General features: G+C 31.7%; 1 protein-coding gene and 2 non-coding genes across 3 annotated transcripts; 2 read left to right on the top strand and 1 right to left on the bottom strand.

The window, feature by feature from the left end:
* Nucleotides 1-21,421: 21,421 nt before the first annotated feature.
* Nucleotides 21,422-21,528, top strand: LOC128035773 (small nucleolar RNA R71). The gene has a single exon (XR_008192322.1). It is a non-coding gene; the product is annotated as a small nucleolar RNA R71 (small nucleolar RNA).
* A 4,233-nt stretch (nt 21,529-25,761) lies between these two features.
* On the bottom strand, nt 25,762-25,867 carry LOC128035645 (small nucleolar RNA R71). The gene has a single exon (XR_008192197.1). It is a non-coding gene; the product is annotated as a small nucleolar RNA R71 (small nucleolar RNA).
* A 30,643-nt stretch (nt 25,868-56,510) lies between these two features.
* LOC105763453 (protein REBELOTE) lies at nt 56,511-64,204 on the top strand. Its single transcript, XM_012581702.2, has 14 exons — nt 56,511-56,876; nt 59,129-59,242; nt 59,389-59,449; nt 59,729-59,834; nt 59,928-59,982; nt 60,067-60,173; nt 60,488-60,556; nt 61,065-61,595; nt 61,967-62,269; nt 62,443-62,766; nt 62,865-63,071; nt 63,425-63,514; nt 63,597-63,694; nt 63,866-64,204. Exons 2-14 carry the CDS (start codon nt 59,134-59,136, stop codon nt 64,014-64,016), a joined length of 2,211 nt encoding a protein of 736 aa, XP_012437156.1. The 5' UTR covers nt 56,511-56,876; nt 59,129-59,133; the 3' UTR covers nt 64,017-64,204.
* The last annotated feature ends 7,885 nt before the right edge of the window (nt 64,205-72,089 follow it).

A 72,089-nucleotide genomic window follows, 5' to 3' on the forward strand; every position in this document is an offset into this window, starting at 1 on the left:
AAAATGTCTATATCAATCAATCAGAAGGTATTAGAATCAAACTAACAAAGCAAACCTAGTAGCATTAGGAGTCCAAAATAGGCTAGATACTAAAGAATTGTGTTGCACGGAGGAAGAAATGTGCAAAACATGCTTTAATCTACTAACACAAGAAACAATAAAGTGTTAGAATATGTAAACGAACAATAAAAAGTAAAAACAAATGAAAACCTAAGGCTAAGAGTAAATGAAAATCCCAGAAACCTGAAAACTCGAAAAATTGATAAGCAACTTGACAAACTTCATTCGAGGTATTCCTGATTTCCAAAAATCTTAAAATTTAAACTATAGTCTCCTAAAATAATGTATATTTGATCTTGAAATTTTTGGCACAAAATTCAAACCACAGATTATTTTTTTATTTTTTCTATTTTTTTCACTTTTTCGATCTTTTTTTTGTGAGAAATATTTTTTAATATTATAAAATAGTGTCAAGAATCACGGTGTAAAATTTCAAATCATTTGAAAAATGTTTACCCACTAAAAAAATATTTTTTTGAAAACTTTTTGGGTAAAAAACTGTATTGAGGCTGTTTGCTAGAAATCAGTTTATAGGAACACAAAGAACACCTAAAATGCACAATAATTTGATACCAAATGATTAATAATGAGACAGATGATTGCAGAAGAGGATCGTAAAATTTTTCCAAGTCGTGGATTTAACTTAGGGCTCTAGATGTCTGGAAAGAAACTTGAATTTTGGCACAACCTAAAACACAATCGAATCTAAGTCAAATAAAACAATTAAAATAAATAACTAAGATAAATAAAATAGAATAATAAATCAAAGATTAGAATAATGAAGAAGGAAATAAAGAATATAGATGGAAAAGATAGAATGTGGCATGTAGAAGACTTATAGAGCTTTGGTAACAAGAAGAATCCACAACCCCCTTCAAACTGCTCTAACTTCCCCTCGAAGAAAGAAAACTTGATAAGAAAAAATTTGAAAACGATCCCCATAATCTGAAAAGATTGTTAAAACTCTTCTAAAAGAAAAAATAAGAAAATTTCTTGAATAGAAAACTTAGAAAATTTTATAAACACAAAGTGAATAATAATGAATTGATTTTCTGTGTACAATGTAAAGGCCTTTATATAGGCTAGCTAAATAAATCTAAATAAAACTCTTATCTATACTAGAACTCCAATTAACCTAAACAAGAAGTAGTTTTAAACTAATCTTTCTTGTTGAAATGAAATTCCTAAATAACTTCAAATACTTAATAATTGTAAAAATTTTGAAATAATAAAATAATAAAATAATAAAAGCTGATAAAAATTAAGCCTAAAACCCGAACCTAATAGGAAACTTCTAAGCTTGTTGGATAGATTAGGGTCCTTGAAGTGAAACGCCTAAACTTGTTAACATTTTTCACATGGGCTTGTCATCATAAATTGAGAGTTTAAGCCCACAAACAAAATTAATCCATTCTAATTCACCCTTGTTCCAAAATCCATCGTCTTGAAGTTTCAACTATTCTTCTCAAATTTTTGTGATAGAGTCTTAAACGAATAAGTTGAGTTTTGACTTTAGTTGCTTGGATTTGGATCACGTGATTAGTCCTTGAGGGAAACTAAGTGCATCTCTATTACGGTCTTTGAATTGAATCGAGTTGCTAGTATCAGAATTAATATCGACTTTCAAGATTTATCAAAATTATCAAGATTTTCAAGAAAAATCGTAAAAGATTCGTAATCGATTTGAAAATTTTTTAAGAAAGATGTTATTCCAAAATTCTAGGGTTCTACGTAATTAGAACTAGAATGCTTCCCGATCTTTGATGGAACTTTGAAGATTATCGATGGTAGATTCGATGATTGATGAAGGGACGGGTTAAAACAAGAATTGATCTTGATTCAGGTTTTCAAGAAATCAATTTTTAGTAAAAGAATGTAAAATTTTTATGAAAAGGAAAAGGGAAAATAAAAGGAGATGATGATTTTAAAGGGGAAGAAAAAGAGTTCAATTTAGGGTTAAAAAGGAATCAAAATCAATGTATGATCAGGAAAGTTATTAAATACTTAGGGTTTTAAATTTTAGGGACTAATTGGGAATATAACCCTTCTTACCATCCAAAATGAATATATTTTGGGGCATTACATTTTGAGAGTCAATGATTAGTTTTATTCTAATACTAACTTAGAGTTAAAGATGACTTTAATGTTGATATACTCAAATGAGTGCCATGTTAGAATTGTATAATGGAAGCGGTACTTAAATTAATTACTTCATATAAGTGCTTAAGTTGGATGTATTTGCACTTTTCATTCTCACCGAGCTTTAGCTCATAAGTTTGTTATTGCATAAAGCTTACAAATAGTTTCTACTATATTTATTTAATTAAACATTTCTACTATGTTAATCTCAAGAACTTGAATTTTCTAAGTTCTTAAAAAGCCATGAGAAAAAGATGATATTTAATGAAAAAAGAACAAAAGCAAATACATCTTATTATAATATTTTATAAAAAAAAGTCAAAAGTGCTCTCTCTAGTGATTTAGAGAAATAGTTTTGTAACTGTGGCTGGGTTGAGGGTGAGTGCTGACTTTCATAGGGGAGTATGATTGAGGACGAGATTTCCCTTCTTGAGGAAAAACTTGTTCAACTATTAGTGAAGAGTTCGTCGGTGGTCCCAATTGGAAATCTATCATTAATATGTTCTATTTGGACAAAAAAGTCTTATAATCCTAACAGTTTAAGGGCACAATTAGAAAGCATTTGGAAGACGACGAGGAAATTTGAAATTAAAGTGGTAAGTCAAAATCTCTTCTTAATTTTGTTTGATAGTGAAGAGGATTTGGAAGGGATAATGGAGGGTAGACCATGGTTTTTCGGTGGCAACTGATTATTTTTGATAGGTTAACAAAACCTGTTAATAGAGATCAGATTTGCTTGGTTTGGTCTCTTTTTTAGTTTAAGATTGGTCCTTGCCCGCCGAAATGTGATAAAAAAAACCTTACGCATGTTATTGCGTCGACCTTTGGGGGTGATATGATTGGAAATACAATGAGATTTCTATCGCCTAAATACAGAAATTGATGCATAAAAACCTTTGAGGAGAGGCATTTTCATTTCAGGGGAAGTAGGGAAAAAAGTTTGAGTGGCTTTCAAAAATGAAAAGCTTCTAATGTTTTGTTTTGGCTGTGTCAAAATAGGGGGTGGAGTAAAGGATTGTAAGGAAAATTTAGCCAAAGATAAAAAGAATATAGTTGATGAATTTTCTTATTCTACAATGCTAAAGGCAGAATCGTCGCTCATAGGAAAAGAATGTTTACATTTTGGGTCCTCTTTGAAACAAACGCTGCAACAGTGTAGCTACAACAGTGTAACTATAAAGGAAGGAAAAATGACATGACTCAAGAAATAGGCAAACTGGAGAGTTTTCTAAATAGAAGATGGCGGAGGTCTCATCGGAGATGGAGCAAATGGCTTCAGTAGAGAATCCTTCAATTTTGAAAACTGCCATTAGTTACTAGAATTTAGGGATTTGGTGCCTCATTCTCTCTAAAATTTTAGAGGATACATTGAGATGGGAGTTGTCTAAGGAGTTAATTAAGGATGATATGCAAGAGGAATGAGATAAGATGCAATCAAAGTTGGGGCCCATTAATCTAGATGCAGAATTTTGCCATATTACAAAAACTACTAATTCGAAACATGTCACTAGATTATAAAAAAAAAAAACAAAGTTTCAAGATGGACCAAGTGGCATAGGAAAGCAAAATGTGGGAATAATTGACCTTGAAGAGGTGGGACAGCAAGCTTTGAAGGGGAAATAATAATAATAATTGAAACTTATGGAAGGAAATTTTGAAGTTCTTGAGGTTTTGGAAATGGAGTCAGATTCGTGGGAGCAGATTGATGTTTCTTTTCAACAAGATTCGGCGGCTACCAATTGGTAAGCCGATCAGGAACAATGAAAATCTTATGTTGGAATGTTTGTGGATTAGGGAGTCCACGGGCAGTACGAAGACTTCGACAAGTGGTGAAGTTTTACCATTCCCGTTTGGTGTTTTTGATGGAGACTAAAATTGATGAAAATAGAATGGAGAAGGTGAGATGGCGTTGTGGTTTTAATTGTGGGATTGAAGTGGGGACGACTGGTTCAAGGGGTGGGTTATGTCTGGCTTGGAAAAAAGACATTAATGTTGAGTTGATGAGTTATTCCAAAACTCACATTGATGTTCTCATAAAAGAAAATGTTAATGATAAGTTGTGGCGCTTTACAGGTTTCTATTATTCACCTTATGCGGGTTTTAGAGAAGAAACTTAGAATCTTTTAAGAATGTTAGGGAATGATAAGAATTTTCCTTGGATGGTGTGCGAAGATTTTAATGAAATTTTATATTCTTTCGTGAAGGTTGGTGGGGTACTAAGGAAGGAACGCAGAATGGTTGGATAGGGGTATTTGGGAAATTGGTTCACTTGGGAGCGTGGAAACTTGCCTGAGACAAATATTAGGGAGACGTTGGATAGGGGGTTGCTAATGAGGAGTGGTTAAGCATGTTCCCTCACGCGACAATCAAACATCTTCCGCATTCTATCTCGGATCATTGTCCGATCCTTCTTAATATTGTTAGAGAATCAAGGAAAAGCAAAGAAGCTATGTTTAAATTTGAGGCGTGGTGGACGTTGGAGGAGTCTTTTGAAGGAGAAATTACAAGACTTTGGGATTCGACCAAAGGTTCTATCTTTGAAAAATTAAAAGATTTGAGTACTTGTTTGATTAATTGGGAGAAGATGGTTAAGGAGAATTGTAATAAATTGAAGTATGTCCTATCTAAAAAATTGGATGATCTTCTGGTTGAGGGTCAAGATAATGATAATTTGGCGGCACTCACTAATGGCAAGATTCAATTGAACTTTGAACTTGATAAGGATAAAGCTTTTTGAAAACAGCGAGCGAGAGCTAATTGGCTTCGTTTGGTTGATGAAAACATTGCTTTTTTTCATAGATACTCTTCGTTTCGAAAAAAGAAAAATATCATTGGAAGTTTGGAGCGTGAAGATGGTACATCAGTAAGCATGGAGGATAAGATTGAGGAGCTTGCTACGTATTATTTTCAAATTTTGTTTTCTTCGAATGGAATTGGGGATTTGTTGCACATTTTATCAAGGATTAAAATAAGCATCAAGAGGAGAATATCTTCCATTTAGCAAAGGTCACGAAGAGGAAAGTTTACACAATTTTGAAAGAAATAGGGCCCACAAAAGCCCTAGGGTTTGATGGTTTCCCGACTATGTTTTCTCCAAAAGTACTAGCATAACGTTAAAAAGGATGTTTTTGCTTACTGTTTGGGTGTTCTTAATGAAGGTAATGATCTTAAACTTGCAAATGTTATTGAGATCGTTCTTATTCCTAAAATCCAAAATCCCAAAAACTTAACAAATTTTAGACCCATTAGCTTGTGTACTGTATTATATAAACTTGTGGCAAAAATTTTAGAAAATAGACTTTAGAGTGTGGTTGGGAACTGTGTTACTGGGGAGATTGATTTTTTATAATGTCTTACTTGCTTATGAACTACTGCACACTTTTCGCCAAAAGCGTACTGGTAACAAGGGCTATATGGCAATAAAGTTAAATATGAGAAAAACCTATGACAAGGTTGAATGGGCTTTTTCATAAGCTATTATGTTAAAGATGGGTTTTGCTGCTGATTGGGTAGGGCTTATTTTAAGATGTATTTCTTCGACTTCTTACTCGATAATGGTTAATGGTTGCATGGGAAGATGTTTTTGGCCTTCAAGATGCCTTTGTCAAGGAGACCTTCTTAGTCCTTTTTTATTTCTCTTTTGCAGTGAAGGACTTTCAGCCTTGATGAGGATGGCTGAGGAAGAGGTTTTTGAAAAGGGTACAAACTAGTAGATGAGGGCCTAGAATCTCACATCTTTTGTTTGCGGATGATAGTATCCTTTTTGGGGAGGCGACAAAAAGAGATGCTCTCTTATTGAAAGATATTCTTAAGGAATATGAAATTTGTTCTGGCCAGAGTGTGAACTTCAATAAATCATCAATTTTCTTTAGCTCAATGTAATTGAGAGGGAGAAGAATCGAGTTTCAAAATTAATGAGAGTGTGTTTTTCAAGTAATGCTGAAAAGTATTTGGGGTTGCCGAATATGGTGGCTAGAAATAGAAAAGCATCTTTCCAAAGTCTAAAGGATAGGATTAAGGTGAGAATCGAGAATTGAAGTACAAGGCTCTTGTCACAAGGGGGAAAGGAAATCTTTATTAAATCTTTGCTGCAAGCAATTCCCACTTATGCAATGTCATGTTTCTTATTGCCTAAGTCTTTTTGTGGTGAAATTGAAAGCATTATAGCAAAATACTGGTGGCAGAAAGGACAAGGGAGGCGTGGGATTCATTGGTGTGAATGGAGAAATATGTGTAAGTTGAAGGAGGATGGAGGGATGGGTTTTAGAGACTTGGGAAAGTTCAATATTTCTTTGCTGGCCAAACAGGGGTGGAGGATTATTACTAGTCCAAATTCACTTATTACTCGGGTGTTGAAAGTTAAATATTTCCCAAGATCTGATTTTATGGATGCACAATTAGGGAATCTATCATACACATGGAAATGTATTTGAGAGACTAAAGGGGTTTTAAAGGAGGGCTTATGCCGGCGTGTCGGTTTAGAGAATAAAATCTCTGTATTTGATGATGCATGGATTCTTGATAATGCAAATTTTAAAGTGTCCAGTAATAGTCAAATTTTGCAGAATTTAATGGTGTCGGAGTTAATTAATTCTAATAACGAAGTTGGAAGTAGGGGTTAATTAAGGATACCTTCATGCAGTCAGATGCTGATCATATTCTTCGGATTCCACTTGCTCAGGACACCCATGAAGATTTTCTGATCTGGGGTGGGGAGCCTTCGGGGGAGTTCTTGGTTCGTAGTGCCAACAAACTATTACAAAAAAATTTGGAGGATCCTAGTGCTTATTCATTACAGACCAGATCTAGTGAATTTTATAAGCTCTTATGGAAACTAGACCTCCCGGGAAAAATTAAAATTACATTCTGGAGGATTTCTTGGAACTATTTACCTACTTTTGCTAACTTAAAGTCTAAGAAGTTAATCGCAAATGCTTTCTACCCTCGGTGTGGAGGTGAGGACGAATCAATGGATCAATTGTACCAGCAATGTCCTATAACAGTTGATGTTTGGTCAGAGTTACACTGTCTGCAATTTTTAATTAATCAAGGGCTGGAGTGTAAACATTGGCTTCTTTGACTGTTGATACCAGAAGGGTGAGGGGGAGGCCAAGAGAACCAGATTGAAAGAGGAGGGGAAGGAAACTGAATGGGGGTAAGGAGTTTTTTCAGACATATGTTCTATCTGTTGGATGCTCATTCGTTTTTTGTGAAACCGTCAATTATGAACATTGAAGACTTGTTGGGACGGGGAAAAGCAATGTATTTGATTGGGTGTAAGGGTCGGTGCCTTTTTGCTTCTAGATTCTTCTTGTTTTGATTTTTGTGTAATTTTTTTGTTATTTGTGTTTTCAATTACTATTTATTTTTGGTTTTTTTTTGGGTCGTATTTTTGTTGTTTTTGGACCTGTATCTGCATTGTTTAGTTTTTATTTGGTTTTTTGGATTAATAAGAAAGCAAAAAGCCCAATCTGTTTATCAAAACAAAACAAAAAAAAAAGCCATGAGAATAGCCTTGAGAAATTAAGGGATGAGGAGAGTACAAGTTATTTAATGTCCTTTTTTTTTTCCCTTTTTTTCTTTCTTCTTTTTAAACTAGATAATGTGTTATTAGATTTGAAAATGCATAAGTCCTTTTAGTTTTTATTCCTCGCTATCATATGCTCTTGATTTGCATTCAGTTGCACTTAGGTTACAATAAGAAAGAACCTATAAGCTTTATTAATTTTGATCCACTTATTTTTCCTTTAATTATCTTTATCTAAATACAGGCTAAATAAATATATGAGATCGCAAATGTAGTGTATGTGCCATTATATTAAATATATTAATTTTCTTTCTCGTGTGATGCACAAGTTTCTCATGTATATTATTTAGTTTTTTTAATTGTATATATATATATATATATATATATATATATATATAAATTTCTACCAATATTATAACAAAAATTAAAATATATTTTTTTGTAATCATATTATTTATAACATCAGACTTCAAAACATAAAATAATAAATTTATTTTTTATTAATTATTTTCAACAAAATGAAATGTATAATTACATAAATAATTTATTTTATTTTAACAGAAATGTGATTTTTTTTAAATGAAGCAATTTCTTAATTTTTAAAATGTTGGAAATAATGAAGACTTAACTTATGATTTAGGACTATTGAGCACTTTAAATAATCTAACAAAACATGGACGAGTCTAGAAAGGAATTTACAAATTCATGAAAGATATAAATCTCTATCTTGTTGCCTTAAGTTAGATTTTGCATACTATTGATTATTTTAATTGAATATTAGTATGGTTTTTCGTCTTGTGTATTTATTCTTAAAATTATTATTATGTTTGGAGGCTTTTCTCTTTATTTTTATGCTTAAATGTTCATATCTTGTATTTTGAAGTATTCTTGATGTGTATCTATAATAAGGAAAAAGTTTATAACCGTATATAGCCGTTGGGGTTAATATCTAACCGTTGGAAGCATTGCAAATAGACTTGTACCGATACAACTTACAAGATGTATGGATAGAAGTGAACTTGTATGGGTAGAAATGGATTTGTATAGATAAAACTTAACATGTATGGATAGAAGTGGAGTTGTATTGATACATTGCACATGATGTATGGGTAAAAGTCCCTAAAGTTTCACAATTTTACTGACTGACTTATTTGTATCAAACAAATACAATAATCGAGCAGATGCCAATGTACTTTTAATCCTCCCTTCCATTAATAGTTTTAGAAAACAAACATGCCATTATTTTACTTCTAGATAAAATAAAATCCTAAAGAAATTATTTGAAATGCAAACCCAGCCATTTTATTTTTTATAATATACATAACTCATACATATATAATATACATAATCCATGCTAAAATATATCTAGAACAAAATAAAAATAAAAACAATGACCTCAAAACAATTCACATAAAAAGATTAGATCTATTGTCATCTAATAACAACATATCAGAATCGAAATACAAAAAAAAAAAATGAAACAAAACAAAACAAAAACAATTTCATCGAAAAAAATCAGCCAACAAACCTTAGAAATTATAACTAATATGGAAATAAGACCTTAATCAGGAATTAAAGCAAACGAATCAAAATCGGAAAACACAGAACAATGAATTAATTGATCACGAGAGAAATGAAAACGAGTTTAAATAATCGAGGATCTGAATGCCAAACCTTTCTAAAAAGAGAGACTTGAAGCTAAAACAATACAACCTAGAGGCTCGAAACAAGAGAGGCAACTAGAGAGTATAGGTTTTCGAGCGAGCCTCTCGTTCTATTTTATACTGAGGTTTGTCTACTTTAGCTTCCTAAAATACCCTTTATGAGATTTGTTTTGACAGATATATTCTTCGATTTCTTAGTTAAGCCTGGCTTCATGTACACGTGCATGAAGTATCGCGTGATTTAAACTGACCATCATTTTTGGTAAGGTGTTTTTACGCACTTAAGTTGAGAATGGCATTTGACTTTTGGTTTCTGGTGCGGGTCGTATTTAGATTAGATGATCCAAATATGTCGTAATAGGCATAGGCAAAGAGTTCTTATTTACGAAGCAGCTCTCCAAAGCTTGGGGAGAAACAAAAGAGAGGTCTCGGGAATAATTGGGAATAGTGCCATTTTTAAACCCTTGTTTTATTTTGGTATTTATATTTTTTTATCAATTTTACTATTTGAGTTTGATAATTAGGTTTATTTTGGTATTTAAATTTAGATTTTGTCAAGATTCAATAACATGGCATTCTGAGTAATATTATGAATACGATTTATGCTTTAATTACGAGGAGAAAATTTTAAAAGATAAAACAATATTTAGCACCTATTTGTAGTGAAAGTATGAGCATGGAGTGTTGTCTAGCAAATGTGAGATTTAAAATTAACGTTTTAAGGAATTAAAATTAATTTTAATAAAAATAGTAAAAAAAGTGAGCTATGGGAGTATTCTCTAGTCAATTTAAGATTAAAATTAACTTTTTTAATAAAAATAGCGAAGAAGTGAACTATGAGAGTGTTCTCTAGTCAATATGGATTAAAATTAACTTTTTAATGGAAACGGTGAAGAAATTGTCACTTATTTATAAGGCAAATGTGATATATAAGAGTGCTTTCTAGTCGATTGTAGGATTAAAATTAACTTTATAAATAGTGAAGAAATTGTCATTTATTTATAGGTTAGGTATGAGCATGAGAGTGTTTTCCAATAATATGAGATTAAAATTAACTTTTAAGGTATTAAAATTAATTTTAATGAAAATAATGAAGAAATGAACCATGGGAGTACTCTCTGTTAATATGGAATTAAAATTAAAATTTTAATTTCTTAAATGAAAAGTATATATCTTTTATCTTAGTAGTTTATTTGAAAAATAAAATAAGTGTTAGTTCTAAATTATTTCCAAACCAATACAACTCTTTCATAATAATATATTATTGTATATAAATAATTTTGAACTATAAGATTTTTTCATAAATTTCTTTAAAGAAACAAACTCTAAAGAGCTTATGAAAATAGTGAATAAATTTACACTTATTTATAGTGTAATAATGAGCTAGAAGAGTGTTCTCTATTCAATGTGAGATCAAAAATTGGTTGTAACACCCCCAACCCGATCTGATTCGTCGGATCCGAATCTTGGATGTTACACCTCTATTTACAAATTTACTCAAAAACATAACATAATTTTTTTTAATATTTACATCTTATTCAAGAACTCTGTTCTAAATTGACTCACAACTGGAAGTACCAAAGGTAATTATAACCATCGTAGAAGACTATAAAAGGGTAAGAACTTACAGGCAAATATCATAACTTAATTACACAGTTCTATTTGTTTCATCATTTGGTGATATACTAACTACAATTTTGCTACCAACACATTCTGCATGCATAATAGTCTGCCTCGCCACCTCTGGCGTAGCTTTGGTGTCATTTCTTTTGGTGTACCCATTCATCTTACCTGCAACATGAAACACTGAGGTAAGTTCATGATAACTTAGTGAGGTGAATTCCCTTTACCTACATCGTCCCAGCACTACGCATCTGATAATTTCATTATCATCTCACTATTTTTCATTTTTCAACTTGACTTTGGCGAGTACATTTCTTCTTCATGCCATAGACGCCATGCCTTATTTTGTGACCATGCATAACCCTTAGCATCTTCAATATATTACTAAATTTCTTAACCTAGCCTGTTCTTGATTCATTAATTGTTCTTATTCTTGAACCCATATTTACAGAACTCTATTGATCAAGTTGTTCTTTTAGTCTACTTGGTTCATATTATGAATTCACGACATTCCCTAGTGCATTTCATTTTCTCTATATGTATATTAAGACTATGCAAGATACAACACCACATTTCTTACAGAACTATTTCTTTCAATGTTCACCATACGCATTATTTCCTTAAAGTTCGCTAATCGGACTGTTCTTTCAGCATTCGCCATTTTTACCATTCTTCCAGAGTTCATCACATTTACCATTCTTTCCTTTCTAGGTCCTCCACAAAAGTGTTCCCTTCAGATGATGGCCTCTAGGACTTCCATTTAGAATGCACCACGAAAGCGTTTCTTTCCATAGATCGCTACAATGGCTTCCATTTCAGTTACGCCACTAAGGCTTCCATTTCAGATACGCCACAAAGGCTTCTATTTTCTGACGTGTTTACGATAGGGATTCGCCTAAACTTACATTACGTGAAGTTTGCCCCTCATCATTTGGGATCATACAGAAACCCCATTCGATAATAACTTTCCTTTAGTTCTTCCCATATGATGCCATAACCCACCAGTTATGGTCTTATACTATATGGTTTTTCTATATGACACCATAGCCCACCAACTACGGTCTTACACGATATGGTGCCATGGATTTTTCTTTCAGGGAATCATGTTTAAAGTCCCAATGGACTCCTTTAGATGGCTCTAGAGACAGACACAAACTCATCACTCATACTGATTCATTCATAGCAGAAACATTCACATATTCATTTCAATCTTTAAATTCCTATTACACACTTAGACTATAATTCATATATTTCTTATCAAAATCATCACATCTTACTTTCCTGACCTGAATATCATGGTTTTATCTCTTTCAACAAAGTTTCTAGAATGCATAACACACACGTAAGAATAAGCTTAGGGACTCACCTAATAACCCTGAACAGCAGCTTGACCTCTAAATCTCGACATCAAATCCAAAATTTAGCAGCAGCCACTGCTTATAAAACATAAGGGTACCATTAGAATTCATTCGTACAACTCTTATCATCGTCATGACCCCAGATAATTTTCATGTAACCCTTCACTTCCTCATCGTCCCATATACTTATAAAACAAACTTACTCTTATAGAAGTCAAAATGCATGTCCAGAATGCTTACCTAGGGTACAAAACAATCATTGTTATGAATTTAAATCTTTAATTCTAGCTTGGTAAGAAATATCTGTCGCGTGTGAATATGATTTGCAAATTTGCAAGTATACACGTTGAATCAAGTAATAAAATGATAAGTGAGTATCGTTCCCACGAGGATTGGGTAGGTATATCTTTGTTTAAATTATTGCGATTGAACATAAAAGATTATTGAGCTAATTGGTTTGTACTAGAATTAAGTTTGGGATTAACATAATGGAAATGAAAGTAAATAAAAATACTAGCATATCTAACCAATGCAACAACTCAAAACACATGAACTATGAACCTTGGTAAGGTAGGAATATTGATTAAGGAGGTTAGGATTACTCAGAGATTTGTCACAACTATATGACAATGCCGTGGAAATATTATGGTAACTATTACTGCTCGATTGGGTTAGTCAATGGCTTACCTCTGTCAAAAGCAAAGCTTAATATCACTCATCCTATATGCTCTATATGTCTATAGACCAAGGATTTACGACCACAATATCGGTACAACCCTTTAAATCGTATATGGAAAGACTCTATGTCTAGAGTTTTCTTGAGCATTTAATTCAACACTTACATACTCAACTTCAATCTAGGTACCATAACCCATCAGTATTAAGCCACCTTAAGTCTTTTGAGCATTTGTCAACACTTAAATAAGCATTTAAACAAACATAGTCGTTGAATAAAATAGTAACATTAACCACAATAATTCCAAGCATTGATTAAGGTTTAAACATTACTCCAAGCAATCCAAGCCATATTAAGTTAGCTCATGGTTGGGCTACACAAAGTCAAGTTTTTTCGAATTATCAACATCCCCAATAATTAGTTTAAAGTAGAAAAATTATAACAAAAATGCAGAGGAAGAAACTTAGGTATAAAACACAAAGTTCAGGCTCAGTTCTTTGCTGTTTGTCTTCACCAAAGCTTTTAGCAGCTCATTGTGTTTTTTGTGTAATAGTGAGGCCTTTGTCGAAGTTAAGAGAATTGCAGACCGCAATATTCCTTTTTTTTCTTTCGTTTTCTCCCCCTCTTCTTTTTTTTTTGTCTTTTATACTTGATATCACACCCCTAGGGTTAAAGCCACCAACCAATGATTATTTTTCCCTAATTTTGAGGTGGATTTTTGTCACACTTCATACATATGAGGGGGGACCACCTGCTGAATACTTTAAGTAATGACTGTGTTTGTTGTTTTCCTCCTTTGCATTGCCATGGAAAACTCTCTCGAAATGCCTCAGCAAACCTTCATTTATTGCTAACCTTCTTCCTTAAACCTGCTATTCAACCACATAAAACTTCCCACAAGATACAAAAGTTAAAAAATACCATAACATAACCATCAGCCCAAGTTTTAATATGCATACACGATTACTACAAGAAATGACTATGCAATAACCTAAAATGAAGCTAGAATTACTTAAGTGCAGGGAATTAACTAAGTCTCAGAGTATGATTTATAACTCTTTTCAAGAGTTATCACACCCCCAAATTTGAGTTATTGCTTGTCCTCAAGCAATGTAATGCAACCTAATAACTAATGTATGTTCTAGTATACTTTACTGCTTGTAATTGTATTGTCGTGTTAATCAAACATTACTAACTTTCGGTCCTCAGAGCACCCTTCACTTAAGGTGATGTGCAGTTTGTCCAATCGAAGCTCATTAAATTCAGAAATGCAGGAACTTTTCCCTAAAATAAAAATCTCCTTGTGTGCATTATGTGTATTTGATTGTATTTAATCAATTCTTAAAAGTCTAAAAAAAAAATTCCTAGCCTATCCCACTTATTATTACTTTTAATTTTTAAAAGTAGCTAATATTTCTCCCACTTATAGCATTGCTCTTCACTTTTGAGAATTCATCTCATTACAAATGCCTTTCTACTTGGAAGTAAAGGTGGAAGAAACACCAAACTCCCAAGCTACTTAGCACAATCATGATTTGAAATTATTTTTCACTCATGTGTCCAACTATTTTTCTACTTAGAAGTAAATATGGAGCAGACACCAAACTCCTAAGCTACTTAGCAGTCTTCTACAGTGGAGTGTCCCAGAATTTGTTTTTAAGCAGTCTTATCTGAATCTTTTTCTTTTCTACCCACAAGTAAAGATAAAGCAAACACCAAACTCCTAGGTTACTTTATGCTATAGACATTGGAGGCTAAATTACAACTTACTTAGCAATTTATGCTTCTGGGAGTTTAACTTTTCGTTTGCTACTTTTGTTCATTTCAGCTCAATAACTTTTTAAGAACTATGAGTTTTAGTCCAAAAATTATTTTAAGATCAATAAGGATTGAATGAATACAATTTAAGTGTTATCAATATATTGAGAATCCTAACCTTAGGGTTCAATTCTATTCATTTCCTTTCTATATTCGTACAAAATTGTAAACTATTTTCATCATTAAACATCACTAAATTAGCTATCATGCAACCAACTCAATAATGTTATAACAAACAATTCGGTATATTTACCCAAAATGCATAAAATGTAAATGTTATGGCAATTCAATATATTTACTGAATAAAATACATGCTGCAACCCCAAGCCTAAAGGATGCAGTGTCCTCAATGCATGAAAATAAAAATAACAAAATGTAATAAAAATTACTCAAGTAACAAAATATGAAAGAGACTCCCCTGATGATGGTTGTTGTATTTTACTACCTGCGAGTCGACTTCCTTCCAATGCGCTTGTATCTTTACTTTCGTTTGAGTGATTGAAGAGGTGGATCTTCCTTGTTTGTCTTAGTTGTCTCATTAAAGAGACGGTTGATTTCTCGATCTTGAGCAGACATGTCTTCTACTAGTTCAGGTTGAACAGCTTCATTGCCTTTCTCAGTTTCTTCGGCAGCAAGGGTGGTTTCCTTTTTTGCTTTTTCCTTACTCTCGATGGTCAAAGATTTTGTTTTCTCCTGATCCTCTTCGTATTCTTGTCCTTTTTCAACTTTATCTTCCTTAGTTGCAGAATCTTCCTTTTCAAATGGAATTTCAATCGGCTTTTATTCAGCACAACCAGCTTCAGGAAGTGGTAGTAATTATTTGGGAAAGGCAAGGAAATCAGGTATTGGTCTGGTGAAGTTCTTTTGTAAAGCTCTTTTCAGCGCAATATCACGAGTCCTCATATGAGACTAGTATAATGTCTACAATTCTTGGGTATTTACCATCGATTCAGCAAACTGATATTGCTGAACTTCAAATAGGGACATGCGTTGTTCTAGCTACTCTAATGAGCGCAGCACACATTTTTCAACAGAGCTCTACAAAGTAGAGGTTCTGCTTGGGAAAACTACTTGGCAAAGAATGTAGGTGCACTACCTTACTGATGTGGCCTTGGTGTTTCTACACCTTAGACTTTGGCTACAATAAATTGAGGCATCCCACCCTTGTTAGAAGTAACGTCTTCATCAGCATGTAAGGGGACTTAATTCGCTCTACAAAGAGCTGTGATGAGAGAAGGGAAATTCAAGCTTCCCTTATTCGTATCTGCGCACCGGTACACTTTATGAAAAATCAATCTTCCAACATTAATTGGGTGGCACCGACTTGAAAAGACTCAACACCTTTGGAAGCATTTTTTACTCTGGCCATGGATGTTATAAAATGAAAAGGATTGAATGAGAGGAAGTTGAATATCAATAAACAGAGGTAAGGTAAGGCAAAGGAGGTGAAAGAATAAACAAGGAGTAAGTACAGGTCAGTGGAAGAGGCGTTGATAGTTTTAGAGAGTTAATAGAGGTAATGGAGTGAACGACTCAAGAAACTTGCGGTGTAAGTATCTGGAGAACTTGAGGGGGGAAATAAAAAAAGTTTTGAAGGGAAAACCTAAGGTGACGTAGCCCTAAAAAAATTTATCAACTTCTTTTTGGGCATCCGAAGTAACCAGAAAGAGCTAACTATCCATATTATTTGTCATTGGACTTGTCTCTCATTTTCAACCCACATGTTGCACTTGGTGCATTGCTCAGTTACTTACCTCTCAAAGTTGCAGTTCATTTTTGAATTACCATGGCAAACTGATACTACCTCTATCATTGCTTGTACCCTTGTTTTTCCTCTGAATTTTTTTGCAAAATCTATATACTACAAAATTAATAACCAAATTTGAAAATGAAATTAGATAATTGAAATAGAAATGTAAAAACCAAATTAAAGTAAATAACTAGTAAAAGAATAAAAAGATAGAAAAAAGAAAAGAGATGTTCTAAGATCAATGACTTGCTTGTCTCGATCTACTTGAGCACCCCAATAGGGCTTTAATTGATGGCTATTAACCTTAAAAGTTGCTCCAATTTTGTTTACGTGGATGTCAACTACTCCATGAGGATAAGTCTTGATCACCTCGAAAGAACCTGACCATCTTGACTTCAGCTTGTCAGGAAACAGCTTCAATCGTGAGTTAAATAGCAACACCTTTTTCCTATATTAAAATTATCTAGGCATAATCCTATTTTCGTGCCATCTCTTGGTTTTCTCCGAATAGATCCTAGCATTCTTATAAGCATGAGCTATGAATTCCTCCAATTCATTCAATTCTAACAATATGTGATGTCTAGCAACTTTACGATCCATATTCAACTTTTTAATAGCCCAAAATGCCTTGTGCTCTAGCTCAACATGTAAGTGACACGGCTTTCCAAACAAGAGCTTAAAAGGCGACATTCCTAATGTTATTTTAAAGGTAGTACGATAAGCTCACAAGGCTTCGTCCAGTAGTAAAGACTAGTCCTTTCGATTTGGATTACCTTTTCCAAGATCTGTTTAATCTTCCTATTAGAAACCTCAGTCGATACATTTGTTTGTAAGTGATAAGCTGTGGCAATTTTATGTTTTACCTCATACCTGTTCAGAGCATTAGCAACCATTTTACAGTTGAAGTGTGACCCCTCATCGTTGATGATTGCTCGAGGTGCACCAAATCTAGTGAAAATGTTCTTGTGAAAAAATTTAATCACATACTTGGCATCATTAGTAGGGAGGGCTACAGCTTCTATCCACTTGGAAACATAATCGACTGCTACTAGAATATATTAGTTGTTGAATGATGGTGGAAAGGGGCCCATGAAGTCAATTCCCCATACATTAAATAACTTAACCTCTAGAATGCTTTGCAATGGCATTTCTTGTCTTCTTGAAATGTTGCCTATTCTTTAACATTGATCACATATTTTATAAAATTTTTAGGCATCTTTAAATAAACTTGGCCAATAGAATCTTGACTGGAGCATCTTGGTAGCATTTTTCATCCCTCTAAAATGGCCTCCATAGGGTGACAAATGACAGTGTTGCAAGATGCTATGTATTTCATCATCCGAGACAAAACTTTTGATTATTTGATTAACACAATGCTTGAACAAGAAAGGTTTGTCCCAGTAGTAATAGCGCACATTATGAAAGAATTTCATCTTGCCTTGGCTATTGAGATCAAGTGGCAGCAAACCACTTACTAGGAAATTTACTACATCAGCATACTATGGTAATGCTATAGCAACCAACAATTTCTCATCAAGAAATTCATCCTTAATAGGCTTATCATTTCCATCCTCTTTCCCAACTTCTAACCTAGATAGATGGTATGCTACTTGATTCTCTGTACCCTTCTTGTCTCTAATTGCCAAGTGAAATTCTTGTAGCAAAAGAATCCACCTAATCAATATCAGTTTTGCATCTTTCTTGGTTGTCCTTTATCCAAGCACCACTCCAACAACAAAGTCACTTACTTCACACATAAGTTCAAATGGTACTAACCAATCCGAGGCTACAATAATTGGAGCAGCCACCAATCGTTTCTTTAGTTCTTTAAAATCAAACCAGCACACTTCATTAAAGATAAATGGTTTATTTTGCTCCAACAAGGCACATAAAGGCTTTGAGATCTTAGAAAAGTCCTTGATGAATCGTCTATAGAATCTTGTATGTCTAAAAAAACTCCTAATCCCACTTGTTAGTGATGGCAGCTTCTCAATCACTTTGATCTTTACCTTATCAACTTTGATTCCTTTTTGGGAGATCTCTTGCCCTAAGGTAATGCCTTCTCTTACCATAAAGTGACACTTCTTCCAATTTAAGACAAGGTTAGTCTCCTCACACCGTTTAAGCACTAATTCTAAGTTGTGCAAATATCCTTAGAAGTCATTCCTAAATACTAAGAAGTCATCCATAAACACTTCAAGGAAATTTTCCACCATACCCGAGAATATTGACATCATGCACCTTTGGAATGTTGTTGGGGCATTACACAAGCCAAAAGGTATACACTTGAAGGCAAATGTACAATATGGACAGGTGAATGTAGTTTTTTCTTGATCTTCTGAGGCAATTGCAATCGATTATAACCAGAGTATCCATCTAAGAAGCAATAAAAGTCCTTTCCAGCCAATTGATCTAACATTTGGTTGATAAAGGGCAATGGGAAATAATCTTTCCTTGTAGCCTTGTTGAGCTTGCAATAGTCCATGCAGACACGCCACCCCGTTACAGTTCTTGTAGGTATAAGCTCATTGTTGTCGTTACTAACCACAGTGACACCCTCTTTCTTTGGGACACATTGAACTAAACTCACCCAAGAGCTATCAAAGATTGGGTAGATGATACCTGCATCCAGCCATTTAATTATTTCCTTCTTCACCACTTCTTTCATGATGGGGTTTAACCTTCTCTGCTGCTCAATATAATTGTTGTGGCAATCTTCCAACAAGATTTTGTGCATGCAAATTGTGGGTCTAATTCCCTTTATATCTGCGATTGACCATCCTAGAGCCCTTTTGAATTTCTTGAACACAGCTAACAATTCGACTTCTTGCTTATGCGTTAAATCAGTAGACACAACTACAGAGAGTGTGTTATCTTTACCTAGATAAGCATACTTCAACTTTATAGGGAGGGGTTTTAACTCTAAGGTAGGTGGCTCTTCTGTGGATAATTTTGGAGGGTTGAAAGTTCGAGCAGATAAGTCTAGGGTGTCGAACCTCTTTCCAAGTTTGTCTACAACCATTTTGATTCCATCAACTCAGTGCAGTATCCTAATGGCTCTTCATCATCACTTTCAAGTAAATCACTCACCATTCTCCTTATTATGGTATTCTTTCTCAAATTTTTCTTCCACCACAAAGTCTAGCAAATTGAGAACTTGACATTCTTCAACATCATCAGCATATTTCAGCACTTTAAAGACATTAAATGTGATCTACTGATCGTTCACTCTCAGGGTTAATTCTCCCTTCTGAACATCGATAACATTTCTACCTATTACAAGGAAAGGTCTACCCAAAATAATAGGCACCCCTTTATCAGCCTCACAGTGTAATACAATGAAATCAATAGGGAAAATGAACTTGTCTACCTTCATCAATGCATCCTCTATTTTACCTTCTGGATGAGCATATGACCAATCTGGAAATTGTGAGGTCACAATGGTAGGTCATCCTTCACCAATTCCCAGCTTTTTGCACACAAACAAAGGCATAAGGTTTATGCTCGCTCCTAAATCACATAAAGCCTTCCCAACAAATTGGCTACTAATTGAGCAAGGTATTGTGAAGCTCCCTAGATCCTTTAACTTTGGAGGCAGTTTATTTGTGAGCATGGCAGTGCACCCTTCAGTCAGTGCTACTATTTCAAATTTTCCCAGTCATCTCTTCTTCGAAAGCATATCTTTCATAAACTTAATTTATTTGGGCATCTACCCCAATACTTCCACCAAAGGTATATTGATATGGAGTTGCTTCAAGACATCCAAAATCTTCTAAATTGTTGGTCTTATTTTTTATTTTGGAAACATTAAGGCAATGGTGGAGGTAGGCGAACATCAGGTGGTAGAGCGTATTTTGATCAGGAATTATGTGTATCAGAGCTGTCTAAGTTTGCTTCAGCATTGTTGGGCCCAACTTTCTCATTTGTGGGTTTTGAAGAATTTTGCTATTGTCAGGTACTGAGTTTGCAGCTTCAACCACAACATTCTTGTCAGCTTTGCCTAACTGTGTACCACTTCTCAAGGTGATATATTTACAACGTTCTTTCCCATGTGGTCTTGCATTCTCTGTATCACTAGGCAAGGTCCCTTGTGTTCTCGAGTTCATTGCATTCGCTATTTGTCCAACTTGATTTTCCAAAGCTCATAGAGATGATGCTTAGCTTTGAATCATAACATCATTTTTTGCCATATGCTCCTTCAAGAGAGACTCAATAGATGATAATAATGATGATGATGTATGTCCTTGTTGAACCCGTTCTTGAGGCTGTAGAGATTGATTAAAACCATATGGGGCATTCATAGCATTGGGTATGACAGTTGTGTTGGAATTTCTAGCTTCTTGATTACTCCACCCAAAATTTGAGTGTTACTTCCAACCAGGGTTATACCTGTTAGAGTAAGGGTTGTTGTTCCTGTTGTAACTACCCATATGATAAACAGATGTTAGGTTCGAGGGACATTCTTCAAATACATGATCCTCACCAAAGTAAACACAAGATAAACCAGTTGCCTTCAACTCTTTCAACTCACTAGGTTTCTGCATAGTTTTTATCATATTGGCTAAGGAGGACACCTGAGTAGTGAGTTAGGTAATAACATCGAGTTCAAAAGATCCAGCCACTCTCCTTCTAGTCCCAACTCTCATTGTGGGGTATTAATAATCGTTGTTCGCAATTCTCTCCAAGATTTCATATTCTTTAATGTAAGACTTGTCCAATAGTGTGCCATTTGATGAAGCATCAACCACCATACGTGTCTGCACCTTTAATCCATTATAGAACATCTCTATTTGGGACCAGCGCTGAAATCCATGCATAGGACATTTCCTAAGCAAGTCCTTTAACCTTTCTCATACTTCATACAGTGTCTCATCCTCTAGTTGCCTAAAGGATGTTGTGTCATTTCTCAATTTAGCATTCATGTTTGGTGGGCTGTATCGCAGCAAAAATCTCTGACACAAACCATTTCATGATTCAACTGTTCCAGATGGCAGAGCATTGAGCCATGTTCTAGCACAGTCTCTTAGAGAGTAAGGAAACAACTTGAGTTTTAAGGCATCTTCAGGAACACCTTGTTGTCTGAAAGAATCACATACCTCTAACAAAAGTCTCAAGTGCAGCCTAGGATCTTCAGTTTGCAGACCACCAAACTGACGAATTGATTGAAGCATTTGAAACATGACAGGTTTTAGATATAAATGGGGAGCTTGGATCTATGGCTTGACTATACCAGGGTTCAGGTCATCTAGAATGGGAACTACATGCTCTCGAATAGGTCTATCCTTGTCATCAAACATCTAAGCTATAGGTAGATTACCATTTTGACCTCCTTGATTTAGACCATCTTGATTGTTACCCCCTTGATTCATTGCTTGTTGTTCTCGTCTTCTTCTAAGCAAAGTTCTTTCAATTTTTGAATACAAAGGATAGAATTATTCAATAGGAATGCCTCTATGCATAAAGCTAATACAAACATGTTAGGGTCATAAAAAAATTAAAAATTAAAACTAAAAATGAAATTGAAATAATAAAAATGAAAGTTACCAATTGCCAATCCTTGGCAACGGCGCCAAAAACTTGTCACGTGTGAATATGATGTGCGAATGTGCAAGTATACATGTCGAATCAAGTAATAAAATGATAAGTGAGTATCGTTCCCACGAGGATTGGGTAGGTATATCTTTGTTTAAATTATTGCGATTGAACATAAAAGATTATTGAGCTAATTGGTTTGTACTACAATTAAGTTTGGGATTAACATAATGGAAATGAAAGTAAATAAAAATACTAGCATATCTAACCAATGCAACAACTCAAAACACATGAACTATGAACCTTGGTAAGGTAGGAATATTGATTAAGGAGGTTAGGATTACTCAGAGATTTGTCACAACTATATGACAATGCCGTGGAAATATTATGGTAACTATTACTGCTCGATTGGGTTAGTCAATGGCTTACCTCTGTCAAAAGCAAAGCCTAATATCAATCATCCTATGTGTTCTATATGTCTATAGACTAAGGATTTATGACCAAATTATCGGTGCAACCCTTTAAATCATATACGAAAAGACTATGTCTAGATTTTTCATGAGCGTTTAATTCAACGATCACATACATTACTCAACTTCGATCTAAGTACCATAACCCTACCGGTATTAAGCCACCTTAAGTCTTATTGAGCATTTGTCAACACTCAAACAAGCATTTAAAAAAGCATAGCCATTGAATAAAATAGTAACATTAACCACAATAATTCCAAGCATCGATTAAACTTTAAACATTACTCCAAGCAATCCCAAGCCATATTAAGTTAGCTCATGGCTGGGCTACACAAAGTCAAGTTTTTCCAAATCATCAACATCCTCAATAATCAGTTTAAAACAAAAAAAAATTATAATAAAAATGTAAAGGAAGAAACTTGGGTATAAAAGACAAAGTTTAGGCTCGATTCTTTGCTATTTGTCTTCACCAAAGCTTTCAGTAGCTCCTTGTGTTCTTTTTGCAGCAGTGAGGCCCCTATCGAAGCTCAGAGAATTGTAAACTACAGTATTCCTTTTTTTTCTTTCGTCTTCTCCCCCTTCCTCTCCTTTTTTTTTTGTCTTTTATACTTGATATCACACCCTTAGGGTTAAAGTCGCCAACCAATGATTGCTTTTTCCCTAATTTTGAGATGACTTTTCATCACATTTCATGCATGTGAGGGGGGACCACCTATTGAATACTTCAAGTACTGATTGTGTTTCTCATTTTCCTCCTTTGCATTGCCATGGCAACCTCTCGAAATGCCTTAGCAAACCTTCATTTCTTGCTAACCTTCTTCCTTAAGCCTGCTATTCAACCATATAAACCTAAAATGATTATGAAATAACCTAAAATGAAGCTAGAATTACTTAAGTGCAAGAAAGATCATTGCTCCATTCCAAAGCCAGTTAGTGATGGTGTTTTCAAATAAAGGAAGAAGATAACCCTCTTCCTTATTATTCCCAACTTCCTATAAATATATCTATATATAGTGAAACCCATTTTCTCTTAGTGGAGCTTGACATGTGTCACCAACCCTCAACACTTCCATTCTCTTTATGGTTTATAATTGTAAAGAAACATATACCAATATCCAAAATCTGTATTTATCTATTACTTACCCTTCTAGCTCATTCCTGATTATCTCGTTAGAATGTAACTCGTACAATAACCAATCAAACTTGGCGTACCTTAATCCAAGCAATAAATTTTTAACACAAGAACCTTTATCACTATCACTAATTTATTCTTCTATACCTACGCACGCATTCAGATTATAATTCTTACTTTATACTCTAACACTAACTATGCAGCCTAAGCATACATTGAAAGCGTCCATTGGGCAGGTAGGACCATGCCACTCAAATCCTTCGACTACTCACCCCAATCCAGTTCCTGTCAATACTGGGTGTTACATTGGTTGTATAAACAATTGCCACATGTCAACAAAATGGGTATGTCATGTGTCAAAAAATTAAATTGTCCACATTAATTGGGAGCCTAAGACCTTGTGGTATATAATATATATGATATGAATATATTCAAAATAATTGTATACAATATGTTGTAATAATTTTTTTAATTTAGTTTATTATTGTATGTATTAATATTGATTTTATATTTATAATATGATTTTATTTAAAAAATTTAATGGATGATTAAAATTAACAAAGACGTTTGGATTGGAAAGAAACGAGAGAAAGCCAAGTAAAACAAGGAAAATGAATTCCTTTCCATTGTTTAGATAAGTTATTTTATAAAAGAAAAAGAAAAGAGTTAAGAATCTCTAATTTTCTTTACTCCATTTCTAATACCCCAAATTAGAAGAAAATAGGAGGAAATGAAATGTAAATAAGTTTACAATATTTAAAATATTATTTTGTCCTTCAAGTATTTTACATTTCTTTGGAAATTTTAGTTATACAAACAATAAATTAATATATTCTTTCGTTTCTTTAACCTTCCCTACTTTCTTTTATTTTCCTTTAATTATATTTATTCAAATATAGACTAAATAAATAAATGAGAGAGTCTGTCACTTGTTGCAAATGTAGTGTATGTGTCTTGTTATATTAAATATACTAGTTTTCTTTCTCGTGTGATGCACAGATATCTCATGTGTATTGTTTAGTTTTTTAATATTCTAATATAATATATTTTCTAATACTGTAATAAAATTTTAAAATATATATTTTGTAATCGTATTTATTTAAAAATCGGACTTCAAAACATAAAAATAATAACTTTATTTTTCAATAATTATTTTCAACTAAATGAAATTTATAATTACATAAATAAGTTATTTTATTTTTATAGAAATGTGATTTTCTTAATGAAGGAATTTCTTAATTTTTAAAAGTTGGAAACAATGAAGACGTTTTAGGACTGTTGAGCACCTTTAGATATTCTAACAAAACATGTTTGGTCTAAAAGGAATTTACACATTCACAAAAGCTATAAATCTTTAATTTATTTCCTTAAGTTCATTTTACAAACTATTGGTTATTTTAATTGGATAAACGAATGTTTTTATTCTTGTTTATTTATTTTTAAATTTGTTACCTGCAAACTCTAGTTTATATAGGGTTTTTTAATAGTTTATGACAACTTTTTACTTAAAATAATATTAATCCCTAGTATTTGATTACTAATTCGATTTAATTTTATTTATATTTCAATGAGCATGATTTAATGAAGAATGTGATTATATGTTTCTTTTACATTAAATTTGTACATAACTTAATAATTTTATGCTACATATTGATCTTGACATTTTTTTCAATGTAGTTGGATCAAGAAAATTATGCAAGATTTATTTATCAAATAAAACTGCATGGGCATGCCCAATTTCACTCCATATAGACAGCAAACACATATGAAATGGGTTAAGAAGAAGTTGATTTGATCCAATTGAAGAAGGATCAATTGATGGACAAGTCTGGTAAACAATTGAGTCACCAAACTGTCCAAATAAGAGAGAACAAGCCCAATTCTGCAAAGCCATTTGGATTGATCACAAATTCACTTTTGAGATATTTACTGGAGGTCCCTACACTTGTAAAGAAATAAAAAAATAGTATACCAACTTTGCCCAAGAAATCGTCCACCTAGCAAAAATGCTAAGTTGTAGAATGAGATCTGCACTTTTCAACAATTGGATGACGAGTCCCTATATGAGGCATGGGAAAGATTCAATGAGTTACTTCATAGATGCCTTCACCATGAGATTCCACATTGCATCCAGTTGGAGACATTTTATAATGGTCTCAATGCACACACAAGGTTGATGGTAAATGCTTCTACGAATGGTGCTCTTTTGTCGAAGTCTTATAATGTGGCTTACGAGATCATCGAGAGGATAGCCAGTAATAATTACTAGTGGTCGAAAAATCGAACAGTTTTAAGAAGACGAGTAGCTGGAGTACATGAAGTAAATGCCCTTACTTCACTCTCAGCTGAAGTATCTTTTATTTCTTCAGTGTTGAAATAGTTTACTACTAACGGTTTTAACCCTGTTGCAGCCTAACCACCAAGTCAATTCGAGGTTGTTTCCTGTGTATATTGTGGGGATGGCCATTCTTTCAAGAATTGTCCATCAAATCCTGAGTTGATTTATTATATAGGAAATGAACATTAGAATAGAAGTGGATAAGGACCACAGTCCAATTTCAACAATCCTTCATGGTGAAACCACCCAAACTTTTCTTGGAGTAACCAAAGAAATGGACCGAATAACAACTACATGCAGCATAGACGAAATTAACCCCAAGGGTTCAACCAACAAGTTTCTAAACCACCTCAAGCTAAATCATCTAATAGTTTGGAAAAAAATTTTAAGGCGTACATGGCAAAAAATGACACATTAATCCAAAGTCAAGATGCAACATTGAAAAATTTGGAGAACCAAATGGTTCAGTTAGCTACGAAGCTTCATAATAGACCGTTGCTTTATGAAGTGGTAAGACTTTAAAACCCAAGGAAGTTGTGGTTGAAAATGAACCTATTAAGAAAGACAAAAGCCAACCAACGGTTGAAGTTCCTACACCAAAAGAGCCAGAACCTATAAAGTTTGATGAGATAAAATTTAACCTAGTGAATTCTGATAAGCTAATATCTTCTTTAGATACATATTTATCTCCTCAGAAAAGTTGTCCATTCCAACCTAAAGTTCCAACACCTCCATATCCTCAAAAATTCCAACCAAATAAGCAGAAATAAGAGGTGCAATTCAAGAAGTTTTTGGATGTTCTAAAGCAACTTCACATCAACATCCCGTTGGTGGAGGCTTTAGAACAAATGCCCAACTATGTCAAGTTCATGAAGGACATTCTGTCTAATAAGAAGTGACTTAGTGAGTATGACACTGTAGCACTGACGAAGGAATACAGTGCGTTCTTATAGAACAAGCTACCTCCTAAACTGAAAGATCTTGAAAGCTTTACTATACCTTATCATATTGGAAAATTTTATTATGGTAAAACTTTATGCAACTTAGGAGCAAGTATCAACTTGATGCCCAAATCTATTTTCAAGCTATTGGGAATAGGTGAGGTAAGACCCACGACTGTGACACTTCAACTGGCGGATCAATCTTTAGCATACCCAAAAAGAAAGATCGAGGATGTTTTGGTAAGAGTAGATAAGTTTATTCTTCCTGTTGATTTCATTGTCTTAGATTTTTGAAGTAGATAAGGAAGTGTCGATCATCCTAGAGAGACCTTTCCTAGCCACGGGAAGAACGTTAATAGACGTGCAAAAAGACGAACTCGACATGAGAGTTCAAGAAGATCAGGTAACATTTAATGTTCTTAAAGCAATGAAGTTTCTCAACCCAACGGAGGAATGTTCAGTGATGGAGGAGTTAGAAACCTTAGTTTCTATGGAATAGGTGAATGATTTTGTGAAGGACCCATTGGAGAACCTTTTAGGGTCTGAGTCATTGGAAGATAAACAAGGTAATGAAAATATGGCTTTGATGGAAGCTAATCCAAGGGACTATGTTCAACTAGCACGGTTTGAACCATTAGAGTTGGAAGCTCTGGAATACACACAACCGAAGTTGTCAGTTGAGGAACCACCCAAACTCGAACTTAAGGTACTTCCTTCTCATTTGAAATATTTTTATTTGTGTGACTGTTCTACTTTGCCTGTGTTTGTTTCAGCAAAACTAACAGAACACCAAGAAGATCAGTTGATCGAAGTTTTAAATAAATTTAAAAAGGAGATTAATTGGACCATAGTTGATATTCGAGGAATAAGCTCATCTTTTGTATACATAAGATTATCATAGAGAATGGTGAAAAAGGTAGAATCAATGGGCAAAGGAGACTCAATCCTATCATGAAAAAGGTAGTTCAAAAGGAAGTTATCGAATGGTTAGATGCGGGAATTATCTACCCCCATCTTAGATAGTTCATGGGTAAGTCCGGTACAGTTTGTACCAAAAAAAGGTGGAATCACGATTGTCGAGAATGAACGTAATGAGTTAATACCGACAAGAATAGTCACGGGTTGGAGAATTTGTATTGATTACAGAAAATTGAACAAAGTCACTCGAAATAATCATTTCCACTACCTTTTATGGATCAGATGTTGGATCGACTGGCAGATAACAAATTATATTGTTTCTTAGATGGATATTTGGGATATAACCAAATAGTTTTAGCCACAGACAACCAACACAAAATGACTTTTACTTGCCCATATGGTACATTTTCTTTTAGGTGAATGGCTTCCGGTTTATGTAATGCACCTGCCACATTTCAGCAATGCATGATGGCAATATTTACTGATATGGTAGAAATTTTTTTAAGGTTTTCATTGATTATTTTTCTATTTTTGGTAACACTTACGATGTTTTTTTGAGTAATTTGGCTAAAGTATTAAAAAGATGCAATGAGACAAATCTTGTCCTTAATTGGGAGAAATGCCACTTTATGGTTAAAGAGGGAATTGTCTTAAGACACAAAATTTCTAGAAACGAGATTGAAGTTGACAAAGCAAAGGTGGATGTAATTGAAAAGTTACCACCACCAGTCAGTGTTAAAGGAGTTCGAAGTTTTTCAAGCCATGCTAGTTTTTACCGAAGGTTTATTACAGATTTTTAAAAACTTTCCAAGCCTTTGTGTATGCTTTTAGAGAAAGTCACCATTTTTTATTTTAACAAAACATGTTTGGAAGCTTTTCAAGAGTTGAAAAATTGGTTAATCTAAGCCCCTATAATCGTTACACCTGATTGGAACTCACTGTTCGAATTGATGTGTGACGCAATTGATTTTTTTGTTGCAGTTGTGATGGGTCAAAGAAGAAACAAAGTGTTTCATCCAATCTATTGTGCAAGCCGAACTTTAACAGGAGCCCAACTTAATTACACAGTAACTGAAAAATAACTCTTTGCTATAGTTTTTGCTTTTGATAAGTTTTGTTCTTATCTCATAGGTACGAAAGTCACAATATTTACCGATCATGCGGCCATTAAATACTTACTCACAAAAAAATATGCTAAACTGAGGCTGATTCGATGGATAATTTTACTCCAAGAATTTGACCTTAAGATCCAAGATAGAAAAGGTGTTGAAAACCAAGTAGCTGATCATCTAACAACGTTAGAAAAAAATGAGGTTACTCATTCACTTGTTCCAATTAATGAAAATTTTCTAGATGAATGTATCTTCAAGGTAAGCCAAATTCATGAAATACCCTGGTTTGTTGATTATGCGAATCATTTAGCATGTGGACTAATTCTCGAGAAATGACATACCAACAAAGGAAAAAATTCCTTCATGATAGTCAGTATTATTTCTAGGAGGATGCATTTTTGTTTAAACAATGTGCAAATAACATAATCAGGAAGTGTGTAGCTGGAAGTGAAATTGATGAGATCTTGTATCACTACCATTCATCTCTAAATGGGGGACACTTTGCTAGTTCCAGCACTGCAAGGAAGCTTTTACAAGCAGGATTCTTTTGGCCTATAGTGTTCAAGGATGCGTATGCATATGTGAAAAATTGTGATAGATGCCAAATGACCGAAAACATATCAAGGAGGAATGAAATGCCCTTGACAAACATTTTAAAGGTAGAATTATTTAACATATGGGGCATTGATTTTCTAGGCCCGTTTCCTTCTTCTTATGGTAATAGGTATATCTTAGTAGTTGTGGATTACATATCCAAGTGGGTTGAAACTGAGGCATGCCCATCGAATGATGCTAAGGTTTTCATGCAATTCCTACATAAGCATGTATTTACATGGTTTAGGACTCCTAGAGCTATAATTAATAATGAAGGATCTCACTTTATAAATAAATGGCTTAAGTGGTTGCTTGACAAGTATGATGTGAAAGAAAAAATCGCCATTGTCTATCATCTATAGTCAAATGGGCAAGCTGAACGGGTAAATCATGAGATCAAAGGTATCCTTGAGAAGGTGGTTTGACCTAATAGAAAAGATTGGTCTCGGAGGCTCGATGATGCTCTATGGGCCTATTGAACTGCTTTTAAGACGCCTCTAGGAATAACTCCTTATCAGTTAGTCTTCGGAAGGACATGTCATTTGCAGCTTGAATTGGAAAATAAAGCTTACTGGGCTTTGAAATAACTAAATTTAGATCTTAAGCAAGTCAATGAGGGAAGAATGTTACAGCTTGACGAGTTGGAGGAGTTGAGGTTATTTTCATACAAGAATGCCAAGATGTGTAAAGAAAATATTAAGAGATGGCATGAAAACCATATACAACCTCGTGAATTTAGAGAATGATAGAAAGTGTTGTTTTTTAATTCGAGGCTAAGGTTATTTCCTGGAAAGCTCAAATCCTAATGGACTAGACCTTTCACCATTTACAAAGTCTATCCATATAAAGCAGTCGAATTACACGATGACAAGGGAAGTATATTTAAAGTTAATGGTCAACGTCTCAAACACTATTGGGACGGGGAAGTTGAGCGAGAGGAAATATCGTTTAATTTAATAAACCCTTGATTTTTCATGTTTTTAATTTTAATAAATGGCATATTTGGAAATATTTTTTCTTGAATTAGTACATTTAATTAAATCTATCTAAGGAGGTTGGAACTTAAGCGAGACCATTTGTGACCCCTCCAACCTTTCTTGGGAATTAATTTACTGTAATTTTTGTGAAAAAAAAAATTTCCAAGTAGCCTAAAAAGAATTTTTTTAATTTTAATTTTTATTTTCAGTTTCAATTTTATTTATTTATGTTTAAAAAGTGGGTCAATTTAGCCCAAGTACTAATCAGTCTATTTCTCTAATTCAATTCAAATTTTCAAATAATTGCAGTTTAGGGTCGAGGCCCAGAATAGTGAAGAGGAGGAAATTACCCAAACATGTGTCATACATACATCCCCTAAAAACCTTAATTTTTGCCGCCACTTTATTCCTTCCATGCCCTGCCACCCAAGTATCCTTTGTAGCTAAATTTTACCCTGATTTACTACTATATAAACCCCTCTCTACCATCATATTTTTCACACCATTCAAAGCAATTAGCTTAAACCCTAGCCACCTACTTTTTCTCTCTTTGCTATCGGACTCAAATCCTGAAAGATCTCCCCAATTTTCCCTTCTTGTTGCATAACCCTACTTCTACCGCCTCAAGCCTATCACCGAGCAACTCGCCGCCATAATCCCATCACTGCCACAATTTTGTTACTGTCATAAATCCACCACCGTCACAATCTTCCACCTTCACACCTTGTTGATTCCTTCTTCTTCCTTTGCCAGAATTTTTCTTATTTTTCAAAAAAAGTTATCATGTCTCACAAAAGAACTAGATATTCCAAAACTACTATCAAAAACCCAATTGTGATTCAAGATGAGGAAGCAAAGGAAATATTTGATTTTATCTTCAAAAATCAACCCATGCTGCTGGAAAAAGGTTTCAATTTGGAGAGCAATGACAAGATGGTTATACCACTGTCAACTCGAAAAATAGTTGATGCTTTGAATTGGAATCAATTTTGTGATGCACGATCAATGCTTGAAAAAAATTTAATTCGAGAGTTCTATGTCAATTTGACTACGCCAGAAGCTAATGAAATTCTTGTTCATAAAAAGGAGGTCCCCTTACTTCTAAATCCATTAATGATTTGTTTAACTTACCTAATGTTGAAGAAGATGAGTACTCTAGCATGATGAAAAATATGAATTGGGATTTTCTTCAACAAGTACTTAATGTTGTTACAAATTTGAGATCCCAATAGATTATAAGAAAGTATGGTAGTCATTATTTTTTAAAGGAATATTTAAATCCAGTGGCTAAAGTATGCTTCTACTTTGTTTGATATAGTTTCATGCCTATCTCACATAGTTCCACCATCTCGATGGAACGAATGCTTTTATTATATGTGATTATGACAGAAAGGTCTATCAATATTGGGAGAATTATTCTCAAGGAAATTCAAGATTACTCTAGGAAAAAGGCAGGAAGTGCCTACTTTCCATTATTAATTACTTCACTTTGCTTGAGGGTCCAAGTAAGATCAAAAGTGAACTTGAAGAACCGTTATGTTCAAGGTTGCATAACAAGGCATGACCTCGAAAGGTTAGTGGAGAGTGTTGACTTATTAAACCAAGTTGAGTCAAATGAACCGAACGAATCAGAATCTAATGAGTCATCAACCAAATTCGAACTAGAAATTGACTTAGTAAATGAAACAAAAGAGGCAGAAACTAAAGAAGAATCAAATAGCCTTGAACCTAGGGAGGAACCAAATGTTTCTAAACCAATAGAGCCAAGTTTTAATCCTGAGATGATCATTCCTACTTCTTCAAACACTATGAAGAATTCAGAATTTTTAACTATGATGGATATGTGGAAATTCATGCATAATTAACAACAAGCTTACTGGAGAAATGCAAAAGTTAGATATGGTACCATACCAAATACTTTTAAGAATATCTCTAACTGTTTTGTTCATGAGTTTCCAGATCATATCTTCGAGACATGGCATCAAGAGATTGTGGGATCAAGTGTAACAAATAAGGGAAAAGGAAAAAGACTTCGAGGATGACACGAGTTAAAAAGGGGGGAAAATTTTTTTTCTTAAGTATTTATTTTAGGCATTTATATTTCTTTCATTAGTTAGTTTTTTTTTCGCACAATAAAATTGCAAACATGAGTAAATTAAGCTCAATGCTCTTCATTATAAACAACAAAGTAGTGTGGTAATGGGAATGAACATGTTTAGGATTGGATTGTTAAAAAAGACTTGGTACTTAAGCAGTCTGCGTGACTCACCTCTCTTTCCTTGCAATCCTACCTAGTGTTCAGTTTTAATTTATTACTTTGATTCTGCAATAAGGACATTGCTTCTTTTTAAAGGGGATAAGGTAATATTTGCATGAATTTTAAATTTTGTTCTTAAGTATAATTCAATGTTTTCACATAAGTGTGTTGAAATGAAATGATGTTCAAAAAAAATTGTTCATAAGTTAGCTCAAATACAAGTATTATTTTTTATTTTATCTGAGTTTTTTTATGTTATCTTAAGGTATTGAATGCTTGTATATTCTTAGGTATTATTTAGTCTTTTGCTAAGAAAATGTAATTTTCTTAGAAATAGACATGTATGAAGGTTTAAGTCCTTAGAATTAACTGAGGAACTTTCTTGAGGGGAAATCCTAGGAGGCATAAGAATCTAAATATGATTTAGGCACATTTTACTTTGGATCATTTGAGCCTTTCAAGCCTACCAAATGAATTCGACCCTTGAAACTTTAGTTAGAGCCTTTAAGCCTATTTTATTTCTATTTACCTATATCATAAGCCACATTACCATCTTTTTAAATTTTATCCTATTTTTGCACCTATCCTAGCTATACTTGTCTTAGTGATCACAATTTGAGGAAAAATTCAAAAAAGATGTATATGTTCTCCGTATGTTTAAATAAAAAAAAAGAGAGAGAGAGAAATCTCTATTCAAATCTCTCAAAGCAAAAAGAGCAAAATAAATACTCAAAATATTGATAAGTATTGCTGGGCATAAAACTTCAAATTAAGTTTAGGCATGGTAAAACCTATAACGCTTAGGTTTGTGTAAGTGTACATAGTCGTTATCAAGTAATAAGTAAGTATCGAGCTGTCGTCTCCACAAGGACTGTATTTGTGCTAAGTAATTTAATTTGTAAAATTATATTAACAATTTGGTAAGTAAAAACACAATATAGTTGAGAAGTGGTGCTTAAAATATATTAAACTAAATGCAATGATCCCTAATGCAAATTATCCTAAGTATGCAAACTATATGAATGAAATAGATTTTAGTAAAATTAAACACAATTTGCAACAATTATAACATAAATAAACTAGGACAATTACTTTAATTAAACTCAATTTATTATCAACATGCTTAATAACATTCAGAAAAACATTCCATGGCAACTCGATCTTTCATGAGTTCGGAAACCACATTAGGTCCTTTCAGAATCCTTTACTTAGTAAATACGCATTTTATTGATCCTTATTTACTAAGGGTTTCTTAGCATTCGTGTGAGGTAACAGGGACGTGTTAGATTTGAAACAATTTAATCACACAAATCTAAAAAAACTATGCAGATAACAGAGCTTGGTTAGAATTGTTATGCAACCTACAATTTAATCGTGTTAAGATCTAAATTGAGCATGCACATTTCAATTATGCGTCCATTAGCCGTCTTCTGGTTAGGATCGCTCAGCTAATTCAGGTGCATTTTACTCACATATGAACGAAAGAAAAACTTGATTTTAATTGAAAACATGATCGATTGAGGCATAAACATTTTAAGCATGAATCAAATAAATATTATTTAATCAAAGCAATCATCCTAGCTTAAATAAAATTAAGCTAACATTTTTGTAAACAAGAACAAAGAACACATAGCAAACATCTTTATATTAAGTTAAAGAAAAAAAAATTAAACCCAATTCAAAGTGGTTATCACCCAAAACTCTGACTGACGAGACTCCTTCGTTCCTTTGCTTTGCTCCTTTGCTAATGGTTCCCTAAGGTGGCCGACCAAGGGTTCTTTAAGAGGCTTAATTGCTAAAATCTCTATGAAGAGATGATGCTAGGCATGGGAATGGAAAAGGCTAAGAGAAAAAGAGAGAATGATGCTTGATGGATGCTTGAGAGATGATTAAGGGATGAGAGGGTCTTATTTATAGGTGAGGAGAGAGAGATAGTTTGCTAAAAATAGGAGTTTCCATCTTTTGAAGCATCTTCCATGGGTGGCTGGCCATAATTTTAGTAAGTTGAGCTGATTTTTTCTTGATTTTTGGTCAATTTGAATGCCACAACAACTCAGGACTAAGACTCGGTCAAGTGCAAATCTTCAGGTAAATTTCTAATTGCTTCAACTCTTTAAGGACCTTGTGCAATTAAACCAAAAAGTGGTTTATGGACAGCCATGTGCAGTCGAATTTTGGGTTGACTTGGTCTCCAATTTGGACGGTTTTGTAATCTAGTAAAGCTATCAGACCTGTCCAAAATAAACAACAAGTTAGAGGACCAAAGAATTAAATTTATCTAATTTAATTAATTAATTAAAACCCAAATTATTAATGAAATATTTTAAAATGAATTATTAAATATAATTTTATATTTTATTATTTAATTTAATCATGCATGGCCCACTTTATGTCTTAAAAAATACAATATATTCAAATTAATATAAAATAAGCCATTTATTGCATGAAAACTATATAATAAAGTATAAAATCACATTTTAATAATTTCTATGTCTTAATTTCATATTTTCACATATTTCATTATTTTATTAAACAATTACTTAGTTTTAACAACGGATTTAAGTAAAAAGGTGATAAATTACATAGGAAAAATCCTATATATTTTTCCGTTAACAAAACCCATTAGTAGGAAGGATGTACCTCAAAAAGATCCAAGGCAAAGTTAAGGTTAAGATTATTGAACCTAAAAATTCACTTTTCTTTATCCCTACTCGAGCCTAGCCCCATTACAACCCTATAAAGGACCTATTGATTTGGATGATTATACCGACTACATTAGTGGAGAGGAATTCCTAAGTTCAACATATAAGGACTACTAATTAAATTTTGTGATTGTTTTGCCTAATTGATAAGGAAATTTTGATTGAATGGTAAATATTATGTATGATCTTGAAAAGCATGCACTTCATGACTTATGCTAGCATTTTCCTGCACTTAGAATAAAGTTTTGAAATAATGTTTGCATGTGAGAAACTTGTCAACAAAAATAGTTTGTGAGCTTGACTTTATTGATGTATGTCTATGGGAAAAAGTTGATTCTGCTTAAGGAATCTATTTAGACTATTGCAAGATTTTCTTATCTAAATTATTACTTTACATTATTTGGGACGAGCAATAGATTAAGTTTTGGGGTTGTAAACTCTAATTTATATAGGTTTTTTAATAGTTTATGACACCTTTTTACTTAAAAATAATATTAATCTCAAGTATTTTATTACTAAATGGGGAATTTTATTTATATTTCAATAATGAGCATGATTTAATGAAGAATGTGATTTTATGCTATTTTGTATTAAATTTGTACATAATTATTTTATGCTACATATTGATCTTTACATTTTTAATGCAGTTGGACTAAGGAAATTATGCATGATTTATTTATTAAATAAAGTTGTATGGACATGCTCAATTTCACTCCATATGAATGGCAAACACATACAAAATGGGTCAAGAAGAAGTTGATTTGATCCAATTGAAGAAGGGTCAATTGGTGGATAAGTCTGGTAAACAATTGGGTCATGAAACCGTCCAAACAAAGGAGAACAAGCCTAATTCAGCAAAGCCATTTGGACTGATCATAAATTCACTTTTGGGAGATCTACTGGAGGTCCCTACACTTAAAAATAAATTAGAAAATAGCACACCAATTTTGCCTAAGAAACCATCCACCCCTTGCTTGATTCAAGCATGATATCATGCATGAATCAAGCAACCAAACAACTCATTTCTCCACAAATTATGGCCGACCATAGGAAGGAGAAAGCTAAGGGATTCATCATGCTATTTTTAGCAAACACACCTAGCATCCTTCACTGTAAATACCCACCTTCATTCTTCATTTCAATCATCCCTTTATCATTCATCATTTCTCAAACATCATTCATCCCTCACTCTTATTTCATTTTTCCCATTTACTTTCTTTCTTTCCATGCATAAACATCCATATTTCCCTTAGCCAGAAAATCCTTGAGAAATTACTCTCTTGGTTGGCCACCTTGAGGAGCAGTTTGTGGAAGAGCAGCTATGAGAATTGGAGGAAGCCTCCATGACTAGTCACCACACTTATCAAAGAGTTTCTGTAACACCCCTATACCCGGTCCGACTGTATGGACCCGGTATAAGACTATTACATTTGGTACCAAAGCGGTTTTGGCTAGATATTGTATAATTTAATCATTCATACATAGTGTATTAACTTATTTAACCCAAAAATTATTAATATAAACATCCGGGGTTATTAATGGTTGTTCGTTTGCATTTGGAAATAATTTAAAAATTATTTTTACTCAAAACAGGGGCAAAATATCGATACTTAAACAAAAGGTATCAATACCTTATGAAAGGTATCTATACCACTGCACAAAATTGATACCAAAATAGCATTATGGAACTCCAAAAATTCAGGTTTTGATGAAGGTATCGATAATTTAGGCCTATGTATGGATACCTAGGCTTTTATATCAATACCCACCTCAAAAACGATACCAAAATTGCTCTATGTTTCACAAAAATTTGATTTTTGGTCAAGGTATGAATACCTTACCCTTAGGTATCAATACCTTGGGTTTTAATGACACAAAAATAGTTGGAAAATTTGCTAAAAAGCCCCCTACACTAATTCAAAACATTTAAACACTTCCAAACCAATTCAATTACCCTCAAACTCATTAAAATTCACCACAAAATCTATATAATAACATTATATATGCATGCATATGTTAAGCTATTATAAATTCCTTTCAAAAGCTTACAAAATATGCCATTAGATCACCAAAATAACAAGGTTTCCAAAGTTTGCATTTTAGTCCATCTAACAGTCACCTATACCAAAAACCTATGTACATGCCATACTAACCACAAAATTTATACATACAACCCTGCCTCTTGGAGTGGTGATGAGATGGGATGCACTCGACCTCAATATTAGCCCAACGAGATCTACTGCACCAACGAGTTAGAGAATTAACGTGGTAAGTCTGTGAAGACTTAGTAAGTACTTTAAGATTTTTATAATCTACTACTAATAAAAATATAAAATAAATAGACATATAATTCATATCAATTTAGTCCCTAGAGTTCAACATTTTTCTCAAATAGTACTTACCATTACTTACCATAACTCATTAATTGATAATAGCTGAATTACGACACTGTAGCCCAATGTAGACTAGTTGAACACTTAGGATATACGAAAATAAATCGATAATGCATTGTTAATGCATATCATATATCACCAAGCACAAAGTGCAAATAACGATAAGCACCGAAGTGCAAAATAATAATGATAAGCACAAAAGTGCAAATTTTTACAACGATAAGCACTGAAGTGCGTAATAATATGATAAGCGCACTAATTTTCCTTAATGGCATGCCATCAATATCCCAATAGTTCAGGACTCGTCTACATGGGCTTTTCTTATTATTAAATCTTTTCATTCATTCACTTGATAGAAAATAATATAACTTTGTATTTTTTACGATTTAGTCCTTATCACAATAATAACACTAAAACTTGTAAATTCTCTTCATTTTTACCACATACAACACTATAGCTTTTACATCACTTCATTTAAACTTACTTTCCACATATTCATAATATCATAACATATTTTAATTTCTTTCAATCTAGTCTTTTTTTCATTATCACCACAATACGTCATATAATGGTACACCAAAGTCAAAATTCATAACATTTACATTATTTACCCCTACTAAATACTTATTATGATATCATTAATTTAGTAATTAAAATGCTTAATTAACATAATTATATAATTAACATAACTTAAACAAAATTACTACTTGAAGTACTTACAATCAAAATTTGGATGATGAGTTTTTCTTCTCTTCTACTCCTTGGCCACTTCTTTTCTTTTCCCTTCACTTTTGTCCTCAAACTTCTTCTCTTTTTCTTCAATTTCATAACAACATATAGCATTTATAAGTTCAAACTAAAATTAAATAACTTTTATATGCTAGATTATAAAAATAAACATGTATGTTATGAGAGTTTCTGTAACAACCCGATCTAGACCCTAATCAGACAAAGTGGTTTCGGGACCACAAATCCAAGTCAAAAAAATATTTTAAAATTATTTTTGATATTTGCAGTATGTGAATTACTATGTGTAAAAATTTTGTATAAAAATTTGATCGTTTGAGTGCACAATTTGATAAAAAGGGCTTAATCGCGTAAAATAAAAATTTAAGGGTTAAATTTTAAAGCACCCAATTGTTGTTGTCTTTTAAAAATAAGGGTTGTAAATGGAAATTAGGTCATTTAATAGTTAGTGAGCTGCAATGGTCTAAATTACCCTTAAGTTATATGTTTTATAATTAATTAAACTAAGGTTAAAGTAGTCATTAAGTAATTAAAATATATATTAGTTAAAATAACTTAAGAAAAGATGATTTTATCATCTTTTCCAAGCCGAATGTTAAGCAAAAAGAAGCTCAACTATGGCTTTCTAAAGTTCGGCCATATCCTTGCTTAATTAAAGGTTCGTTTTTTTCGGTTTTTGAAAATTTTTACGTTTTTGAGATCGTTGCTTTGTGTACTACAAGACCCATGCTTTAATTTTAGAATTTGGTGTTGATTTTGTGATATGCCATTGATGAATGCTTGAGCTTTGTGATAGTTGATGATGAAATATGAAATATATATGAAAGATTAACGTGTTTTGTCTTTGAATTTTTGGTGAAATTGAGTAATTAGGGCCAAATTGTGAAATTAAAATTTTGAGGGACTAAAATGTGAAATAAATGAAATTTGTGGACTTGTATGAGCACTAGGGACATTCGGCCCTTGTATAGTGTGGGCAATTTTGTGTATTTTGTGTTTTATGTAATAGGGACTAAATTGCAAAAAAAATGTAAATATTAGGGTTAAAATGGTAATTTTCCCATTTATGTGTTTTTGGACTAAATTGAATGTAATAATATTTAATTTATCTCATTTTGAATATATTTAGATCAAGAACCAAAGAAATCGGAGTTAGATCGAGGAAAAGTTAAAGTCATCGACTAATCGTCCGGTTTCGATTTTACACAGTCCGAGGTAAGTCTATTAGCTATTTAATGTCATAAAAATCAGTATATAGGTATGTATATGTGATGTATTTTGATGAATTATAATTTAAAATATGTTGGTTGAAATAATTAAAAGTATGAGTGAATTATATGCATTATTGTTACATGTTCGAATCATAGGTATATACTTATATGGTCATTTGAATTTAGTTAAAGTATGAAGGTATATAAGGATATACAATTATAAATGTTATCAAATTTAGTTGGAGTATAAAAGTTTTATATTTTTATATGTACAAGTTTTGAATTTATACATGTATATACAAGTATAAAGTATTGGTTTAATAAAAGGTATATATATATGTGTGTGTGTGTGTGTGTGTGTGTGTGTGTGTACTTAAGATTCAGAAATAAACATAGGTTTATATTGGCATAAAACTTTGTATTGGATCTATAATATGCAAATATTCATGTATATGTCCTTGTATTGAATTCAGTTATGCCATTTATACAAGTTTATATGAGGTTCAATTATGCAAATATGCATATATATATATGTGTGTGTGTGTGTGTTTTGTAATGAGTTTAAGTATGAAATTTATATATGTATAAGGGAGGTTCGATTATGTATGTATATTCATGTAAAAATTCTTGAATGGAATTGAAGATATGAAATTATTAGTTTGGAATATCATAAGGTGTTGAATGCATGATATTAGGTAGTAGGCTTTAATGTATTAAGTTATATATATATATATATATATATATATGTTCGGATGTATAATTAAGTTATTGAGCTGAATTTGATGTCTGAACTTTATATACCTATGTGGATTAAAGATATAGTTTATAAATTATTGAGTTGAATTTTTATGTGGATAATATATACAAATATGAGATATAACTTCGTGAATTGAGATTTTAGGCTCAGTGCCTATCAGGTTTATTGCCAGTGAAACAATATTAGACTTTACGTCTAGTAGGCTTAATGCCGGTGAAATAATTTCAGACTTTACGTCTAGCAGGCTTAATGCCGGTGAAACAATATCAGACTTTACGTCTAGCGTGCTTAATCTTGGGTGAAACATTTCAGACTATATGTCTAGCAGGCTAAGTGCCGGTGTACTGAATCAGGCTTTAAGTCTAGCAGGCTAAGTGCCAGTGAATCTGTTTAAAGAATGTGATTAAGTGTACAGTTATATGATTTTGGTTATCTTTAATTGATGAGCATATATACCTTCGGCTAAGTGTGTTTAATGAATATGTACATATTCGGTCTATGCATTTGTAAAAATATACATACATGCTTTCGATTTATGCAGTCGATAAATGTATACGTATAAATATTCGGTATATGTACTTGATAAGTATCTACATATGCATTTGAAATGTATACACCTCTATTTATAATTATTTGATGAAGATGAATGCATTTGGTCACATGTATTAGATTTGTATTTGGTTATAAGTTTATTATGAGTATACATACAGTTGGATATGATATGTGTATAACATACATATATGCTCGGTTATCTTCATTTGGTTGTAATGTTGTTTGGTATAAATATATATATTCAATTGAACGCATTTCGACAGGTACATATATTTGACTATAAATAAAATGGTCTGAGTACAGTAAATGTATAAATATTAATTATATGTGTTAATTGCAATCTCAGTAAATTAAATTAAAAAGTTATATTATTTCTATATATATATTTCATTATGCAATAGACTTACTAAGCTATAAAAGCTTATTTTGTTTGTTTATGTCTTTCTGTTTTATATACTTAAAGATCAAGCTTCAAGCTCGGGGATCGTCAGCAAGATCATCACTCTATCTACTGCCTCGGTATTAAACTGTTTAAATTTTAATTATGGCATGTACATGCTAGATAAATGTTTTGGAAAGTCGTACTTCGATATATTGTATATGAAATTAATAGTCATACGGAAATTACTTATATTCTTATGCTTTAACTGGATTGTAATTTTAAAGAGAAGTTTAAAATTTTACATGTTTAATATTAGACCTAGCAATTTATATGTAACCGTTAAAATTATTGAACTATACTGAATGTATGTTCTAAGTTCTGTTTTGATTAGTAATGCCTCTTAACCCTAATTCGATGATGGATACGGGTTAGGGGTGTTATAGTTTGCATCATTCTTACCTTAACTCTTTGAAAACCCTAACTCATGTCTTTGTCTCTTTTAACCCATCTATAGAAGTTTCCTCATGAAATAAAGTTGCTCACTAGTCTTTTTTTTAGCTTTTACTAAAGAAATTTCAAATAAAAACGATGGTTTAAAGCTTAGATGGTTCAATAATGGAGGAAGGATATAAAAAGAAATAAAAGAAAAGTTGGATGGATTTGAGGGGTGAGTGACGGTTTGGTGTTTGAGAAAAGATGATATCTTTCATCTTTTCTCCACTTTTCTACACATTTCTACTAAAAAATATTTCACATTTTTATTAAATGGTCAATTTGCTAATAAGTCCTCAAGCCATCCATCTTTACACTTTTACCCATCATCATTACACCTTAGAATATCTACTTGGCTATTTACCATTTCATCCCAACTCATCTTTTATAATTCCTAGGATGACTCATACTTCACTTGGTTAAATTTCTTCTTAATCCTTCCTTCCTTTCTACTACCACTATGTATCTCTCAACTTTCTAAACTCCTACTTCTACCACAACAATTTTTATACTCTTTCAATTTAGTCTAAGCTTCTATTTAAATCTTTTCTATCTCGGAAATATTTTCTTATCTCCTATCAGGTCTAAATACTTCTTAATTTAATACTAAAAATTCCTATTTAGTAAATTTCAAAATTTCTTCACTATTTCCTGACCCGATCCATCACTGTACCTAGCTCCAAGTCAAAACGTGGTCATTACAGTTTCTTCTTCCTTTTTGCTCTTTCTTAATTATTTAATATGTTTGCAAATTGTTTTGTTGTTTTTTCATCAACAATGGTAGCTTAATTCTGTTTTGACTAGGATGATTGTATCAATTCAATAAAGTTTATTTAAATCATGTTATGATATTATGTGTCTCGATCAATCATATTTTCAATTAAAATCATGCATGTATTTCATTCAATTTAAATAAGTGAATAAAATGCTTGTGATTAAAATAAATAATTTATATATAACCATTAATTTAAGAAAATAATCGTGTAATGAAGATAATATGTGTTAATCAATATTTGATTTTAATTATTAGTTTTAATTTTATACTTAAATAACAATTTTTCTTATTGAGATCTTCACCTATATAATTTTAATTAATAATAAAATTAATTATTTTAATTATTTTAAATTTATAAATAATCTATGTTTGAAATAATATTATTTTAAAAATTTTAAAATATTTAATAGTTTTATAAAATTAAATTTATATCAATAATATGATGTTGTTTTTAATTGTTAAAATTTTATCAATTTTATAAAATACATGCATAATAGAGTGTGTACTTTGAGTATTTTAAATATTTAAATTTATAAATTATATTCAGATAATGTGTTGTAATTTTAAATTGTATTTTATCTTTAAAATAACAAAAGTATGGAGGTAAATAATAAAATTATCACGTATCATCGTAACACGTATCATTAAATTAAACTTCCATGTTACCTAAAACTTAAAATATTGTAATATATAATCTATATTAATTTGCATATCCGTGCAATGTACGGGTCAAATATATAGTGTTATCGTATACTTTAAAGTATAATTTATTTTAATATAAAATGACTTGAAAAATCATTTTTATATAATATTTAAAATTTTAGTTAGAGTTGAAAATTAAAAACATTCCTTGAAAACAATAAGCAGAATAAAATTTTATATCATATTTTAAATTTTTTAATTTTAAAATATTGAAAAATTATATACAATTTTATCATTGTATGTAGCGAGAATAAAATAATTGTGTTCAACCATCATTAAAAAAATCTTTTCTTACAATTGTATATAATAATATATATCAATTATATTCGTAATAATTGTATATAATATGTTGTAATGTTTTTTAGTTTAGTTTATCTTTTTTGTAATAATATTGGGTTTATATTTATAATATAATTTTATTAAAATAAATTTAATGATTAAATTATAAATAAATAAATAAGTGAGTGCTATTTGTTGCAAATGTAATGTATCCACCTTGTTATATTAAATATATATGATATAATATAATATATGATACATAAGTTTTGGGTATTATATATAATTTATATTTTAATAAAATTCATTTTTCACATTAATTTTATTGACAATTAATTAATTATTGATATTTTATTTTTATGTTATTATAAAACCATCAAATTATGAGTTTAACAATAAATATATTTTTTATAAGATAAAGTATTTGTAAGCTCTTTACCATGAATTAGATCTTATCATAGATCGGGTCATTTGTCCAGACTCGAAGGTTCGTCCGAAAAGTAGGAGGGTTTGGGTAAAAATATAGACTTAAAAATGAGTTTGAATAAAAAAATGCCTATTTTCAAAATGGGTCGGGTATTAGGTAATATTTCTTTCGCCCAAGCCCGACTCGAATCTGCCTATTATTTTTGCTATTATTTTGCTGTCATTTTGCTATTATATTATTACTATTTTGTTGTTATTTTTTAAAATTGTATATGATGCAAGTCTTAAGACACAATTTTAGACCCATGACTGTGATGGGGTCACACTACCTCAATGCCCAACAACAATGTCAAGGCTAAGCAAATCAAATCACGATTTGATCAAATACAAGATTCGAGGACGAATCTTTTTGAGGAAAGGGGGAATGATACATACACGGATGGGGTGAAATTTATTAAATTCCAATCACCAAAGCTGCCAATTTTCAAGCATGGAAAATCAGCAGACTTGCGATGACTTTTTGGATAGGATCTTGGCATTTCTGGGTTGAGATGTCTCATGATGTTTGAAGATCTATCTCTTAACTTCGAAACTCATTTTGAATCACTCGATTTTGAGTTCGGGAACTTAAGTTATGATCGTTTTAATGAAGACTGCGCAAGCAGAATTTCTAGACGGGATTATAACGAGAATTACAAGTTTCGGCTTTTAATTCGATTTTAAATCATATTAGATTCAGGTTTTGGGCTTAATTTTTATTATATATGAGTCTAATATTGTATTTATCAGCTCTTATTATTTTATTATTTTATTATTCCGAATTTTTAATAATTATTGAATAGTTTAAGTTATTTAGGAGTTTTATATCAACATGAAAGTTTAGTTTAAAACTACTTCTTGTTAAGATTAATTAGAGTTCTAGTATACTTAAGAGTTTTATTTAAATTTATTTAGCTAGCCCATATATAGGCCTTTGCATTATACACAATTAATTCAATTCAATATTATTCAACTTCTTTTTTGAGTTCATAAATTCTTTTTGAGATTTCTTTTCAAGAATTTCTCTTGAGTTTTTTTTAGAAGAGTTTTAATAATCTTTCCAAATTGTGGGGATCATCTTCAAACTTTTTCTTACCAAGTTTTCTATCTTGGAGGGGAAATTAAAGCCGTTTGAGGGGGGTTATGGATTCTTCTTGTTTCCATGGCTTCTTAAGACTTCTACATATTACGTTCTACCTTTTCCATCTATCTTCTTTATTTTCTTCTTTATTATTCTATTTATTTATCTTATTTATTTATTTATTTATTTTGTTTGACTTGGTTTTGATTGTGTTTCAGGTTGTGTCAAAACTCAAGTTTCTTTTCAAACGTCTAGAGCCCTAACTCAAGTCCGCGACTTTGACAAACTTTACAATCCGCTTTCGCATTCATCCGCCTCATTCTTTATCATTTGGTATCAGATTTTGGCGTTTTTAGGTGTTCTTTTTGTTTTTATAAACTGATTTCCAGCAAACAGCCTCAAAACAATTTTTTTACCTTGAAAGTTTTCAAAAAAAAATATTTTTTGTGGGTAAACGTTTTTCAAACAATCTAAAATTTTACATACTATTTCTTGAAATTATTTTAGAGTATAAAGAAATATTTCTCACAAAAAAAGTGATCGAAAATGATGTGAGTCTCAAGACCCAATTTCAAACCCATGGATGTGATGGCTCACACTACCTCAAAGCCCAACAACAATGTCAAAGGCCAAGCAAATCAAACTAAGATTCGATCAAAGACAAGATTCAAAGATGAATCTTTTTGAGGAAAGGGGGAATGATACATGCATGGATGGGGTGAAATTTATTTAAATTTCATTCACTGAAATTACCAATTTTTAAGCTGAAAAGATTAGTCAAGTTGCGATAAATATATGTATGGGATCCAGGCATTTATGGATTAAGGTGTCTACATAGCATTCGAAGATATATCTCTTAGCTTCGAAATGCATTTTGAATCACTCAATTTCAAGTTCGGGAACTCATGTTATGTTCGTTTTAGTGAAGATTGCGCGAGCAGAATTTCTGGATGGGACTATGACAGAAATTACGAGTTTTGAGCTTTTAATTCGAGTTTAAATCATATTGAGTTCAAGTTTTGGGTTTAATTTTTATTATATATGATCTCAATATTGTATTTATCAGCTCTTATTATTTTGTTATTTTATTATTCCAATTTTTATAATTATTAAGTAGTTTAAGTTATTTAGGAGTTTTATGTCAATAAGAAAGTTTAGTTTAAAACTACTTATTATTTAGATTAATTAGAGTTCTAGTATACTTAAGAGTTTTATTTAGATTTATTTAGTTAGCCTATATATAGGCCTTTGCATTGTACATAAATCATTCAATTCAATATTATTCAACTTTTCTTTTAAGTTAATAAATTCTTTTTGAGTTTTCTCTTTAAGAATTTCTCTTCGGTTTTTTTAGAAGAGTTTTCACAATCTTTTCAGATTGTGGGGATCATCTTCAAACTTTTTCTTGCAGAGTTTCTTCTTGGAGTTGTAGATTCTTTTTGTTTTCAAGGCTTATCACGTTCTATCTTTTCCATCTATCTTCTGTATTTTCTTCTTTATTATTCTAATCTTTTATTTATTATTCTAATTATTTATCTTATTTATTTATTTTGTTTGACTTGGTTTTAATTGTGTTTTAGGTTGTGTCAAAACTCAAGTTTCTTTCCAAACGTCTAGAGCCCTAAGTCAAATCCGCGACTTTGACAAACTTTACAATCCGCTTCCGCATTCATCCACCTCATTCTTTATTAGTATAACTCTTATTTTATTGTTAATTTTGCTACTATTTTAGAAGCATTTGTTTGCTAAGTTGCAACTATCTTAGTATTATTTAAGTATAAAGATTTTTTAATGTATTTTCAATTTGTTGTGAATAATTTATTTTAATATTTTTAGTGTGTTTGATGTATTATATTTTTTAAATTTATTTTTATATAAAAATAATATAAAAAATTAATACGAGCGGGCTGGGTCAGGCTCGAGTTAAGCATTTTTTACTTGAGTTGAGCTTTGAAAAAAATTTAGACTTATTTTTCAAATAAGATTAGGCCTAGAAAAGGGACCTAAAATTTTTCATCAACCCAACAAAGCCCATAATCATATCTAGCCATGAATGTTTTTTTTTTTTCCTTTTAATAATATCTTTTAACCGTGCTTTGATTAGTTTTATTCCAACTTTTATAGAAAATATATATTTTAGTAAATTCTTAAACTTAAAATATATTTTAAGATAATATTGAATAAAGTAAATTTATATTTTTTTCAAGTATCATTAAATCTTTTAAATCATTAACTAATTTAAACAAAATCAAAATTATAATATATATATATATATATATTAACCTTAATACACACAAAAGATCCGTGCACGGTGCGAGAATGCAAACTAAATTTAATTTTTGTAATGTTGTTAAAACTAGATGATCATCTAATTTTAACCGGGGTTAAATTTTAGAATAATTCTTATATTTATCAATTTGTGCGAATTTAGTCTTTTACTTATATTTGCTCAAAATTGATCTCTTTACTTTTCAATTTTCTCATTTTCGGTCCCTTTGTTAAAATTTTTCATTAATTTTTTTTAAAATTAGGTACAAACATAAATTTAGCATCTCAACCTTTACAACTTTTGTCAATTTAACCCTTACTTCTTTTGTTTTTGTTTTAATTATTAAAATTTTTAAAATTATAAAAAAAGAAAAAGAAACCCCAAAACTTAATATTAATCTCCACTAGATTAGAAATCATTATTCAATTAATTATAAGTTTATTCTTACACAATTGAAAAATAATTTTTAATTTGAAGAACTTCCCCATCTTTCGTCTCTTCTTACTGTCTTCTTTTATATTCCCTCAACTCTCATGGTTTTCCTAATAACTGAAACTAACAAACAAAACATTCATTCTCTATTTAAAAAAATTGAAACCCCGAAAGAAGAAATAGAAGAAAGTCTTCATATCCCTTTTTTTTTTTTGCATGATTTTCTCCGATTTACTAATACCCACAACCTTCTTTGGTGCAAGGGTCTTAAAACCTAAAAAAAATTTAAGAACTTTACTCTTTTTTTTTTTGTTTGTGCTCAATAAAAAAATGACATGCAAACCGAAAAAAAAAAGAAAAAATTAAAAAGAAATATCAATAAAAGAATTGTATCTATTTCGAATGTCCTTTAATTGTTCGTCTCCTCCTCTCCTTTATAAACCAGATTCAAAGTCTCTTTTAAAATAAAATTTTCATATTTACTTCTAAGCTGGATGATTCTCACCTAAATCTACTCCTTCAATTTTGACTTTTGCATTTTATTTTATTTTTTTTCATTTTAAAATTTTTGCTACTTATTTTTGTGATTTATCTTACTATTTTATCCGAAAACATGTGATAATCAGCTAAATGACATCCTACTAATTTTAAAATAAACCCTAATATAATATTAATCTAACAATAATCTCTAATGTTAATCTAATAGTTATCCTAATATTGTCGTCAACAGAAAAAAAGAAAAAAGGTAGAAAAATTTGAAGCTCTGTCTTGTTACCTAATCTACTTCTAATGACTATTAGAATTTAAAGTACATCAAAACTTATCTTAATCTTGATGGACATCCACTTAATAAGATATTCATAACACTCCCCCTTATATGTCCATTTGTAGATAATGTGCCTTGTTAAAACCTTACTAAGATAAAAACCCTATGGGAGAAAAAATCCTTGTGAAGGAAAAAGAGTACACATCTATAATACGCATAATATGCTGCCTCATTAAAAACATTACTAGGAAAATCGAATGGGACAAAACTTAGGTTAAGGGAAAAAGAGTACAACGCGTATTTACTCCCCCTCATGAAAACATCACATGTTTTCTCATATTCTACGTATTCAATCTTGAATACTAATTTTTCAAATTATTATTTGAATGTATTTGCTAAGCATTTATATCACGAGTGAGGGAAATTTTGGGGGAAATTTTTTTTATCTCTTCAGGAGTTTCAACAATAATCATAGCAAACTTTAATCATGATTCTTCTATAAAACACAAATAGATATTTTGGATCATTTTATAACCCTCTTTCAACTACTATTTACCACATATATTCAAATTATTTCAATTCATATAAATGAACAAATTTCCGAGAATTTCAATATGCTTCTAGCATCCTAAATCCTTCAAGCATTTTAATATAAATTTTATTATATAGTGGTTCATAAAGGTTGTAACAACAACCATTAGACGCAAGTTAAATCTTTTATGAATTGTCAAAAGAATATATCTAAAGGTTATTGCATCTACCACAAAAGAATATTATATCTTTTCATAATCAATGCCATGACTTAGCAAAAAACTTCATATTTTTATTCCACTTTTGCAAAACTACTTCATTTGCACCATCACTGGCTTTATACCTTTAGATATTTGAACTACTGGTCTAAAAACTCTATGAATTTAATTGTACTTGAGTTGTGTCTTTCTATTTTGATCAATTTATTCAATATCTATATTTCTCAATAGATTTATTCAAGATACTCCTTTTATTTCATTATTTCAATAATAATATTGCATGCAAAATCATTGTCAACCACTTTTATTATTCAGTTTCACATTTTCTCAAATTGACATAACTTATCGAAATCTCTTATTTTTATTATTTTAATCTTCAGTTCCAGGTGTTTGAATCTCTTCTGGAGTTTTACTTATTAGTTATGTTTTGGGTCTCTTCAGGAGCACCCGCCTCCACTATATGATCATTTAAAAGAATTTTCATTTTTGGAATAGATCAATCTATTATTTATTCTAATTGATTGTCCTACTTGGACTTTAATTCAAATTAAAATATTAGATGGTATATAACACTTGGTTATTCTCATTAAGTTTGTAAATACATCTGACAGTTAACTTATAATGAGTTATCCTTGTTGAATTTCTGGTTCAATTACTTTCCCATTAACTCATTACAAGTTATTATTTCTCTCCCCCTAATGTCGGGAAAATTATCGAATCAAACTTGTAATCACAAATCATGTTATAATTGAATCTCCAGTACATTCAAAACATCTAATAGTACAAAGAAACTTGTAATTAATATATATTCCCAACTTTCTTTGAGGATTCACTCATCTTTGTGCGTTGTGGTGGAGTAATTGGAACATATACGCACATACAGAAATTTAAAGATGAGAAATATTTAGCTTTTGATTAAAAACCAATTGTAATATGGAGCATTTATAACTTATTGACTTGATGCGTACAACATTTAAATCAACATAATCTCATGTTGAAATATGAAGTTTAGTTCTCATAAGAAATGGTTTAGACATCAACCAAATACGTTCAATCAATAATTTCTCTAAACCATTATGTGCATAAATAACAAACTTTTACAAAAGCTTTTCAAAGTCAATCAATAAAAGACTGATATATAAACTCATCGGTATTAGCAATAAGAATTATTTTTATTGCATGATCTAAAATTAATTATTTAAACAAGCAATCTTGCAAACGACAAGTTGCAAGTTGATAACACATACGTGATTATTTTGTAGATGCATCTACCAAAATCATCTAATATCAAAATCATCCACATGGTGGATGAATGAGCCCATATTCATTTCAGAAATACAAGACATTAAATCTCAACTTTAGCTAGTGAGTTTCTAACAAACAATTTTCATTGAGAACAAGCAATAAATGAGAAATTCTTTAAATTAAATAGTCTTCTGGTTCTTTAATGAATGTCCATATGAATTCTCAATTAATTTTCACATCATATATGACCTAGGATGGTCTAACTAATCATGCCAAGTAGTAAATACATTTGTACCAGTAAACTTCTAGTTTATTTTAACATGCGTTTCAATTGTACTAAATTGTAACAAATTGATAATTTTACTATCATTCATTTTACTTTGTATCCACATATAAGTACTAGCGTGACATTTACTACTGGAAATATCTAAATCAATGTGAAGTCTATAATGTCACTTAGTCAATAAATATAATTTCTAAATAATTATATGCAATATTCACTTAAGGGAATATGCCAAAATCTTCAAATGCAGGATATTTGGTCTAGTGGTATGATTCTCACTTCAGATCCGAGAAGTCTTGAGTTCAATTCAAAATACTTTTAAAACCTTTTAACAAGAGTTTTGCATAATCAATTAACTACCAAGAATAACTGCTTAGGTCATGTATAGAAACACGCCTATACTAAATATATCAATAAACGCCACATCTCAAACATAAAAATATGACATAATGAAAAACTAACAATTTTTTTCATAATCATCATCATAAACATGCATGAAATTTAAATCAAAACCCAACCATTAAGCTCATAGAAATTTTCATTTACAATTGTTCATGTTATTTCTCTAAATAATTAACAAATGGAATAATATAAAACGTATGAACTACTACTTTTAACAATTCTTTGAACTAAATCAAATTGAATAACCATAAAATCCATTGGTTTATTAACACAAATTTACATACTAGATATGTTTTAATCAAATATATTATTTAATTATAAAACCTACAATAGCGACATAAATAAATCGTTAATATTCATTTTCATGAACAAATGAAATGCTTAAAACAATATGTAATCAATGTAATCAAAACTTAAAAGAAGAACATCTCAAATCTTTAAACCATATATCAAGTGATTTAATATTTAAAGACGTACTTTTTTTTTCCTGTTCTACGTTGAGTCTTGACAATAAGAATTAAGCAAATTAAACTTCAGTAGTAGACTTTGAATCCAATCAAAATCTATTAATAGCAAAATTTGAGAGTGAATCTTATTTTTCAAGCACACTATAGATACATAACCAATGATTTTTCATACATAAGTTGTCTCTCTTCTTAAAGAGTTCTTGGGAATTCTTGTTATTTTCTTGCTTTCTTCATTTTTCCACTTCACCACTTCTGGTAGTGAGAAAATTTATTACGACCATCCCCCATGACTATTATTATAGTCTAACTTACTACATCCACATCAAAGATTATATCTTTTGAATTTATTACATATTGTTACATTCTCTTCAGTAAATGGTTAGGTTTCGTGATTAAAAACTTTTGTTTAATCATAAGTAAAAAATTTTCATGATATTGCTACTAGAGGAGCACATTTGAATCATGAAAAGTTGAATAAGTTTTCTCTTGCATGGTTCTCATCGGTAAAATTTTTCCACGTAATTTTAGTTGAGAACTTATTCTGAATACTGTAGAGTTATACTCACAGTTTAAAAAAAAACTTGCGACTTCAGGTGCATCCAACCATAACGAGATTTAGATAGAATTACCATATTCTATTGCTCATATTTTTCTTTTAAATTATTCCACAATTTAAGTAGATCTTTCTCAATCAAATATTTTGTTTTCAACTTCTTAACGGGGATGATGACAAAAAGAAGATCACAACGATAGTCACGATCAATTCAATTTATAACAAGAGTAATAAATATAAATCAATAATCAAATCCTCTTTTGATTCATTTGAAATGAAATCTTTTCATCATTTATAATCTCAATATGAGATCCATTATAAATATCTTTTAAAACTAATGGACTAACCATCACAAGATATTAATATATTAGCTCTTCTAGAGCTTTTGACTAATTTTTACTACCAAATATTGATATAATATTGGTTTATATTTTCTTTTTGTTCACTTGAGAATGCAATAGATTTACTAAGATGAACTTATAAACGTCCCAAAAATTCTTTAATTCATAATCACCATCGTAAACATGCGAGGATTTTAAATTAAAATCTATCTATTCATGTTGTCATGATTAGTCTCCAATTATAATAAACATGATATAATAAATAAATCATAGTAAAATATACCTGAGATTCTTTAACATCATTGTTAACACCCTTTGACTATTATCACAAGCACTGAGTGGTTAAAAGCTCTAATGATTACCCACAGTGCGTAGGCCTTAATTGAAATAGTAATAGCTCTAAGAGGCAATCGACAACAGTAAATTTTAGGATATTTTTGTGACTTGTGGAGAAAAATAATTGAAAGAGAATCGTATTGATAATGTGTTATAAAATAAATAGACAGAGAGTAAAGAACAAAGAAAATGGGAGAGCAAAAGAGAGCATATTTTATTGATCAATTGAAAATTTACAAAGCTTCCCCAAAGTCTCTATTAGTATAAAAGAAGTAGAGATCTACTTTTAATGACAATTAGAATTTAAAGTACATCAAAACTTATCTTGATCTTGATGAACATCCACTTAACAATATATTCATAACATTAACAATGTTATTGTAAGTGACTTAAGTTGTTAATTGTAACACCCCAAACTCGACCTAGATGTTATAACCAAATTTAGAAGTGTTGCCTAAGTTCTTTCGGAAATCCAAAAACAGACTTTCAATTATTTAGGAAAACACTTCTTTAGTATAAGATCACTAGGTTTTTGCGGATATATTCTATTAAAATCTTTTAGTTTTGTGGCGGAATTTCTTATCTAATTGGAGTTTTGTAAAACATGATTTGATTTTGGAAATTCGATGTTTTGCAGACAAAGTTTTTGTAATTTTTGAAAACGCTTAAACAGTTTAAAACGAAAATAGTATCCAAAAATTAAAACAGTTCCAAATGTCCCAAAACAGTCCAACATGAAATAACAATCCAAACTAGATTAAAATAGCAAAATTAAAAAAAAATGTTTAACTAATATCTCGTTGCACCGACCCATCTTAAGTTTGGGAGTTACTTGAAAGTAAACAGACAGAGGTGAGCTTTCGAGCTCAGTGTGTAACTTATAATAGTAAATACCATAGACACAATTTCAGCATGCTTTCAAATATCATTTAGTCGTAGTTTATAACAGAGCAGAAGCATAACATATCAGATACAGATTCACAATCCTACCCCCATCCGATATACATTATCTCCGACCATCCCTACACACCATATATGGTATTATATACCCATCCAACCCTACACACCGCTTAGTGACTGTATGTCACTTTTCGGAATATTTGCAATCTAGTTGTCATATTATTAGGCGATAATCTGCCAAAAATAGATATACATGTGGCTAAGCCACCAGATATGACAAATAGATTAAACTGTCCACACTTCTTCCATAACCATATTTCCCATCCCAATGCACATGCAGAACTAACAGATGTCAGAAATGTATATGACATACCTGCTTTTATAACATATTCAGATTAGACTTATCATAATACAAGTCATATTTATCATAGCATAGATCATACCTACCATAATACAGATCATACTGAGCATATAACATATTAGTCATGTGTACATAAATTGTATTTAACGCAAACAAAACATCAAAAATCATGGTTTATAACCTAATTTGTATCATAGGGCCCTACGAAAGGCCCATATTTGACTCATATGACGAATATGGTCCTAGGGAAAAATTTTAAAATTTGGCCCACACGCTCGTGTGGCCCACACGGCCCAATTGGCCCAGACCGTGTGGCTCACACGGTTTGTCACATGACCGTGTGTCACACATGGCCTACCATACGACCGTGTGACATCGACAGTCCCAAATTTCTGCTTTCACCATTTGTTGTTTTCTTAGGTTTTCATTACACACATGGTTGATTTTCGATGTGGACCCAAAGACGAATACTCTAGTACCTAAAATGACCATTCACACAAATTAATTAACTTAATTTAACAACAAGCGCTAAATCATAACCCAACAACGGCACTTAAACTTCAATACGGAGAATTCAACCTCAAACAACGACGAATACATTCACTTACCCTTAAGAACAACAACTAACTCCCTAGAGGAACACTAAACGTCTCATGATTCGCCCCTAATCGAGCATAAAAAATGATTAAACACAATCAACAACTACTTCTATTACAAGGAATAAAGAAAACCCTAACTTACACATCAACTAATCGAAATAATAGCTTCACCACCCCGAGTACTTACCGAATCAGAACAACAAGAATGGAATTGAAAGCGAACAGGGTTATGAGCAGAGCTAAATTGAGAAATAGAAAAAAGAAGAACCAAAATTGAACTTGAATTTTTTTTGGGAAAGAAAAATAACAAAAAGGGATTACATGAAAAAAAAAACAACAGAAACAACAAAATGAGAAAAAAATGAAAAAGGAAAAAGCATTATAGAATTTCAATTCGACCCCACTTCTACCATGTGGACAACACACACAGGAAGTAAAAATAAACATACCCACTTGCTCACGCGGGGATTCAAACACAAAATCAAAAGGTAAACTAACACCTTACCACTAAACCAGTAAGCTCATTTTATCATAAGTTGATCAAAAATAATATTTAAGCCGAATAACAGAGATAGGCCTAAGAACAAAAATAACTAAATCTTCCTAAAAGAGAGATTTAAACCCATGACCTCAAACACACATTTAAGGCCCTTAACCATTGAAGCAATTATTTAATTATGACAAAATTTAACAAATTAGAAATTCAAATTTTTGGGGCGTTACATTAATAATTAAAGTTAAACGATGTAATTTGATTAAATCAAAAGTTTTTGACCTATTTGAAAGTTGAGGTTAAGTTCAATGATTTTTAATATAGGTTACCTAATATACATAGTACTTATTGTTGCTAAATGAGAATTACAAGTTAAAACCTCTAGTAGTAATAATTAATAGCAATCTTTTTTTTTCTATCTTTAATTTACTGGCACATACGGGAAAATTTATAAAGTTTTATTTTTCTATTATTTTAATAATTAAAGTAAAAATAAAAGAGTAGGGATTAAATTGATAAAATTTGTAAAGGTTGAGGAGTTAAATTTGTGATTGTTTTTAATTTTTTTAACGTGTTAATTGAAAAATTAACGAAAGGATTAAAAATGAACAAATCGAAAAATAGAGGACCAATTTTGAGCAAATAAAAAAAGTAGAGAAACTAAATCCGCACAAAGCACAAATTAATAAGTATAGGACTATCCTCAAAATTTAAACTTTTAATGGGTTGCAAAAATGGATTGAAATGTGTAATGCAAACCTAACTTAGCTACGCCTACCAATTTGAAAAAGAAAAGTACTAATTCGAGCATTAAAGTCACATTTAGGTGCCAAAAAGGATATTTACCTTTTTTAAGAAATAAGTAGGGTTTGAAGGTGTTGACTATTAAACTTAAAAGCAGTCAGCCGCCCATCAGAATTCAACTTCTCTTTCCCATCCATCCTTTAAGCGAAATCCGACGGTTTAAATTCGTTAGGTTTTGCAAAAGGAAAGGAAGAATCTAATCCGTCTAAATCCAGTCGGCTGCCCGTCGATAGCCGTCTCCACTCCGGCGGCCACTCCGTCTCCCGCTTCCTCTGTCGCCGGCGCCCATCACCGTTGTGTCGCCCCGTTCGTTCTTCCATCAAGACACTGTCGTCATTCCGGTCAAGCTGCTGCTTCCTCTGTCGGCGGCGTTCACCACTGCCTTCGCCTTCTCCGCTCCAGCATTCAGCCGTCGCCGTCCCGCTGTGCCGCCGGTCAATCTCGTCCAATTCCTGGTATCTCCATGACTTCTATGGACAGTTGTTTTTTTTCTATGGACAGCTGCAATTTCTTGATTTTGTTGATGATAAATTAATTTTTGTCTGTATTGAAGTTGCAATTTTTTAATACATATTACATTTTTGTCTCCACTCCACTCACTCCACCAATTTCTAAAACCCTAACAGTAAGAAAGAAAATACCACCAATTTCTCCACCGGCTACCACCATCATCGTTTCATAAGCAGTTAGGCACTCTATTTTTGCAGCTCACCCTTTAATAGAAAAACTAAAAAAGGCCTATAACCCGGAAACACCGCTCGGACACGGTTCATGAAACAATACAATAGAAACCTAGTCCCTAACAATTCAAGAAAAACTATGTTTTTTTCAATCTCTTCTATGTTCAATCCTACTTGTCCTCGAAGCTGCCAGTAAATCAAATTTTCTTTTTGGGTGTTTGCTTCTTTAATTTCCTGATTAATCGGTGAGCTCTTTTCGTTCTTCAATCACTTAATGCATCGTTTTGTTTTTTTTTAGTGTTTAATATTATATTGAATTCATTGTTAAAGATTGTTTCTTTGGTCTATTCTTTGAATGAGAGATACATGGATTTTAAGTTTTGAATTCAGTGTTAAAGTGTCTCAAAAGCTTGAATTCTCAGTTATTTAAAGGTTCTTCAACATCACCGGAGTTAACTATTTAGCCCTAGAATAGGAGTAGTTCATGGATTAGAAAGCTATGAACTTTTTCTTGCCATTGATGTAGGTGCTGGAGATTCATACTAATTTACATGTGATTTAAGTTTTTAGAAAAATGGGTAATTGTTAAGGGTCAGAATGGGATTGATCCTAGTTCTCAATGCTCAAGTTTGTAACTTTAATTTTCAGCTTAAATTATTTACCCTTATACCAAACTATGTTAGCTAGATTGATTCTTAGCATTAAAAAGAACCTGAACGACGCAATGTCGAAGAAAGATAGTTGAGCTATAGGAGAGCATAATAAGCACATGATAAGTTGTATTCACAAATCAGAAGATAATTGTTTTTTGGATCTTTTATTACGTTTGGGTCTACTTAAAGTTTTAATTTTTTTTTCACTTTAAATTTGGGCATTTAAGATTATAAATGTTTGATTTCGTTTCTTTATGTGGAAAATTTTTGAGATTGCTGGTTCCTTCACCTTTTTAGTACCTTGAATTATGACCCACCATCTCTTACATCTTTTATTTCTATCTTTCCTCTTTATTTTCAAGGTGTTTTTTCTTCTTTCTTTTTTTCAATTATTGCTTGTTACCATCCATTTCCAAATATCAACTAATGTAATTAAGCAGCTAAAGCTAAATTTTAATACGGGCCAGGCTGGGCTCAGGTTTAGAATCTATAATTCAGGCTAGGCTTGAGCAAAATTTTAGGTTCATTTTTTGGGCTGAGTTCGAGCTTGGAAAACTGATCTAAAATTCTGTTGAGGCCCGGCCCAGCCTATGATCAGCTCTAATTCCAATCATGTCTGCTAAAGAAAAAGTCCAGTTGGATCTGTTTGTTGATGAAGAATCAGATTTTCTTTTATTTACCCTGTTCGTGTTTTACTTCTTTTTTTTTTTTGAAAAATTCTCTATATTTTGACACTTATTTTACTTCAAGTTGCCGATAATTAACTGTTTATCATTTTATCTGTGAAATAGTACCATAATTTGTGCCTGGTTAAATTACTTCTTTTGGTTTTCGCAAAAAAATTAACTTATAGGGTTATGTTATAATGATTGTGATTCTGTTTAATTTCTTTTTCTTTTGTAGTTTAATTTCTTGATCATGTGATTCTGATTGCTTTAACTGATTAAATCATGATTTCTGCTCTCCTTTTTGTTTTCTATTGATTCAAATTATCTTTTTATGTATTTTTAGTTTGACTGTGATTGTACTTTTGGCCATTGAATCAAAAACATAAATTTTTGTCACAATTTTAATCAATAAGCTTGCTTAATTTTAATAGCATCAGAATTTTAAAATAAATATTTACCTTTTTCTAGAATTATAAAATTATTTCTAAACAAATTAAAACTAAAATATTTCCCCTTTTATATCTCCATTTTACTTGAAAGCCCTAAATGTACTTAACAAAAAGAACCAAAAACCTCAAAAACACAACAGAGCCGACATTGTTGCAGGTTCGAAAACCTCTCTTTCTTTATTAAACTGATAAAATTGTAAAATACTAACTAATCTTTTCATTACCTTTTTGTTCTTTGGTTTTTCCGAATTATTTAGAAAAAATGGGAAAATTAGGTAAAAAGGCGAGGAAGTTTGCAAAGAAGAATCTTCAATCTGTGTTGAAAAGAAAGCGGCAGTTGAAATCCATGTTCAAAAAGAAGGCTTCTAAAAGTAAGTTTTCTAAGGAAAAAAGAAAATGTGGTTTTATTGCATTGTTTATGATTTTTTTTAGTTTAAATTGTGGCTTGTTCATCTGCTCTTGAGGATGTTAATTAAATTTGTTAGTGAAACTCTTACTTTTGGTGAAAACTTTATAGGAGACGAGAAGGATGAAGCCGAAAACCTGGAAGAAGATCAAATAGGGAAGTCGAGTGGAAGGTAAATAAAATTAAAATTTGGGCTTTTATGAATAATGCAATATAGTATGATGTAATTTTAATATTGAACAATTAATGGTTCAATTCATTTTAGTTTTTTTTTTCTGTTAATTTTTTTGTTAAAATTATAATTAAAATCATGGTTTGTTGAAAATGATCTTATATAGTAATAATCATATATTTCATTTGAATTCTCCTTTTTTGCTCTTAAGTTTCTGCTTAGACTATACTGATATGTGATGGTTTGCATTTTCTTGGTACATTTAAAATATGTTTTCAGAGACTTGGAATGCGAAAATATAGAGGATATTGAGCTTGATGCGGTATTTAGTGATGAGAGTGATGTGGTTGAAGATGATTCGGAGAGTGATGGATATTTATCTGAGGTTTTGAAATATAAAACCCCTCAAAATCTTCAGTTGGCTTTCTTTTGAGGGTTGACAGGGTTTCTCATATTGATGCTTGAATTTATTTATCAGGGCTCAAGCTGTCCATATCCAGATGAAAATGGAACTGAGAGCGATCTAGATGAAGGCATATAAACAGTTATTTCTCTATGTGTTTTTTCCCTTATTGTTATTGCCAACATTTCCAATTCATTTATCTATGCGTTTGTAGATATGGATGTAGACAACGGTGGTGCTATTGAGTTATTGGAGCAGAACAGGGCGATTTGTATAGAGCTTACAGAGAAGAAGAAAAAATTAGAGAGGCTACAGAAAAAGGTAATTAGGTCTTATTGATAGCAAACTGCTGATGCTGTGGGATTATATAGTGTTTTGAGAGTCGATGATTGGTTCGTTCTGATACCAACTAGGAGCTAAAGATGACTTAAATGCTGATATACTCAAAAGAGTGCCCCATTAGAATTGTGTAGCGGAAGCGGTACTCGAATTAATTACTTCATATAAGTGCTTAAGTTGGATGTTTTTGCACTTTCTGTTCTCACCGATCTTTAGCTTGTAAGTTTGCTGTTGCATAAAGCTTACAAATAGTTTCTACTATATTTATTTGAGAGTTTCTACTATGTTAATCTCAGGATCCTGAATTTTCTAAGTTTCTGGAAAGCTATGAGAATGGCCTTGGGAAATTAAGGGATGATGAGAATGTAAGTCATTTAATGTCCTTTTTTTTCTTTTTTCCTTTTTTTTTTAACTAGATAATGTGTTGTTAGGTCTGAATATGCATCAATCTTTTTAGTTTCTATTTCTCGCTATCATATGGTCTTGATTTGCATCCAGTTGCACTTAGGTTACAATAAGAAAGAACCTATAAGCTTTATTAACTTTGATCCAGCTTTTCTGCATCTGAAGTTTATGAAATTGTTAGTCTCGGGGTGAAAGCAACACTTATAATTATTATTTCAATGTTGCTTGGTGCTAAGTGAAACCAAAAAGAAAATAGTACCATGGGTTCAGATACTGAGATGTATCATGCATGCTAATAAAATATGTTACCAAAGAATTATGAACTCATAATCATTCACTAGTATTTCAGAAAAAATGAAGGAAAAATAAATGGTAGAATTCTTTGATTCCTACTTTCTGCCCTTATTTTGTCGATCTGATGGCTGTGCATGTGTATCAAAACTTTTTATTTTTAATTTTTTGTAACAGTATTCTGATGAGGACAATACTAGTGAAGATGGCACAGAGAGTCCTGAGAAAGGCACTGTAAATTTAAGAAAGGGCAAGTTGTTGACTAGCTCTGCCTTCAATTTGTTGTGCCAATTAGTCAGAGAACATCGTAGTATATCTGCACTTACTAGTTTATTGAATGAGTATAGAGCTGCATGCCATTATGGGTCTGAACCATCTGATCTTCATGATGTCGCCTTGTGCTCTGGACTTCAAGACAGCAAAACATTTTCCAAGATTTTAATCTTCATGCTTCAGGAGGCTGATAATATTTTTCGAGAAATGCTTGGAATATCAAGTTCTAGTTGCAAAAAGGAGGCCATTTTAGAGTTGAAGAATAGTTCAAAGTGGAAAACTATGAAGCCACTGATCAAGTCTTATTTGAGAAGTACACTTTTTCTCCTGAATCAAGTTACTAACTCTGAGATACTTGCCTTCTCTTTGGTTCGAGTCAGAGCCTCTGTAATATTTTTTGCCACTTTTCATCCATTGCTGCGCAGACTAATCAAGGTATTATATAATTTATGAGATATGACGCTTGAAATATATATTTTATCGCCAGCTTTGTTGTTACTAGTAATTTTAGGAATTAGGATATGATTAAGGAATGTTGATATTGTCCATATTAGTGTATGTACTATTCAGTTGGCACATACGGTTATATACCCAATACTTTTAATTAGTAATATATTTGGGAATTAGGAGAATGCAAGACATGAGGAATTTTAAACTCTAGTTGTATCTGTATCTTTCTTGTAATGATTCTTTGTAACTTTCATTTTTCATTTTTATATTTCCACCTTATACCTTCTTGCCCTAGAAATAACTCTCAAATTATTACTTTTTTCTTGCTCAGCAGTAACTCTTTAAATTTATTACAGATTGCAGTTCATTTATGGGTAACAGGTGAAGGGACACTTGCATTGCATTCTTTCCTGGTCATTAAAGATGTGGCTTCTGTGTTTAGCTCAGATTGTTTCAACTCGTGCTTGATTAAAACATACAAGGCCTTCATCACTCACTGCAAATTTGTTGATCCAGTTTCATCCAAACATATACAGTTTCTGCACAATTCCTTTATTGAGTTATGCTCTCTAGATGTTCAAAACTCATCTAGAAAGGCAATGGTTTGTGTTGAACAGCTTTCTAAGATATTGCAAACAGGTCTAAAAACTAAGAAGAAGGTATGCATGCTCATGTCATTGGTGTCTCGTTTAATTTGATGAGATAAGATTGGATACTGTTTCATTATTCCTTAAATTTGATCCCTATGGATATACCTAGTTGATTAATAATTTGATGTTATCAGGCAAGGCCAAGGTTCTGATGGTGCTTGTTTGTTTTTGCTTGTAAGCAGGAGGCTGTCAAAAGGATATGCAGTCGGCAATCTACAAACTGCATCAATCTTTGGGTTTCATTTATATCAGCAAACGTGAAAGATTATGATCTTCAGCCATTGTTATACATGATCATTCAGATTATCAATGGTGTAGCTGTCTTGTTTCCTGGACCAAGATATTTACCTCTAAGAATTAAATGCATTCAGTGGTTGAATAACCTTTCTAGTGCAAGTGGGGTTTTCATTCCTGTTGCATCATTTGCTATGGATATTTTGGAATATAAAACTGGGAAGGACAATGGGAAACCTGGAAAAGATTTCAACTTCTCTTCCACTATAAAGGTTAGGATTGGTCATCATTATTATTATGAATTGAAATAACCCTAGGGCACAATATCTATGTATTTCTGCTATAATTAATGTGGATGTTTATGGTGCAGTTGCCAAAACATTGGCTAAAATCTCGTAAGTTTCAAGACAAGTGTGTTTCATCTGTCATTGAATTACTTGCAACGCACTTTGCTCAATGGAGCTGCCACATAACTTTCCCTGAGCTGGCTACTATACCCCTCATCTGCCTTAGGAAGTTTCTTGAGACTACAACCATCGAGCGTTTCCAGCGTATGGTGAAGCGATTTGTTGATCAGGTACCGACTTTTAGGAGCTTCAGAGTTGTTTTTTGTTGAACCAGATCCGCCTTGTAAGTGTTGAGCTAAATAGGAATTAAGAAAGTACCCTCAAACCTATCCTCCCTGAAATAAAATAAAAAATGAAACCTTTTAAATCATGCTATGATGATTTTGGCTCACCTATGGCATATTAAACAATATAATTGACAAGTAAGATTTTCTTATGTTGTTTGCCAATGGAGGAATTTATTATTATTTAAAAAAAAAAAGAAAAAGGAAGAAGCAAAAGCTGTACTGACCTTGAAAAAAGAAAAATTAAGTGAAAATAGGAAAAGGATCATAAATCTTTATATCTTTCGGGTGTATTTTAGGTGGAGCAGAACATTGAATTTATGCAAAGGAAGAGAGATGAGGTGGCATTTTCACCAAAAGATCATCAAATTGTTGATTCATTTCTGCAGGTTTCCATTCTTACTTGTACCTAGGTTTTCTAGAATTGTAATAAAGGGAATTTTCTGAACTTCATAAATGGTTGGGTTGCAGTTTGAAAAGTCCAATGCTAATGCTTCATTCACACAATATTACAAGAGTATAATCGAGAAGGCTGCTTCCTCAAAACCAGTTATGAATCAGAAGATAAGGTGCCCTTCTTTCTATCTCTGACTTGGCTCTGATCTTACATTTCTTTGGTTTTGGGGTGGTTTATAATTCTGGTGAATTTCAAGTTATTATTTTGTAACATTATGAATGCATTGATATTGCTGTGGTTAAGAGTTTTCCATTTAGAGCTAATCTGTTATTAGAACCTGCAGTTCCTCGTCTCAAAAGAAGCCAAAAAGAAAAGAAAGACAGCTGCCAAACAACACTGTCCGTTTGAATGCTATTGATGAAGTTGTGGAGGAAAAAAAGAAGTCGACTGATAATGGAGCAGGCGGAAAAATGAGAAAGAAAAGAAAAAACTAAGACATTGCCTCTGTTTACTAATAAACGAGAGTAAGAAAGTTTATGAATCACTAATTCCCAGACCGGTTATTTAATGATTTGTATCTGTAAAGCGAAGGAAAGTTTTGTTAGCAAAAGCTAGGTCTGAACATCAAGACAAACAGGTTTTGTATGAGATATTTGTTATGAAAGAATCTAATCTTGGATTATCTGTTGGTCTAGATTCATTCTTTTGTTGGTGTTTTCTGTTTATGGCCGATGATAGGAATATGAAAATGGAACCTTTACAATGATTTATGGCTGGTAGGTGCTAGGTGGTGAAGTTGTGTAGCTCTTCTCATTGCTTATTATAACTAGAATACGACCGTTATGAACAACATTTAACTTTTTTTGTAAAAGTGAATATTAAAAAAAAAAAAAAACTTAACTTTACAACAGGCAGAATGCATTAGGATGTGTTTGGTTTCATAGAAGGATGTGTTTGGCTTCATTTTCAGAAAATACTCTTCATTTTCTATTTTCTGAAAATCGTTTGGTATCTATTTTCTAAAATAGAAATGAAAAAAATTAAATTAAAGTATAATTTATTAAAAATGTGATTAAATAAAAAGTTAAAAGGTTATAAGATTAAAAAAATTTGAACCACGGTAAATTTAATGTATAAAATGGAACTTGAAAGATTTTGAAAAAATAGAGAAATAAAGAAAAGAAAATATGAAAGTCGAGAATGTACAGAGATTTAATTTTAATAACTATTAGAATTTAAAGTACATTAAAATTTTATCTTGATTATAATGGATATCCACTTAATAAGATTTTCATAACACTCTCCTTAGGATGTCCATTGGTAGGTAATGTGCCTCGTTAAAACCTTATTGGGAAAAATCCTGTGGGATAAAAATCTAATGAAAGAAAAAAAGTACACAATCTTCTATTATAAGCAGCCTCATTAAAAACTTTTACTAGGAAAACCCAATGGGACAAAACACTGGTTAAAGGAAAAGAGTACAACTTGTTTTAGACCCCCCTAATAGCAACATTACATTACATCTTTGAGTTGGTACATTTCAATCTTGTGAAATAGTATTTCAAATGTTGAAGTTGGCAATGCCTCTGAAAAAGATCTACTAAATTATCACTAGAACGAATTTGTTGAACAGTTATATCACTTCTTTTCTCAAGATCATGGGTAAAGAATAATTTTGGCGAAGTATGTTTCGTTCTACCACCTTTGATGTAACCACCCTTCAATTGAGCTATACATACTACATTATCTTCATATAAATAATGTCGATCTCAATTATGTTGGGTATGATTGAAGAAGCGATAAGTAATGCTTGCTTTGTTGAACGCCATGATATGGCAGTACCCCCACATATAAATAAATATCCTGTTTGAGATCGACCTTTATGTGGATCTAATAAGTATCTAGCATCAGCATAGCCAACTAATAGAGATTTTGAATCATTTTAATAAAATAACCCCATATCAATAGTCCCTCTGAGATATCTAAATACATGTTTAATTCCATTCCAATGTCTACATGTTGGAGAAGAACTAAATCTTGCAACAAGTTTACAACGAAAGCTATATCAGGTCTTGTGTTTTTTGCAAGATACATCAATGCCCCTATAGCACTTAGATATGGTACTTTAGGATCAAGAAACTCTTCATCATTCTCGCAAGGACGAAATTGATCTTTATTTACATCTAAGGATCGTACAACCATCGGAGTACTTAATGGGTGTGCTTTATCCATGTAAAATTTCTTTAATATCTTTTCCATATAAGTTTATTAATGAACATGAATTTCATCTTTTAAATGCTCGATTTGTAATCCAAGATAAAACTTTGTTTTTCCAGGGTCTTTCATCTCAAATTCTTTCTTTAAACAATTTACTGTATGTTGAAGCTCTTTAGAAGTTCCAATAATATTTAAATCATCAACATAAACAACTGTCGAAGCCACTTTTTTTGAAAACAAAAAAAGTCGTTGACTAAAAACAAAAATTGGGAGTCGCCACCGATCTTTTATTGAGGTGTGATCGGCTCACCTTGAAAATGATTTTGGTCTACAAAATTTGAGAAAACAGGTTCGGGAGTCGATTACGCACGAGAAAGGGTTAGCACCGTCGTAACGCCCAAAATTGGTACCGAATTGATTAATTAAGGTCTTAATTTCGAATATCGAAAATTCGTGAAGAATTTTAAAAAAACATGATCCTCCCTTTTATTAATGTTAATTTTATAAAAGATGCTTGGATAAATCGATGCGGATGCTAAAGACCTTCTCGTCTCAGAGTAATAAAATGTCACACCCAATTCATTAGGACACGACATTTTTAGTCCTCGAGAATAAGCTTGTCTTTTGATTTTCAAAACTCTTGCGGTGAAGTTAAAAAGGGATATTCAATTGCTTTAAGTCAGATGAAAAATGGAAACCCAATACGTTAGGGCACAATTTCTCAAAATTCCTAGCATTGAATATAGCCTTTGTTATTTTTTTTAAATCTTCATATCGAGAAAACGACATGTCACATCCAATACATTAGGACACAACGTATCGAATTCTCGAAAATGAGTTTTTGGTTTATGTGTTTTGATTGAATAAAATTTTCGATTATTTAGATTCAACGAGGAAAATTGGAACTCAATACGTTAGGGCCCCATTCTCTCGAAGATTCCAAATTTCGAGTATTGCATTATTTGAAAGCTTTTGAATAAAACGATTTTGATATTTAAATAAAATGTAATCTGATTGAATGGTAGTAAATTATTCAAAATGATAATTCGTAAATTACGATACATGCTAGTGAACGATAAATCATCAAATAATGTAAACAAACAATGGATAAATTCAAACAAGAATAGCAACAATAATCTTGATCATACAACATTCAAAAATTAAACGAGTTATTAATCATTTTTTGATCCACTAAAAGCAATAACAAGAGAAGAAATCATAATTGAATAAATTATACGTACAAAAGTTTTAAAATAATATATATATGTATATTTAAATATGAAATAGACTCAAAATAGAGTTTAAAATAAACACTAGATAGAATGATAGTATTTAGATGAATTTTGCAATAAATATTATGCAAGAAGAACATTTAAAATATATGCAATAATATACATGTGTTAATTTAAAAAAGTAATACATAATTGGATTAAATAATAATACACAATAAATTTTAAAACAAATGTATAGTAAATCCAAGGTGGTAATATAATTTTATTTATAACATAAAATAATACTACATAAAAAAACGTAATGAAACTAATTATTAATACATGATGGTAATTCAAAACTTAAAGTAATAATATAAATAACAAAATAATAATATCTGTACATAGGTAAACAAACATATAAACTAATAAAAATAATAATATTAATAGTTATAGTAACATTAATAATAATAACCATAATAATAAAAATAGTTAAGTAATTAAAAATGTAAAGGGACTAAATCGAAAATCAAAACTAAATTTAAGGAAAGATAACACAATTAGGAATATAATCAAATATAATAATAACAATAATAAATAGTGATAAAAAATGACAATAGAAATAATAATAAAATTAAAGAAAGAAACATTAAAAATGATAATAAGGAAAAAAGAAATAACTAATTTTAAGAATAAAAATAATAGAAGGACCGATTTGAAATCTGTTTGAAATTAAAAGGACTAATGCGGGAATTAAGCCCACAAATCCAGGCAATCAAGTCAAGTCATTGAAAACGGTGCCGTTTCGGGCTTATGTTTCCTCAACTGATAGATGGATTAAATTGAAAGTAATGTAAAGTTATGTAACGAAATTAAAAAAAATTGAAAAGGACCAAATTAAAAAAATTAGAAAGAGTAGGAGAACCAAGGTTGCAAATAACCCATTTAATAGAAACGTGCGGGTCCACCACGGGATGGGTCGGGTCGCGCGCGGGTTACCGGGTGGTGGCCAATACGGTGTCGTTTTTGAGCCATTGAAAACTTGCTTAAAACGACGTCGTTGCCAAGGCTATATAAGGGTTACTTTAAACCCTAGGTCGGAGTCCCATTTTCCATTCGAAATCGCGCCGTAACCCTCCTGCATGCGCCGCTCAGACATTCAGGTTGTTTTGAGGCTTCGCGAACCTCACCAGAGTTTCAATCGCGACGGAGCAAGTGGAGATTCACTATTTCAGGTAATCTTCTGTTTTCTAATCCTTTTTTAACGATTAAACGATAAAATAATAAAAAGGAAACGTGAAATCGAAAGAAGAAAAAAACCTTAAAACCTCACTGCGATATTTTTTACTCCTTCTTTTTTCCAAATGGTTTTCCCTTTTTTAAAACAGTAACCAAAACGTAAAAAAAAAATGAAAAAGAAACAGTCAAAAGAAAAAAAAACTCCGATCACCTTTCCAAACTTCTTGATTTCTCTGAATATCCTTTTGTATTCAATATCTCTGCGTAAAATTTTACAATGGTTGTTTGTTTCTTTATATCTCCATGTGCGAAAAAAAAATAAAATAGAAAATCCCCTATTATTTCCTATATTTTCTTGTTATTCTTTGTTGTTGTTTTGTCTGCCTCTGTTTGTTGCAGGTACGGAGGTCAGCTGGAGTGTACGGAGGCGTGTGATGGTGGTGCACGTGAGGCACGCGTGAGGCCGAGGGAAAGCCCTGGTGGCTGCGGCGCTGGAGGTTCTAGGGTTCCCTGCTGCTAATTTTTTTCTGTTTTGGGCTATTGGGCTCGTAATTTGGGGCTGGGTTTAATGGGTTTGGTTTAGGTTTTAGGCTAGGCTAGTGTTTGGGTAGTTTAGGTTAAAATGATTTGGGCCACGTTGGGCCCATGTATTTGGACTGTGGACTTTTAAACTTTGGTTTGGTTTATTTTATTTTTTATATTATTTATTTATTTATTTCTGATTTGGGCCGGGCAAATTTGGGTTATTACAACAACAATTATCACAAAATTTGATCCAAACCTTTTTATAAAGACACATGGACAAATTAGATCATTTTTGTAACCTTCTCTTAACAAATATTCATTAAGACGATTGTACCACATATGTCCAGATTGTTTTAATCCATATAAACTTTTCTTTAATATGATCGAACAATTTTCTCAAGAAACTCTATATCTTTTTGAGATTTTAAATCATTCAGGGATTTTCATATAAATTTCACTATCAAGTGTACCATATAAATAGGCTGTAACAACATCTGTTAGATGCATATCAAGTTTTTCACGTATTGCCAGACTAGTAAGGTGTCCAAACGTGATTGCATCCACCACAAGAGAATATGTCTCTTCATAATCAATGTCGGGACTTTGCGAAAATCCTTGTACTACAAGTCGTGCTTTATATCTTACAACTTCATTTTTTTCCATTTCATTTTTGAACAAATAGCCATTTATATCCTACCGGCTTTACACCTTTCAGTGTTTGGACTTCAGGTCCAAAAACTTCACGTTTAGAAAGTGAATTCAATTTTGCTTGAATTGCATCTTTCCATTTTGTCCAATCTTTTCTATTTTTAATTCCTTAATAGATTTAGGCTCAGGATCCTCATTTTTTATTATTATTTCAATAGCAATATTATAAGCAAAATTATTGTCGACAAGTACATTTTTTTTCGGTTCTATCTTTTTCTCGTATTGACATAACTTATTGAGATCTCTTTATTTTCATAATTTTCATTTTCACTTTTAGGTACCTAAATCTCTTCTTGAGTTTTATAATTAGTTATGTCATGGGTCTCTTTAGGAACCCCCGCCTCCACTATATGACCATCTTGAATGTTTGCTTCTTTACTTTTACGAGGATTTTTATCTTTGGAACCGACCGGTCTTCCACGCTTCATGCATGAATTACTTTCTTTTGCATTAACAGTTTGCCCTATTAGGACACCAATTCATATTGTAGCATTTTTAGCTGGTATGTGAGATTTAATGAATCTAGCAGTTGATTTGTAAAAGGAATTATCTGTTGAACTTCTAGTTCACATTGCTTTGTACGAGGATCTTAGACTTTGATAATTCATTTCAAGTACTTTATTAATCCAGCTTTTTATCCTCTCCCTCTAATGTTGGGAAAACTGACAACTCATGTCATAATTAAATCTCAAATTAATAGCTCAAAAATATTATAAGGAGACTCATATAAATATACATCCCCAATCCCTTATTATGACCCATCTTTGTGCGTTGTGGTGGAGTAGTTGGAACATATGCCACACATCCAAAAATTGTAAGATGGGAAATATTTGGCTCTTGACCAAAAATCAATTGTAATGGGGAGTATTTATAATTTATTGGCTTGATGTGTAAAACATGTAAATCAATACAATCTCATGCTGAAATAGAAAGTTTTGTTCTCATAAGTAATGATTTAGCTATTTAGTTGGAGACATTTGATAAACAATTTAGCTAAATTATTTTGTGTGTGAACATGAGCTACAAGATGTTCAACTTTTATCCCAATTGACATGCAATAATCATTGAAAACTTGGGATGTAAACTTACCAACATTAGCAAGATGAATTGTCTTAATTGCATAATCTGAAATTAATCATTTAAACAAGTAATCTCGCAAATGACAGGTTGCGAGTCAATAACGCATGTGATTATTTTGTAGATGCATCTACCAAAATCATATAATATCAAAACTATCCACATGGTGGATGAATGGACCCATATTCATTTTAGAAATACAAGACATTAAATCTCAACTTTAGCTAATGACTTTCTAAGAATCAATTTTCATTGAGAACAAACAACAAATGAGAATTCTTTAAATTAAAGAATCTTCTAGTTCATTAATGAATGTCCATATAAATTCTCAATTAATTTTCCCATCATATATGATCTAGGATGGTCTAACTGGTCACACCAAATAGTAAATGTATTTGTATTAGTAAACTTGAGTTTACTTTAACATGTTTTTCAATTGTACTAATAATGTAAATATAAATTTTGACAATTGATAATTTTATTGTCATTCTTTTTATTTTGTATTAACATATAAATACTATTGTAACATTTATTACTGGAAATGTCTAAATCAATGTGAAGTTTATAATGTCACTAAGTCAATAAATAAATATAATTTTCAAACAATTATATGTAATATTCGCTTCAGGGAATATGTCAAAATCTTCAAATATAAGGCATTTGGTCTAGTGGTATGATTCCCGCTTAGAGTGTGAGAGGTCCCGAGTTCAATTCAAAATATAAATAGCCCAATCCTCTTTTGATTCATATGAAATATAATTTTTTCCTCATTCACGATCTCAATATTTGATCCATTACAAATATCTTTTAAAAGTAATGCATTAACCATCACAAACTTTGTGCTTTTTAGATATTGATATATTAACTCTTCTGGAGCTTTCAACTAATTTTGTACTGTCAAATGTTGGAATATATTTGTTTATTTCAGTAGCAAATAAGATAAATATTTTCTATTTGTAACGATAAAATTCATTACCACATTCTCATATCCTTCCTTAAAGAATATTAATAGAGACAAAATATTTGGGCATACACCACATATGTGACCAATAATCTTTCATATCACATTGATAACATAAGTTGTTGACACCATTTTTTTGATTGAAAAAACGGGGTCGACTTGGGTTTTAAAAAACAAAAAAACGAAAATGGGAGTCGCCACCAATCTTTCTTGATAAGGTGTGATCGGGCCACCTTGAAAAATGGTTGTTTTTAATAAACGATTTAATTTTTATTAAAACAACGATTTTGGTCTATGAAATTCAGAAAAACGGGTTTGGGAGTCGGTTACGTACGAGGAAGGATTAGCACCCTCGTAACGCCCAAAATTGGTACCTAGTTGATTATTTAATGTCTTGATGTCGAAAATTGAAATTTGAAGAATTTTTAAAAATATGATCCTTGTATTAAAATGTTGAAAATGTTTGAGTAAAAGGGCCATATTTCACGTTAATCAGGGAATAGAATCATATCCAGTAAGTTAGGACACAATGTCTCAAATTCCCGATATGCGAATGAATGCCAAAATTTTACTTATTTAAAAGATTATTTTATTATCTCGGGTTTGGAAAAACGAATCATGCCCAGTAAGTT

The sequence above is a fragment of the Gossypium raimondii genome, chromosome 12 (genome assembly GCF_025698545.1).
Source record: "Gossypium raimondii isolate GPD5lz chromosome 12, ASM2569854v1, whole genome shotgun sequence".
In the NCBI taxonomy this organism is placed as follows: Eukaryota; Viridiplantae; Streptophyta; class Magnoliopsida; order Malvales; family Malvaceae; genus Gossypium; species Gossypium raimondii.

What these genes read in the sequence shown, in the direction of transcription:
- LOC105763453 (XM_012581702.2), top strand. Translation starts at nt 59,134, where the DNA reads ATGGGAAAATTAGGTAAAAAGGCGAGGAAGTTTGCAAAGAAGAATCTT. An exon ending in ATAGGGAAGTCGAGTGGAAG is followed by an intron (nt 59,450 to 59,728) that starts GTAAATAAAATT and finishes ATATGTTTTCAG; the next exon opens with AGACTTGGAATGCGAAAATA. An exon ending in TGCTGCGCAGACTAATCAAG is followed by an intron (nt 61,596 to 61,966) that starts GTATTATATAAT and finishes AATTTATTACAG; the next exon opens with ATTGCAGTTCATTTATGGGT.